Source organism: Arachis hypogaea, chromosome 13 (assembly GCF_003086295.3).
Source record: "Arachis hypogaea cultivar Tifrunner chromosome 13, arahy.Tifrunner.gnm2.J5K5, whole genome shotgun sequence".
Taxonomy (NCBI): Eukaryota; Viridiplantae; Streptophyta; class Magnoliopsida; order Fabales; family Fabaceae; genus Arachis; species Arachis hypogaea.
In genome coordinates this window covers 36,334,985-36,407,073 of record NC_092048.1, presented here as the reverse complement: position 1 = coordinate 36,407,073, position 72,089 = coordinate 36,334,985, and the positions used below count along the sequence as shown (strand labels likewise).

At 31.7% G+C, this 72,089-nt stretch overlaps 4 protein-coding genes and 2 long non-coding RNA genes across 7 annotated transcripts; 3 read left to right on the top strand and 3 right to left on the bottom strand.

Annotated features, from left to right (window-relative positions):
- Positions 1-11,737: 11,737 nt before the first annotated feature.
- On the bottom strand, positions 11,738-17,969 carry LOC112738089 (uncharacterized). The gene is made up of 4 exons (XR_003169230.3): positions 17,469-17,969; positions 17,275-17,367; positions 17,097-17,180; positions 11,738-14,725 (listed from the first exon to the last, which is right to left on the bottom strand). It is a non-coding gene; the product is annotated as an uncharacterized lncRNA (long non-coding RNA).
- A 12,784-nt stretch (positions 17,970-30,753) lies between these two features.
- On the top strand, positions 30,754-32,988 carry LOC112738088 (auxin-responsive protein IAA27). Its single transcript, XM_025788377.2, has 5 exons — positions 30,754-31,262; positions 31,518-31,744; positions 32,097-32,238; positions 32,366-32,427; positions 32,610-32,988. Exons 1-5 carry the CDS (start codon positions 30,943-30,945, stop codon positions 32,645-32,647), a joined length of 789 nt encoding a protein of 262 aa, XP_025644162.1. The 5' UTR covers positions 30,754-30,942; the 3' UTR covers positions 32,648-32,988.
- An 8,507-nt stretch (positions 32,989-41,495) lies between these two features.
- Positions 41,496-46,372, top strand: LOC112738086 (uncharacterized). Its single transcript, XM_025788374.3, has 2 exons — positions 41,496-41,677; positions 42,675-46,372. The coding sequence occupies exon 2, from the start codon at positions 42,676-42,678 to the stop codon at positions 43,216-43,218; it is 543 nt and encodes a 180-aa protein (XP_025644159.1). The 5' UTR covers positions 41,496-41,677; position 42,675; the 3' UTR covers positions 43,219-46,372.
- Positions 46,373-48,147: 1,775 nt separating this feature from the next.
- LOC112738087 (OVARIAN TUMOR DOMAIN-containing deubiquitinating enzyme 4) lies at positions 48,148-57,616 on the bottom strand. Its single transcript, XM_025788376.3, has 5 exons — positions 57,314-57,616; positions 55,421-55,542; positions 54,444-54,484; positions 48,724-48,822; positions 48,148-48,512 (listed from the first exon to the last, which is right to left on the bottom strand). Exons 1-5 carry the CDS (start codon positions 57,357-57,359, stop codon positions 48,344-48,346), a joined length of 477 nt encoding a protein of 158 aa, XP_025644161.1. The 5' UTR covers positions 57,360-57,616; the 3' UTR covers positions 48,148-48,343.
- LOC140177934 (uncharacterized) lies at positions 51,671-52,846 on the top strand. Its single transcript, XR_011869606.1, has 3 exons — positions 51,671-51,806; positions 52,457-52,490; positions 52,754-52,846. It is a non-coding gene; the product is annotated as an uncharacterized lncRNA (long non-coding RNA).
- Positions 57,617-59,782: 2,166 nt separating the features above from the next.
- LOC112738084 (U-box domain-containing protein 6) lies at positions 59,783-66,516 on the bottom strand. 2 transcript variants are annotated; one of them, XM_025788371.3, is made up of 6 exons: positions 66,135-66,516; positions 65,040-65,133; positions 64,061-64,246; positions 63,777-63,884; positions 62,319-63,469; positions 59,783-60,896 (listed from the first exon to the last, which is right to left on the bottom strand). In XM_025788371.3, the coding sequence occupies exons 2-6, from the start codon at positions 65,091-65,093 to the stop codon at positions 60,110-60,112; spliced, it is 2,286 nt and encodes a 761-aa protein (XP_025644156.1). In that variant the 5' UTR covers positions 65,094-65,133; positions 66,135-66,516; the 3' UTR covers positions 59,783-60,109. The 2 variants fall into 2 exon arrangements, with proteins under 2 accessions (XP_025644156.1, XP_025644157.1); XM_025788372.3 differs by having other exon boundaries at positions 65,040-65,102.
- Positions 66,517-72,089: the final 5,573 nt, after the last annotated feature.

The window sequence follows — 72,089 nt, the reverse complement described above, 5'->3', positions numbered from 1 at the left end:
TAGTAGTCGGTATTTTTATACGTTTTGATTTTTGATTTATTGAAGAATCGTATGGAGCTTTTAAAACTATATATGTTAATTCTTGAATGAATGGATGATATAGCTTTAAAAAATTATTTCCTATGATAAAATCCATTCCAGAATCTAACATATATATAGATGGAACAATGAACCTATAATTTTGAATAAAAATTTCAACCATCTCTACTTTTTGGTCAATTTTATGTATTGATTTGTCAGCTATTCTAACTCTTAATGGTTTCTTTAATTTTTTCCAATCAAGTTTCATATTTGAACTAGCAAAGCATTGTGTTGCTCCAGAATCTATGAAAGCATTTATAAACTTTTCTGTTATTTTTATAGTAATAAATGTAGCATTATTACTCAGTCTCTGAGTCTGTTTCCGAGACATATTCAAAAATATAGTCTAAGTTATCATTAGATTCCTCTAAAGGTTCCATGAAACAAGACTTAGCAATTTCTATTTGTTTAGTAAGATCCTTTTTATCCTTCTTTTTCGGACATTCATTTGCATAATGTCCTTCTTCTTGGCAATACCAACATTTACAATTTTCTTTTTTATTCGGGCAATAGTTATTTCTTTGTCTTTTGTTTTTATTATTATTTTCCCTTCTAAAATATCTCTTTTTTCTCCAGTTTGGATAGTATTTTCTTTTTCTAAATTGATATTTTCTTTTTCTTTAAAAATTTTTATTAAGACCATATTTTTGAGGTATTTCTTCATTATCTTGACAGCAAATTCTAATTATATTTGCAAATCTTTTTTGAGTTGCTTCTTGCATACAACGTTCTTTTATTTCCTCTCTTATTGCAGAGGTTGCTCCACCAAAGTTACTTTCAATTGTTCCTCTATTTATTTCTCTTATAAATCTTCCCATTATAAATTCATTAGCAGGATATGGAAGTTTTGTTATATACATACTAAGATAATGATTTTTATCTTCTTCTTTTAATTTGTAATAATGTATTCTATATTCACATATATAAGACTCCACATTACATAGATCATATATCTGAATATTAGCTAAATGGTTTTTTGCTTCTTGATATTCTTTATTATAAACTTCTTGTCTATGATCTATAATATTTTTTTCCAAAAAATTCTTTATATAGAATCATCATTATATATAATATCTTATCATAAGCTGTGGTTTTTGTTGCTAATTCTTCTATTATTTGGTTTTCTATTGATGTCATATAATCTCTTATAGTTCCTTTAGTATGAAACCCTATGTAATTCCAAATGTCTCTTCCAGACAATTCGCTAAGTTTTGGATTAGTAAAGGCTTCTAATAAGAAGGAATTCAACCAGTTTTCGAAAATTTCTTTTTCATTCTTTTTACAGTCTAAATCGAGCATTCTTTCTCCTTCCATTTCCTGGATTTTAGGAACGTATTTTGATGGTATTTTTGTATATTTTGAATCTTTATTTATAAACCCTTTTTTAAAAGCATAATTATCAAAACCTGTTTCCCATTTAAATTGAGATTGATTATTCTTAGATGTTCCAGCTTCATTTTTTACTTGTATTGGAATTGCTGGTTCTTCGTCACTTGAATAATCTAGGATGTGTTCTTCATTTTCTATATTTTCAGAATTTACTAATTCTTCTTCTATCTGAAAACCCTGTTCCATAATATTATTTTCTTGAGCCATTTTTAATTGTTTAAAAAGCATTGTAACTTCTTCTAATTTTTCTTCAATATTCATAATTTTAGTGGTGGTTTTACTTTTAAATCTGTTATGTTGATTATATTTTGAAATTTTTCTTCTTTGTGATTCTCTTTTTCCTTATTTCTTTGGAATTTTATGGATACTAATATTTCTTCAAGCATATCTACTATAAAATTTAATTGTGGGTTAAAAGTATGATAAAAATGTGGGGAATCATTTCCATGGTAACATTTTTTAGAAATTCTGTGTAAAAAATAAGTTTTTTCAGGTTTTTGAAGTCCTTCAATAAAACTTATAGTAAAATAAAGATTTTGAGAAAAATCATTTTGTATTGATTTTAAGAATTCGGTGTCATTACAGTTAACATTAGTTAAAATCATTAATTTTTGATCTATTAATTTTGATAACTTAATTATTTCTTCTCTTAAATCTTCTAATTTACTTTTTTCCATTAGGTGACGCTTTTCTTTGTGGAGAGCTACGATTTTAAATGCAAAGTGTGGCTTTAGAAAATGTGGTTTAAGTAAACAAATCTTTAAATCTGTACAGATTTAGATCTGTACCATATAATTTTCTTTATTTCAAATGAACTAACGCTGCTTTTTTGTTTTTCCGATCATTTCTGATATTTAAATTATAAAAAATTTGAATATCTCAATATGTTATGGAGTGATTTATTCCAAATGAACTAACGGTGCTTTTTTGTCTTCCATTTCTTTTTAAACCATCATTTGTTGACCAACACTCAGTCACTGAGTCACACTCGCACCGAGAATGGAATTAACCCCCGTGAGGCGTGAGCTGTAGACCATAAATAACCATACGGTTTCTTCCATAGTGAAATTATTGTCTCAAAATATCTTTACTCCCCTGAATCGTTATAAATGGACTTTTTTTTATATTGACCCACGTTGGCCATAACCCATCCACGGGCTGCTGCATAAAGCCAGGCTACACCCTCATGTGTCACGTGTTATGTTTGATTGGTATATATGCTGCATTATTTCCAAGTACGCAGCACAATAATGTGATGTTCAACACAATTCCTTGACGGCCCTTTATCCTTAGCTTGTTATCCATGCACTTGAGCCACATATAAATTTGGAAAATTTTCAAATGTTAACGGAACAATCTAATTTTAACGGTTCATTTTAATTAATATATATTATATATTTTTATAATTAAGATTAATAATTAAAATTATTAAAATATTAATATTTTAATATTTAAAATTTTTTTATAATATTTATTGTTTAAAAAATAAACTTAAACAACTTTTAATAATTACTTCAAAAAATAATGACAACCTCAATAAAAAATTCTTTTGGTCATTGATTTTTATTTTTATAAAATTGGTTAACTTTTTTGTCAATATTTTTTTAGATTAACGAAATTAAATTGCTGATTTATTTGTTAAGTACTAACTAGAATTAATAGATTTTTTGTTAGAAATTTCGTTCTCTTTAATTTGGAGTAATTACTAGGGATAATTCATAGTTTTTTAAATTTTTTGTTATCTTTTTTATATATTGGCTAAATTTATTATATATGAACTAAAAAATATTAGTAATTTTTAAATTTCTTTTACTTATAGAAACTGAATAAAGGATATATTATTTTGATGTTTTTATTTTTTTTTACTAAAGATAGGATACTCGAATCCACAACCTCTTAATTGAGTATGGAGAGACTATATAATTTGAGCTATAACTCATTGGCATTTTTGATGTTTTTTTTTTTTACCAAAGATAGGAGACTCGAACCCGCAACCTCTTAATTGAGTATGAGAAGATTATGCCATTTGAGCTATTTTGATGTTTTTATTGTTTACAAAAATTGTTAAGATATTATATTATTAAGATTACATTAAGTTTTAGACGTATTCAATTTAAATTAACCATGATAATTACTAATTCACATAAACTTATTATTATTAGAAGTACATATTCTATTTTATAATAGATAATAAAAAATTGACATAAAATTTTATCCAATAAATACAACAAATGAAAATATTTATGTTAACTAATAATATAGATATAATATCAAAAATTCAAATTTTAATATTTTAGAATAATTAATAACAACAATTAGCAATGTCTTTTATATATATATATATATATATATATATATATATATATATTATTCAATTATTATAAGTAAAAGAAATTAAAAATTATTAATTTTTCTCTATTTTTAGACAACAAATTTAACCAATATATATAAAAAAATAAAAAAATAGAAAAAAATTATAAACTGTTCTGATCCTTGAAAGACAGTGAAACCTCTGACAACAAAATTTAATTTTCAAAACAAATTAAAAACACATTATTTTCCAAGATTTTTTTTTTTTTTTTTTGCGTGTGTTTTCATAAAATTTGGCTAATAAATAGGCGAACTCCAGCAATGCACACAAAATTTGTCTATTTACATAAAGTTTTCTATAGATTTGGCAAACTTGCTTACGTTTTTAGTAGAATTTGGATTGTATTAGTATATTTTTATTTTTATAAATAATTAAATATTATTTAAAAATTTAAAATTATAAAATTTTTAATTTAAACTTGTAAAATTTTAATTTAAACTTTAAATAAATATAATTTAAATTAACTATTTTATTTACTTTGATAAAAATAATATACTAGTATTATTGTAGTCATATGATTAAAGATTAATTATATTTATTTGATTCTAAAAAAATTAATTATTTAAAATCATTAATTTTAAATTAAAAATAAATACACTCATATTATTTTTAATTAAAAGAATACACTTATTTAAAATAATACGAGTATGTTTATTTAAATATTTTAAAATTTTAAATAGATCTACTTGTATTAATTTTAAAATTATTTAAAATAATATGAGCATGTTTATTTAAATTAAAAAACTTTAAAAGAAAGAAGAGTATGTTTATTTAAAAGTTTTTAACGTAAAATTTTTAATTTAAAAATAATATGAGTACACTTATACTTTAGTTTAAAATTAACTGTATCAAACCGTTAATTTTTTTAAAATCGAATAAATATAATTAATCATATGAATACAATAATACGAGTATATTTAATTTTATCAAATTAAATTAAATCGTTAATTTATATTTTAAATGAAAAATTTTATAATTTAAGATTTTAAATTATTTATTTAAATAAAATTAAATTAACTAAAAAATAAAAATACCAAATTGTATCAAAACGTAAACATCACTAAATTTATAGGCAAACTCGATATAAATTGACAAATTCGGTAATGTAATGGGCGAATTTTGTGGGTATTACTGAAGTTAGTCTATCTATTAGACAAACTTTATGAAAAACACAACAAAAAAAATTTGGATCTTGGAGAATAATGTGATTTTAATTTGTTAGAGGACTAACTAAACAGTCTAAACTCACAGAATTAAAGATCAAGAATCAAAAATAACATTTTTTTGCTCGTGGTTTTCCAAAAAACTTGTCAGGAACCGGGATGGTATTCATCCTAAATTTTACAATCATGCTAGATAAACAACTATGCTCTAATAATAGTCAACTATTAATTGCATTATAAATAAGTAAAGAAAAATATAAAATCAAATGAAAAAAAATATCTAAACTCAAATAAAAAAAAAACATCTAAAATTATTATAAAAAGAATATCTATCTTAAACTTAACAGAAAGAAACATTTAAAATGTAACAAATAGAAACATTTAAAATTATTGTAAAAGAATGTCCAATATCTAAAAAAATTTCAAAATCTAAACACAATAAAAACTTTTTTAATAATGGTTTAAAAAGAACGCATCATTTTTTAGATTTCTTATACATAAATTTCGGATGTTTAAATTTAGAGATTTTGAATATTTGTTCTGGGAATGTATAATAACAAATAAATGAAAGAAAATTACTAGAAAAGAATGCATTATTTTGGATATTGTTTCTTATACCTGAATTTTGGAAGTTTAAATTTTAGAGGTTTTGAATATTTTTTGGGAATGTATAATTAAAAATAAATGAAAATAAATTATTAAAAATAAAGTCGTCATTTTGAATATTTCTTATATTTAGATTTTATATTAGATGTTTAAATTTTAGAGGTTTTAAATTTATTCTTGGAATGTATATTAAAAAATAAATAAAAATAAATACTTTTGAATTTTAGATATTTAGAGTTTAGAAATTTTAAATTTTTTTTAGATGTTTTTTCAGTGATATTAAATATTTATTTTTGTTAGATTTTAAATAGTTTTTTTCAATAATTTTAGATATTTTTTGTTTAATATTTTATTTTATTATAAAATTGGTTGGTTTATTAAAATGTTGACAAAACAGGTTATCCATTCTTACCTAGACTTTTTCTAAATTTTAATATTTAAGTATTTAACAACTGCCCTTATGATAATTCTGTCTCTTTGTTTCACTGTCATTATCTTAAGCTTTCTATGTGGGATATGGTAACTAGTCTAGTTGTGGTGCCATGCCTTAGCTTTGAGGAAAAATTAAATATTATTTGTTCAACCTATCACTCAATTTCTTCATCCACTCTTTCCTTGTTAATTGATTATATATATTATAGCATCTAGAGTGGTTAGTATGCTTGGAACCATAGCTTGACAATTAAATGCATGATTGTCAATTGTACCTACAAAGTCAAATTCCACCAAGCACTTCAAGTGGCTGATACTCAAAGCCTTACAGTTAATAGCAGAGAATATCTATTGCTGTTTAATTACACTCCTTGGATTATAATATTTTAATCATGTTGTGGATTCCGAATGATTGCTACATTTCAAGGAAAATAAAAAAAATTGTGGATGTTAACTTCAGAGGATCAACCGAATTTGGTTTAAGTTGCTTTGGTGAAACTTCACTTTTGATGCTGCATTCATCACCTTTGACATTCTGATATATGAAGAACAAATAAAGTTGTTTGGTATAACATTACTTCAGATTTTGGTCTTATGTGATATGATTTTCCACTTAATTTATGCAATCTAGACTCAAGGTTAACTTCAGTTTCTGAATGATAGGTTGCCCATGTTTGTAATTGTAGATAATGGTTACTTTTTCATCCTTTTTTTTTAAAAAAAATATATATATATATTTATCTATCTACTACAAATTCATGAATGTGTCTACAATCTACATATAAGATATGGTTCTTATGATCTTATCTGCCGCCTTTCTTCTATGCTACTATATATACTGAAACTCTTGCTGTCAATGTAAAGGCACAAAAACATTATGAACCGCTGCAGATGCTAGTTGGAAATGGTGGGGTATGGTATTTAGTATTTACCACTGAAATTCAACTAATTCAATGCCACAATGGTTGACTGATATGGACATTTCATTCTGTCTAGCATGCTTGCTGCATTGAGTCAATTAGTGAATGTGTGTATACACCATCTTTTCACTTAGTGCTACAACAGTTGGTGTTACTTTCACACACTTTTCTGACTTATATTATATGCACCAAATATGTTGTTTCAATATTTATCATCATTTCAATATAGTTACCACTCCCATCGCTATAAGACTATTATTCTAGCAAGAAGGCTCTCATACTAAACAATAATGAATGAGAAAAGTAATGGTGTGGAACAAAATGATGTCTAAGATTCAAATAATGTCTTGTATGCATGTAAAAACTAGTAGCAATTGGTTTTGCAAAAAAGGTCTCTTAGCTTTGTGGTAAAAAGCTCTCTTTTTTTTTGACAGCCAAGAGTGGCAGTGTATCTGTATCATGAATCATGATCAAGACTTAAAAAGTTGGCTGACATTCTTTCTTTATATGGTACAATGGTACCTTCATTACAAGGCAAGCTATAAAGCAAATTTGATGAGATCAAATAAAAGTTAGAGAGAATTTTCAAACAAATCAAGCTTCAATAAAATCAATGAACAATGAATATTCCCAGCCACAGACATTTCTTTCCAGCCACTTGCTAATCCAAGCTTCCCACCGTCCATAACAAAGAAATCATGTTTAGAATATCATTTGGATTAAGTTACCTTTATGCTTGTTGACTATAAGATCATACTAATGACACAAAAATATGATTTTTTTTTTTTTTTAACAATGGTAAACAGCTAAGCATTTCTCTCTTGTCTTCACTCAGATGAAAAATACCAAGTGATGGGGTCCATCTGATTTTGAGATTTTACATGCGGTGATGCATAAGTTGCAAGTTAAATCAAAGTACATAGGCAGGGTGAGATGCAGATAGAGGCCCCTAGAGTGCCAATAATTCATGCAGGGTGATTGAAATGCAAGTTGGAACACATCAAAAGTTGCAGGCTTTTGTTTAGGGTATATATCCCACTACTACTTAGCTCCTGTAGTAAAAGGATGAATGGAAATTCCATTCAGCATAAACTAGATCTAATGACTTAGTTAGTGCTTGCAAGTGGATTGCACTGAATATTTGTGAATTGTGACTTACAATCTTCCCCTTTGTGCCCACACTATGGAATAATAGGAGGACTATGGTTATCAAAATAATAATTACATAATAGAGTCCTCACATTTATTTTAATTCAATATTGGTCCATGTCCCGTTTTGTAGCACAAAAAGATAACTTAGTTTAATGTTAAAAAAAGAGTTACCGTAAAAGTCTCTCTTTAGAAAGAATTGCAAATATCAAAACACGAGAAACCACAATTTTTCCAGTGTTTGGTCCTTGTTCTCTTTTGTAGTAACCAGTAACCGTGGAATTCATGGTTTCACTTAGTTTTTTCAAAATGGTTTGGCATTTTCTGCATCATTACTTTTATCTCTCTAAATGAACCTTTTTCAGCACAACATCATTGCAATCTTTTAATTTTTGTACCCTATCTGTGCATAAAATCTGTGACCACTCGTACCCTCACAAAAAACAAACAACTTATAAGGCTTTCCAAGATTGGTATTTAGTATTTACTAACATAAAGATAGCCCAGTTAAAGATACTATTGGTGGAAAACCCAAATGAAGAACTACCAAGAACATGAATGGTTCACTTTGCCTACTTTTAATCTTATAAGCTAAAAGCTGCCTTTTCATTTGTATTAATTTCAAAATTACAACATACAGTTGGCTCCATTATTAGTTGAAATAGGACATAAATAATAATACAAAATCTGACACAAATTTTCTGTCAAAATGCAGAGTACATATATAAACATAAATAAAATTTTACAAAAAATTTTCGCACCATTTCTATTACTCAACTATACACAAACTTATAGTTTAAACAATTTATAAATAATTAGCTTTTAGATTTTGACAGATAACACTGCTGCACACATTGTGGCCATGAATATGTAAATATATTCAAGGCCACCCACTCACACACACACGTATATATATACATATGTACGCTCATGTATGTGTGTATATATATATATAGTTGTTTCTTATTTGGTGAAAGAGCATCTTGATTGTGGAGGAAGGTAGTGAAATGGTGGGTCATGAAATGCAGAGTGTCAAATTCATATAGGAGTATGAAAGTCGATTTAAGACTATAAAATTAAAGGACTCCACTTGATGTTAAATCAAATCCAAGATGGGGCCAAGGGAGTCTTGTTTCAAAGATTCATGCTGTCTCTTACACCTTATCATCAAGTATATGGTCCGATTATGACACCCAAATTCACATTTTCGACTTTAGGACTTTTGTTGTTCAAGTCTCTATACTCTTTGCTGGTAGCTGTAAATTCTTTCTCTTTTTCCCCACTTTTTCATGAAACTTTGTAACGGGTTAAAGAGTGATCAAACAGTCAGAATAATCATTTGCTCTTGTCTTAGGAAAGATTTAATGCATTACATTTTTTTATAACATAATTCAGCATTATTCGAGGCTATTACAGTAGTGTATATATGTTTATGTATACTAGTATTTGGTGAAGGAAAAATCTTGAAATTCCTTGTTTAAGATGTTGAAATAAAGAAGAATATTTGCACAGTAGCCTAAAATTGAAAACTCCCAAATTCTAACAGCATGTTTGGACACCTTTAAATGATAGAATTAGAATTCAATTCCATCAAGAAATGAATACCTAAAGAAATGGAATTCAATTTCATAGTTTTGAACAACTAACTCATTTAATGAGATAGAATTGAATTCCATTGTTTGGAATGACTTGTTGATGAATTACATTATTTTTCTAAGACATTTTTACCCCTCAATAAATATTAAGAAAATGAAGAGATTATAGAATATTATAATTTGGACAGGGATATATTTGATATTGTACAATTTAAGTAAGATTTAGGTGAGAATTGATTTTGAAATCAGACCTATAGGTCTGATTTATAAATAGAGTAAAATGAGAATTAAAATTCTCACTTGAATTCAACTTCATGTTTTTTTTCTATTCCAAAGTAAGGAATAAAATTCAATTCATCTATGATTTTAAATCAGATGCATTTCAAACAGGCTATAAAAGAGAAAAAATACGCTTGGATGACAAATAATTTTTCAAAAAGTTTTAACTAATGTATATGCTCCTGATAAAATTGTCGGAATCTAGCAACAAACAAAATATATCTTCAACAAAATTAATACTATCTAATTTTATTGAGAATGTGCTTAAATATCTAATTTGTCATGAATATGTGTTTGTATAGCATGAGAGAGGAAAGATTTGAACATACTATATACTAAGAATAATCGTGGATTCGAACAAGGCATACGTACGTAATAATAATAATATTATTATTATTAATAATGATTAATGAGAATTAGTACCTAAGAGAGTGCAGTATATATATATTCGATGGCCAAGCTCAAAAAGGATGCGATATGGTGAGTGTGGAGTAAAAAAGATTAGAAAGAATCGTGATGAGTGCGGTGGTGGGCTGATAGGGCCATAGGGCATATAGGGAAGACTTATCTTATATCATAGAGTGGCACGTTTGGTTTACTGCAGGCAAAGTGCATGGCACATTGGACCCACTTATTGCCACTACCACTATCAAACTTGGTAGTTAGTATTGCTTTTCTTCAGCTTCCCCAACACAACTTATCTAAATTATCATTAGACTCAAATATATAATTAACAATTTATCTATCTCTCTATTTATATATTTATATTATATAAAAACTAATACCACTATTTTCATGTAATAAGAAATTCACAGCGTAATATTTTACCATTTTATAATTTTACCATATAAATATTATTGTATAGATATCTATCTTTTTTTTTTCGTATTATTACCACTCAAATTTATTTTCTATTTATAATGTTTTTAGAAACTGTTATAATTATATTCATTTTATTTACTAATTATAATCACTAATTATATATCTATCATTATCATTACTAACTACACACAATAATATATTTTTTCTCATTCACTTATTTTTAAATCATAACCACTAAATTCATCCTCTCGTTATTATATTCACTTATACTTATATTTATTATATAAATCAATATTTATTTTACATATTTTTTAATCTTTTTTTTCTTCACATAATCCTATGTTTCTTATTCTTTTTCCCTTTCATTCTTGCTAATATTTTACACAATTATTTTTATAATCAAAGTTATTTTTCTTATTTTGCTAAACAATTAACTCATTATGTATTAAAAGATGAATTTCTTAAAACACTAAATGTATATTTTTACAACTTTTTTTTTAACTTTTGTCTATATATTATCTTTGTCTCTTTTATATATATCACATTTTTATCATTTTAATCTTTTATATTTTTAATATTATTTAACCATAATAATAATATTAAAAATTAAATGTTATGTTATTAAAATATAATATATGCATTTAAATTGCATCTAATAATATTATTCTTCTTTTATAATATTTAATATAAATTAAAAAGACAAAAAATAATAAATAAAGTGTATGTTTAAAAAGAACAAAACTTTAATAAAAAGCAAAAAAAAAAATAAAGATGACTACTGAAATTATTTAGTTTTTAATTCTTTATAGTAATATTAAATTTTATATTAATTTATAAAAAATAAGAATACTTTTTTTGTAAATTCATATGAAATACATTATAAAAAATTATATAAAAATAATATTATCAAAAATAATATTAATATTATTATTTTTTAATTTATATATCCATCTAAATTCTGCAATACACGAATTTAAATTTAGTATACACAATTAAAGAGTTAACATTTTTTAAACTATACAGATTTAATCATAAATATAGTGAAACTTGTGATTCTCTGAAAAAATGGCTCTTGAAAGCTAATTTACTGACGTTGAAAAAAGATCCCCAGAAGAGAAGGATCTTCTGGACAGAAGCACAAAGAAAGTTAAGATGCACGAGGAAGGATACGCGAACTATCACATGGAGGAGAAGAAAACCCCTCCAGAAATGCAGGAGAACAATGTGGTATCAACACAAGATATGCAAGATGCTGATATGGTTCCATAAACGTTTCTTCAGCAACCTCAGAAAGCCTCTTATAGAGATAGGTTGATGAATGATGGTTTTGAAAAATTAAATCCTGAAGAAATTGTTGAAATGGTGGCTGAAGAGTACCTTTCTGGTGATGATGTGATGGACCATGAGGAGGTTTCTAAAGTTCCTTTCAATCCAAAACCAAATATTGAAGTTACCCTGGAAGAGTATGATGAGTGGTGCAGGTCTTGGAAGCAATCTCTGATAGTGAAACCATTGGGAAATAAGCTTAGCCTCCAAACCATGGAGAGATGGGCTAATCGAAGGTGGACAAAGAATTGCACGATCAGAGTTATGGATTTGGAAGATGGTTTTTTTTCTTATTCGTTTTTCGGATCAGGAGGACTATGGATATGCGCTTTTTGAAGGACCATGGATGATTGCAGATCACTATCTGCTGATACAGCGATGGTGCCCTCTTTTTCTTCCACAGGAGACTGAAGTTCAAAAGGTAGCAGTTTGGGTGAGAATACCAAACCTTCCAACAGAGTTATACAATAAGTATTTCCTATGGAAGGTGGGAAAAAGTATTGGAACCATGCTCAAGGTGGATGAACACACCTCCATACACTCTAGAGGCAAGTTTGCACGAATTTGTGTGGAGGTTGATCAGAGGAAACAATTGGTACCGTCCTTCTCAGCACTAGGAAAAGATTTCTATTTGGTGTATGAAGGACTCGATCAAATTTGCTTCAATTGTGGCCGATATGGCCATCGGCTTGAAGGGTGTCCAGAAAAGGAGAATGAAGTGGCTGCTATTGGAGGAAGAAAGAAAATGGTGAATGAACTGAACCACCATGAAGGGGTGGCAGCAGTCTTCATCCAGAACTAACCAAAATCTTGTGTTCCGGCAAACCAAAAAGAGAAAGAAGTAATTACGAAAGAAGATCAAGGAAAGAATCAGCAGAATATGACCGTTGCAAATGCAAGAATCAATCAAACTTCAATTGGCGCAAAAAATAAGGACTCTGGAGTTAATACGGAAGAGGGCCCATTTGGACCATGGATGATAGTCAAGAAGAACCAAAAAAGAAACAAACAGAATTCTGGAAAAGTGAATGGTGAGTGAAAAATCAGCACTAATACTAATAGATTTGATGTGCTAATCAATGAGGAATCAAATGAAAAAGGAAAGAATCCTGAAAAGAAAATAAATCAACAAGATAAGTCAAAGGAAGCAAGGATTACAGCTAAAGATATGCATCATTATGCTAGAACATCTAACAGTGTGAAAGGCCAAACATCTGGAGTAAGAAAGAATCAAATGCCTAGATCCCAAAATGGAAAGTCTATTGAAGTACTCAAGAAGAATAGTGTTGGCAAACCATATATGGAGAAGAAGGAATAAGCTCAACAAGGGGGAGACTTAAAGGAAACTCAAAATCATAAAAAAAATGACGAAAATGGAGATCAAAATGAAAAACGTTATGAATATTAGGAGCAGTTCAGCAGGTTGTTGAATGGCATTCACAAAAATTACCAACAAGAAAATTACCTTAACTTAAATAATTGTTTGGACCCCAAGATTAGTGAGCTTATCACCGTAACTATGGGAGGAGGAATAATGGAAGAAAAGAACAAAGATAATGGCAAGGATAAACCTCCAAAAAGAGATCTTTTTCGTGTAAAAGATACTACCATGCTGGACAAGGAAAGTAGCCAATCTTTACTTACTCCTAATGGAGGCGACATAGAGGAAGGGACTCCAAAGCCTTTGGAGACCTAATCAATTTTTCTGTACAGACCAGGGAGTTTTTATCCTTAGCTCATGATCTTTTATTATTTTATTTTAATTATGAATATTATTACATGGAATTCTAGAAGAGCTTCATCAAAAGGGCTTCAATCTATTATTAAAGACTTAACTTAAAGATAGAGAAGTTACTTTTGTATCCTTCCTGACACTCATATTTCAGGTCCTAAAGCAGAATCAACTATCAAAAGGTTTGGTTTTAATGGCTGGTGCATTAGCGAGGCAAATGATTTTTTCGGAGGAATTTGGTGCTTATGGGAAAAGAATGAATGGAATATTAAACCTCTCCACATACATAAGCAATTTATTCACCTTGAAGTGAAATGGAGGGATGAAGCTTATTGGAACTTCACTGCATTTATGGTAGTCCGCAAGTTAGTAAAAGAATGGAGCTCTGGAAATGCTTGGAGGATATAGCTGAAAGCATAAATGGACCTTGGTGTTGTGGAGGAGATTTCAACTCTATTACCAATCTTAATGAAACAGGGATTTTTCTAACCTTTCTCAAGATACAAATAATTTTATAAATTATCTTAACACTTGTAATTTACATGATTTAAATTTTTGTGGCCCTTCCTTTACTTGGCAAAGAGAGAATGTTAAAAGACGTTTAGACTGTTACGTTGGCAACCTAGAATTCTCTACAAAATTTTTAGATGTGGGAGTTAACACTTACCTAAACTCAAGTCTGATCACTTATCTATTCTCTTTGATTTTCAGATGGCCGAAACCGAGGTTGGTCCAAAGCCTTTTAGATTCTTGGCACCTTGGATCCTCCACCAGAATTATAATAATATGGTGAACCAATGTTGGGACAAAAACAGCTGTCTTTTGCAAAATATCCAGAGCTTCACTGACAATGCTAGAATCTGGAATAAGGAAGTATTCGGTCATATTTTTTGGAAAAAACAGAAATTTTAAATAGAATGGAAGGTATTAATAATAAGCTATCTTTCACTGTAAACCCTTTCCTTGAAAAACTGCAGAGGCAGCTTTGGAAGGAGTATGAAGCTCTAAATATTCAAGAAGAGGCTTACTGGATTCAAATGTCAAGATGTAACGATATAAAGTTTGGAGACAAAAATTCTAAATATTTTCATAAAAAAACTAATAGAAGAAAGAAGAGGAATAAGATTGTGACTTTAAAAACAGAGCAAGGAGAATGGGTGAAAGATATAGTTTCTCTGAAAAATTGGAGAATTACTTTCTTTAAGGATCTCTACTCAGCAGGCTCGAATGTCTCCGCTTTTCCTATTACTAGTTGCTTTACGAAATTACAGGAAATAAATTACATAGATATTTCTAGAAATGATACAGATGAGGAGATTAAGGATACGGTTTTCAGTTTAGGAAGTTGGAAAGCACCGGGCAGCGATAGACTACCGGCAAAATTCTACCAACATTCATGGAATATTGTTGCAAACTCCATAATCGACTGGGTTAAGAAGATTTTTTGAGATCCGAATAACATTGCTGAGGCTAATAGAACTCTGATTGCTATTATTCCAAAAATTCCCTCCCGTGAGAACTTTGGGCATTTCAGGCCTATTAGCCTCTGCAATGTATGCTATAAATTTGTGACAAAAATTTTAGCGTCTCGGTTGAAAAAATATATGCCTACTATTATCTCCAATACACAAGCTAGCTTCATGCCTGGCAGGATTAGCGCATACAATATCCTAGTAGCTCAAGAGGTGGTTCATACAATGAGATACAAGAGTCATGGTAAAGGAATGATGGCTATCAAAATTGACCTAGAGAAAGCCTATGACAGATTGAATTGGAGTTTCATTATAGCAACTTTGGAGGATACAGGCATCCCGGAGAATATCATTAACATCATAAAATATTATATCACAACTTCCACCATGAGCCTCCTGTGGAATGGCTCACCACTAGACGTTTTCTCCCCCACTAGAGGCATCGGATAGGGAGACCCTCTTTCTCCATATCTCTTTGTTCTATGTATTGAAACATTATCTCATCTCATAAATAAATTAATAGAAGATAAAAAGTGGGAGCCTATTTCTCTCACACGAAATGGTCCTAAGATTTCTCATTTACTCTTTGCAGACGATATTGTTTTGTTTGCTAAAGCTGACAAGGGACAGATGAAAGTAATAAAAGAAGCACTCCATCTGTTTTGTGACAGCTCTGGTCAAATAATTAGTTTCAACAAATCATGTATCCATTTCTCAAAGAATGTAAACCACAACGTCAGAAACCAACTTAGTCAAGACCTAGGTATTTTCCTAACAGCTAACTTAGGGAAGTACTTGGGGGTTCCTCTCATCCATGAAAGGTGCAGCCAACATCACTTCCAGCACATTATTGATAAGATGCAATTGAAGCTCTCAAACTGAAAGAAAAAATCTCTTTCCTTGGCAGGAAGATGCACTCTTATTGAATCCGTCCTCTCAACTATTCCGAGTTACTGTATGCAAACTATGAAAATTCCAACTGCTGTCTGCAACAAGATTGACAAGATTTGTAGAGACTTCCTCTGGGGTAGCAGTGAGGGAGAGAGAAAAATTCATCTAATGAATTGGGACAAAATTTGTCAAACAAAAGAAAAAAGAGGTTTAGGTATCCGAAAAGCGTAGGAGACAAACCAGTTGTTTCTCATGAAGTTAGCTTGGGGGCTCATCCATAAGAGGCAATCGCTTTGGGTGCAAATTATGAGGGTCAAGTATGGTTGCGGAGAAGATATTATCCCGAAGATTCATATGAAAGCAAATAATTCAAATACTTGGAGTGGAATTGTTAAATTTTGGGAGAATTTCAGTAGGAATATCATCTGAAGGATCGGTAATGGTCACAGGGTCTTATTTTGGAAGGATCTATGGGTGCTAGGAATAGGTAAGCTGGAAGACTTAGCTGTATCTCACCTGGATGGGAAAAGACTGAATGAGAATGTTGCTGCCTATGTCACAGAGCAAGGAACCTGGGATTGGGACACTATTCGGCAATATCTTCTTGAAGAAATATTGATCATTTGCGTATTCTTAAAGCGCCGAATGCCTACATTGGGGAAGACATGGTGGGGTGGCTGCCTACCCCAAGCGGGGAGTTCTCTATCAAGTCAGCCTATGAGACATACTTTAACGGAGGTGGAGAAACTAACTATATTCATAAACAGGTATGGAAGATTAAAATCCCTCAGAGACTAAAAGCTTTCAGCTGGCTCTTAAGTCATGAAGCTCTCCTAAAAAATTCTAATAGAAGGAGAAGAGGGCTTACAGATGACGATAGATGTCCATGGTGTAATGAGGAGGAGGAAACCATGCTCCATGTTTTGCGGGATTGTCCTTACGCTCGCAATACCTGGACCAGCATGGTAAATAGAGCCAATCAGACTAGATTCTTTAATCAGCCTTACCAAGAATGGTTAGAGAATAACTTGTTCAATGGCTCTCACCACCAAAATGGTCAGTCTTGGACCATTATTTTCGTAACCGCCTGTAACACCCTTTGGAGGTGTAGGAATGATTTAATTTTCAACAACCTAAATCTGCAGTATAACCAGATTCCGTTCTTAGTGAATAGACTTGTAGAAAACTACAATTCAACATTTTCAATTGTTAAAAGGAGTAGCAGGGTTCTGAGACATACCAGAGACGAGCAAGTGGGTTGGGAACCACTAGAGAAGAATTGGGTGAAGCTCAATGACGACGGCTCGGTCCTTCAACTGGGTAGTCAAGGTTCTTGCGGCGGCATCTTGAGGAACTCTGAAGGAGACTACATCACAGGGTTTAGCATGAACATTGGACGATGTAGCATCACGATGGCAGAACTTTGGGGCATATATGTCGGAGTTAAGCTTGCTGTGGATTTGGGTATCACCAATCTAATGGTAGAATCAGACTCTATGTGTGCTATGAACCTTATAGGAAAGCCCTCAATTGATCTCCATGCTAGCTCTTCACTTATTAGATCAATTAAGGAGATTCTCACAAGGTTGAACAAATTCATAATTAAGCATATCTTCAGAGAAAGAAATTTTTGCACAGATGCTTTTGCGAAGATGGGTCATGAGAAAGAGGCAGGAATCATGGGATACGTTCATCCTCCTCCCTAGGACTCTTGGCTGACATTAGAAGAATGAAGTTCACTAGAATAGTGGTTGTTTAGTGCTTTTTTTGTTTCTTTGGGCCTTTGGCCTCCTTCTTATAAAAAAAAAAAAAGAATTAACATTTTCAACGTACAGGATGTTGGCCCTTGGTGCCACTACAACAAACAAGAGTAATGGCAAAAAACCGTTGTCATAGATCAAAAAATCGTTTCTGAAATTTTAGGCAACGTTTTGACAACGATTTTTGAACTGTGGTATATGCGGTCGTAACTAATGTTAATAGGCAACGGTTTTTTATCTAAAACAACAGCAACAAAGAAAATTGTTGTTCTTTGTTACCGTAATAGATAACAATTTTTACAACAATTTTTAAAAAATGATTTTTATCATTATTTAATATTATGCAACGGTTTAAAACCATAACAAAACAGACAACGATTTTACACCGTTGTAGTCTATCAAAAATAAAAAAATAACAAAAGATATGAATTATGGGAGAAAGAAATCAAATAGAACGTTCTACATAAGAAGGTAAAGTTAATGCGCAATGCATATGTTTAGTATTAAAAAAAAGTAGTAAGGGTTTTTATTACTGAAAAGCTTTTAACAATAATAATATATTAAGTAATATAATATTATAATTAGATTTTTTTTATTAGATAATTATTTTAAACATTAATATAATTTAGATATTTTTTACAATTATTTTGTCAAAAATTAAAAATAAATATTATATTTGGAAGGAATAATTTTATGTGTATTATATGTTAAATATTTTTAGGAGACAATTTTTATGTGTACTATAAGTTAAGTATTCTTAGAGAAGGATTTTTATGTGTATCTTTTGCATAATTATTTGAACAATATTAGAAAAATGTTGCTTGATAAAAAAATTTGTTGTAATGATTATAAAATTGTTTTTTAAAATAGTAAAAAAAAACGGTTTTGTTTTATTACTATAAAATAATAAAAAGTTGAAGTTTAACATTAACACTGTAAAAATTGTTGTCTAAGACTATTTAATAAAATAATTTTAAAATATAGTAAATTTTGACAATAATTTTCGTGTATATTATAAATTAAATATTTTTAGGAAAAAGTTTTTATACGTATTTTTTGTATAATTTAAATAATATTAAAAAACTGTTACTTAATAAAAAAATATTGTAATAATTATAAAATTATTCTTCAAAAGTCAAAAGAAACGATTTTATTTTGTTGTAATAAAATAATAAAAAAATAAATTTTATAGTAACACTATAAAAATTATTGTCTAAAATCATTTACTAAAATGGTTTTAGAAGGTTACAAATTTGTACGTGTTTAAAACTCATATTTATCGTAGTGACCCTTGGTCGTCATTCCCTCTTTGAGCACTTGCCTTTGGCAAATGTAACTTTTTGTTTATTTGGTCTGATCTCTCTCTATCTTTCTCTCTCCCTTAATAATTTTAGATTACAACTTCATTCTACATTTAAATAACAATAGAAATCAGAATATGTTCTGTACACACACGTATATATAAAACACAATATTGAATATTGTCAGTCATTATTTTTATATAAAATTAATTATTAAATACTGGTCCCTGTCCCTCTCAATAAAGATAGTCTAACTAGTTCTGCAAGCGTGTAAATTCGCTATATGATAGTTCAATTAATATTAATTAAAATAGTATATCAGGAAGTTCGAAGTAAGATTGTTTAAAATTGAAAACCAACCGTGGTTTGTGTGAAAAATATGGTAAGTGGAGGCTCATTGTCACGGTGTCAGGAGACAACATACAAATGCTCTCATTATTAGTATTAATTAAAATCAATGTAATCTATCTCCATTTTTTGGTGCATGTGTGCTTGACTTTTGAACTATTATTATTCTATATTAATTATAGAATTTAGTTAATATCTATAAGTACATATTAAATTTATTATTGATAAAAAATTTTAAAATGTTTTATTTAATAAATATAAAATAAATATATTAAAATTTAAATTTTTTATATTTTTAATAAAAAATTTTAATTTATAATTTTAACATATATTTTTAAGATATAAGGTAGATAAATTTTTAATTATATTAAGACGATTAATTTACATCTGAATTCACAATACAGGTGTAACGGATTAAAAGTTACGTTTTTATGTATTTGCAATCTTTTTTCTTTAAGAACTTATATACTATATAGGTAATAAATTCATCCTCAAAACTAAAAATTATATTTAATTTAGTCATTTTTAGTGCTTTTTATTTCACCAAAAGATAAATTTCAACTTTATTTGTTCTTACACGTCTTTCTCTTTTTCCCCTTTTTGTTGTTTGTCCTTTGAGATTAACCTTGTATTGCTCATTTTTAACTATATTGATATTGATAGTAAATTTTTACATTACTACTATGAAAAAAAATGTAGAGAACTAATTATAATATAAACTAATTAAGTCATTTTTTTATTTTTAATTTAAAAAATTGAAAAAGAAATAGAATAATAAAAAATTATTTTTTTTATAACAGACCTATTTTTTGATTAGTTGGTTAGAATTCATTTCACCCCTAATTGGTTCATAGGAGAACTGTACTACGATTTAATTTGATGGTTTAATTATTCTATTGATCTCTATAGTTTTGTGAAATTTTTAATTAGGTTCCTATACTTTTTTTTAATTGAATTCCTGTATTAATTTTTTTTTAATTAGGTCCTTCTTGTCAGTAATTGACTTAATTTTATAGAGACCCAATTAAAAAAAATTGATGTAGAGACCCAAATAAAAAAATATAAGAATCTAATTAAAAAATTTGATACAAAGACACCATTAAAAAAAATACAAAGACCTAATTAAAAATTTTGCTAAACTATAGTGACCACCAAGAATAATTAAACCTAATTTGATATCAGTCTAAGCATCTTGGATAACTACAAGCGATATGAGACGGAGCATGCCTGTGTTGCTTAATCCTTTGTATATTTCTACGGCATAGAAATTCACTTTTCTTCTATTGAAAATGGGATCGGAATTTTATTGGTGGATTGGTTAAGTTCTTTCTCACTTAATTACTTTTACACAATTAATCTCAGGGTAACGGCTTTTTGTCTCCCACCAGACCCTTTTTTGTGGCGGATTAATCTAAACGTAACGGCGTTTTGTCTCCCACTAGTCCTTTTTTTGGCATATAGGAGCTTTCCCATTCCCTTAATTATTGCAAGAAGATTAATACTAAAATATATAAGTAGTAATAAGAAATTTAAAACTCCTTAAAGGCCTTTTATTAAATAAAAAATAGTGTAATTTTTTAAATTAGTCTCCAAAAATTTTAAAAATAGATATTTTAATCTTCTAAAAAGTTAATACACATTAACATCTTTAAGATTTTACTCCAGCAGATAAATCAGTTTTCAGTCTATTTTTCAGTAGAGTAATTACCAAAATCAGTTCCAAAAAATTTAAAAGACAGACATTTTAGTCTCTAAGAAAAATTAATATACAGATCAATCTCCAACGTTTTTCTCTATTATACATAACAGTCCACCATCCATTTTTCGACGTAACTCACTGACGGAGAATGCAAATTTGACACACTTGTTTTTTGTTAACATGGTTTTTGCACATGTTATAAATAAAAAAAAAAATATGTATGTGCCACATGGATGTGTATGTTAAGTTAGTCTAATTATGAAGTAGAAATTCAGTTAGCTTTTTGAGTTAATTGATAATTTAGTGATCAAGTTGAGATTCAAGTAAAAATAGAAGAATAACTTTGATTACACTTCATTCCTAGCTATCACACCAAGCTAAGTTATATTAAATATAAAAATATCAGGACAAGTTACATAAATAAATAAAATTAGTTTCAAATTTATGCAATTACAACTTTCTAAAACATGTTACATCTTTGTACTTTTTTTTAATCTTTTACAATATGCACGTAATCCGCCACATGATGTAGCGGATTACATTGAAATGTGTGCAAAGAAAAAACCGCTACAAGATATCGCGATTTCTGAAGGATCTGGGGCATGCATAAACCGCCATAGGGTCTAGCGGTTTATGTAGAAATAAGGTGTAGCGTAATCCGCTGCACCCTATAGCAGATTATGTATACGTGGATTCTCTATACATACCAGCGGAAGGCAATTGTAAAGAAGCAGAGTGTCATTTTCATAATGGATAGTGAGGAGAGTTTCCTAACTCTAGTGCATTGCTCTGGAAAAAGTCAAAAAAGTAAAAGACACGGTGTTAAGTTTACTGATAGAGAACCACTGAATGCTTTTATCCGGTCATCGAATACTTTGTCAGAGATAAAAATCAATATATTGCAAAAGTTTGGGGTGTGTAGGATCAAGTGGGTGAAAAAGTTGTTTTACAGGATTCCTATTAGTGTTGTGTCAATTGGTGTGAAGTATGATACATTTGTAATAGGGTCCGATGAAGATATGCGGGTTTTGTTTCACTGTCGGTGAAGTTTTTCAGAAGTGAGAATACACGAGTTGTATGCCAAGTTGGAAGATGGCATCGACAGTTCTGCGGCATCAGCTCCGAATTCTCAGTCGACTTCGTTGGGAGGTGCTTCTACCTCGATGCCTGTGGTTGTACCTGCGATTCCGTTTGTTGAACCTCCATCTGTTGCACTTGGGATGCCTAGTGCACCTCGTTTGATTCCTGATTTTGCAGGCGAGGGTGAACCAGATCAAGTTGAAAATGCGATGCGAGAGGATGATTTGGACAAAGAGCTTGTTGACATACTTGGAGACATTGATGAGGATACTCTGAGCAATTCACCTATACAGCATAGCCTATCAAATTTCGGCACACAGCAACATCCTCCATATTTCTCAACCTTGAACTTGGAAGCCATCAACCAACAGCTGGACGTAGATCCTACCTTTGGGGGTCAAGGATTGCATGATGGAACCGCTCCTACGGAATTTCAGATTGGCCAATCTTTCCAGAGTAAAGAGGAAGCTGTGTTGAGTGTAAAGGATTATAGCATCCATTGTGAAGTTGAGTACAGGGTAGTAGAGTCAGATCATTTTAAGTATCATGGGAGATGCAAGAATTTTGGTAAAGGTTGCACATGGTTGATTCGCGTCACACTTCGACAACGAAAGGGTACCTAGGAGGTTAGAAGGTACAACGGACCTCACACTTGGTTGGCTACATCGATTTCAACTGATCATTGACAGCTTGATTATCATGTCATTTGTGCAAGGATCTTTCCATTGGTTAGAGCCGATGCTGCAGTTACGATAAAGGTGTTATGGCAAGCTACAAAAGAAATCTATGGATTCAGACCTACTTACAGGAAGGTTTGACTGGCAAAGCAGAAGGCAATAACATATATCTGTGGAGATTGGGAAGAGTCTTATAGCGAGTTGCCCCGTTGGATACTTGGTGTGCAGTCCACCATGGAAAGAACCATTACATTGTTGGAGGCTTCTCCGGTTAGAGTTGTTGATCAGGTTGATCCATCTACCGTATATTTTCGTAGTATTTTCTGGACATTTCCTCCTAGTGTTGAAGCATTTCAACATTGCAAGCTATTGGTCAACATTGATGGTACTCACTTGTATGGCAAGTCTGGACGTACTTTGCTTCTGGCTAGCGCGCAAGATGAAAACTCGAATATCTTGCCCATTGCGTTTGCACTTGTGGAAGGGAAGAATGCAGAGTCCTGGTCTTTTTTTTCTTACCAACTTGCGACAATATGTGACTCCATAAGAGGGTATTCTGGTGATCTCTGACAGGCAAAATGGCATCAAGACTGCATTGAAGGCACCTAATAGTGGTTGGGTACCTTCTCATGCATATCGAGCATTCTGCATTCATCATGTTGCAGCTAATTTCTCCCTCAGTTTCAGCGCCACTCCCGATCAGTAGCCTGTGTACCAATGCGTCGTCGCCACTCCACATGCCTGTTATTAGGCACGTCCAGCACTTGCATCCTAGCAGGCGCCTGCGAGAATCCTCTGTGAAAGGCATCGACCAGAATTTCGACTGGCTTAGGATCATTGAATACGGCATCCGGTGACAGAATCCTGTGCACCACTCGGTGCCACAAGTCTAAGTACTCTGCAGATGGACCTGGGTCAGCAACTCTTTGGATACTCAGGACGGAATCAACTCTGTTGATCCAATGCAGATGCCATGTTTGAAAATAAGAGGGGAACCACCTATCTCCACCCCTACCATTCTTCGCATGAAGCCCGTCTATATTCAGGGCTGGCTCAGGTACATGTTGTACATCACCGAGATGTGGGACCACCCTATTAACTTGATGCCACTCAATCATAGCAAAATACATCAAGCTGGTAACCACCCACCATAACCTACAGTGCTCCTCAATAAGTATCTCTGGATGAACCACGACAAGTACGTCAAGCGCAGCATAAGTCTCCCACACAAACTGAAAAGGACAACAGAATCTATGGTTAGAACACTATATATAGAGAGGCCGGTGATCTAATAATGAAACATCCAACCACACACAAATAACTTACATCTCAACCACTCAATCGGTCTAATGTAAGGCGAAGCTAAATAAGTCATTGCTCCTTGGCATCAGATGTTGGTAAATAAGTCGTCCACCTAATGGATAATAATGTAAAATCAAAATTTAATATGGGATCTAAAAGGTTAATAACTTGACACAAATAGATGATACGCTCTGTGCATTAAACGATACCTGAACGCTAATGAAAAAGTAAAATCGTCAAACCCATGCGGCCTCAACGTGGGGAACCACCAGAAGATCCATGACTGTAGTAGCTGAAGAGGACTAGCCAACTTGGTGACATTTTTGTTGGTCACCTGACACAAGCATCTATACAACCATGCCAATGCAGCTGAACCGGAGCTATAACAGTCCATCTCATCAAGCTTCACTACAAATGGCAACCACCGAAGGTGAACCCGATTCGCACTCTTGTCACCAAACAACTGGGTAGATAGCAGCATCATGATGTATGCATGTGCATATATGCGAATAGTATCATCACTCGTATCAGCTAGTAGCACTTGAACCCTCTCATGGAACCATGTAAAATGAACTGTCATCTACTTGACCTTAGTCAGCGGCGGCAGCTCGCCGAATAACTCTTAAAACCACTCCCAAACTGGTCAATCATCCTCTATAAAGTGCTTGAAATCAGTGAGAAATCTGCAATTTTTTATTTTTTTAGTCTAAATTTTGAATTTTAAATCTTAAATTTCAAATTTTAAATCTTAAATTATAAATACTAAACTATAAATCTTAAATTCCATATTCTAATTCATATACCCTAAATACTAGATTTTATATTCTAAATTCTAATACTTAAAAGAAAATAAACTAACCTTTTCATTGATGCCTTCGGCAACGTGAGCAACGCCGTTAAGTCGATACAACCGATTTTTGTCCGCCATGGTCCCACTCGAATATGACCTCTCCAAATTTTTCAAACTCTCTCGCAGCCTCCTCCTCTCTCCCTCTCTCAAACCACAACTTTCTCTCTCAAAACAAAAGTTTTTCCTTTCTACCAAATGAAGAATTTATTGCTGGCTATTGTGGTTTTATAGCCAAGCTCCACATAAACCGTGACACCTTCTAGTGGATTAGGGTAGCCACTGTTTTCACATAAACTGTTAGACCCTATAGCAGTTTATGCATGATCTAGATCCTTCAGAAATCGCGATATCCTGTAGTGGTTTCTGCTTTGTATACATTTCAAGGTAATCTGCTATACCCTGTAGTGGATTACGTGCATATTATAAACATTTACACCCTGTAGCGATTTACATAGATTAAAAAAAGCAGAAAGATGTAACCTGTTTCAGAAAGTTGCAATTGCGTAAATTAGAAATCAATTTGATTTATTTATGTAAATTGCCCAAAATATCAAATGGATTTAATTTTGAGTTTCTTGGAGAATAATCTCTATTAACTTTATTGAACATTATTATTATTATTATTATTATTATTATTATTATTATTATTATTATTATTATTATTATTATTATTATTGAGTGACAATATATATAATTTTGGTTTAATTACTCTATTGATCCCTATAATTTCGCAAAATTTTCAATTAGGTCCCTATACTTTTTTTCTTTTTAATTGGGTCCCTGCACCAATTTTTTTTCAATTAGGTCCTTCTTGCTAGTAATTGGTTTAATTGTATAGGGACCCAATTAAAAAAAAAATTGGTGTAGGACTCAATTAAAAGAAAAAAAAGTATATGGACCCAATTAAAAAAAATTTGGTGTAGGAAACTAATTAAAAGGAAAAAAAGTATAGGGATTTAATTGAAAATTTTGCGAAACTATAGGGATTAACAGAGTAATTAAACCTATAATTTTTTATTTTATTTGTATATTAAATTTACTATTTATTTTATAGTTCAATAACTCAATAATTAATTAGTTTATATATATATATATATATATTGTGTAAGTATTTATTTAAAAAATATTAATAAATTTGATATAATTATGGGCAAAAAAATATATTAGGATTAATAAAAATACTTTTTAGTTTTAAATTTATATTTATTCAAAAAATTTAATATTCATTTTAATAATTGTGTAAAATTAACAAAAATATTAATTTGAGAAAGTATATATAATTAAAAATAAAAACAAATACATAGAGAAAATAATATTTGTTTACGTCGAAAAATAGACAGAGACTATTATGTCTGACAAAGAAAAATATTGGAGATTGATATGTGTATTAATTTTTTTTGGGGACTAAAATGTGAGTTTTTATTTTAATAAATAAAATAATTATAATAATTACTGAAATAAATAATTTAAAAAATATTTACCAAAATAAATATTCCTCTCTTATCTCGTTTACACTGTAAACAATATATATATATATATATATATATATATATAATTTTTGAAAATAATAAAAAATATTAATAATTTAAATTGGACCAAATTCTTAAAAATGGAACATTTCAAATAATTGGAAACATGGACAATTTTAAACAGTAAAAAAGACAGACAGTATATTTTAAATAATAAAAAAGATGAACTATTCATTTAAAATAATACATTAACCCTTTATTCATCCTTGGAAGTTGCATTCTATTCTCAACCGCGTCCTCCATTTTCGTATCCCCCACTTCTATTCTACCGTTAATTCTGCTCAACTACTTTCAAATTGTTTTTAAAATAAGAAAAGATTAAACAAAATATTTTTATATTATAATAATATATAAAAAATGGACACAAACAATAATGCAAATATTAATTTTAATTATTTTGAATTATTTTTGTACAAAAAATATTATTGAAAAAGAGATAAAAATATAAAAAAAGTTTTTATAAACATAGGAATGTATGTTTAATTTATTAATTATTATCATTAGAATTTTAAAGTTTTAATTGAATGGATTAAACAATAGTATTAATAATGGGTAGTTAGAAAAAAGATAATCGTATTAATAGTAGACAGTTTAATGATACACTTATATATGCTTTCACTTATTCAAGTGTTAGAAAAAGTAAACGTGTTAGTGTGTTTATTTAGTTATTTTAAATAGATAGTCCATCTTCTCAATTATTTAAAATGCACTGTTTATCTTCCGTATTATTTAAAATCGTCAATCTTTTTTATTATTTGAAACATTCTATTTGTAAGAGTTTAGTCCAATTTAAATTATTAATATTTTTTATTATTTTTAAAAATTATATTTAATTATTTATATATACATATATCTCGTTTACACTGAAAACGAGATATGAGAAGAGTATTTATTTCGGTAAATATTTTTTAAATTATTTATTTCGGTAATTATTACATTTATTTAATTTATAAAAATAAAAAAATCGACTAAAATGTCCGCTTTTAAAATCCTTGGGAACTGATTTGGGTAATTACTCTGCCGAAAAATAGACTAGAAACTGATTTGTCTACCGGAGTAAAACCTTAAAGATGTTTTTATGTATTAATTTTTATTGGGGACTAAAATGACTGCTTTTAAAATTCTTAAGAACTTATTTAGGTAATTACTCTAAAAAATATTATCCTCATTGTAAATTAAATAAATTTTAATTATTTATTATATTTTATATCAATATACTCTTTATTAATTAAATAAATTTTAAACTTTTATTATGATATTTTAATTAATGGTTCAGATTTAAAAGAGTAATATATTAATTAGATTAATTATTTTTTTTTGTAAAATGGTAACAAAAGTAAAATCCCAAAATTGTTGATTTATTTATTCACTCTAATAATAAATAAGTTTTTAAAGAACTCACTTCCTACTTTTTCCGAAACAAATTATTATTCACTTTAAAGTTCTGTAAAAAAAAAAGAAATTATTCAACCAATTTAAACATCCAATTATTTGAGACATTTATATTCAAATACTTGAGATTTTACAAGAAACATGTTCCTTTCAACACATTTTTTACTATAAACTTTTAATAAGTAAAACTCGAATTGAATATTATTGATTAAAAAAATAAAAATACTATATTTATATTAAAAATTAACTACTAAATTAATTATTATATATATAATTTAATTTATTTTTAATATAAATTTTATATTTTAATATATATTCTATATTAATTAATTTTAGTATTTATCTTAACATGTTTGGAAAAAGAAATAGGAGTGACTTCAGCTCCAGCCCATGCTCTGGGTGGTTAGTAATTCCAAAATCCAAATTGTTAGGGTGATTGTGTTGGATCTTGCTGTCTCCAATTGAAGTGTAGCTTTTTTTTTATTTGCTCGAGAATCCAGGAAAGCAGAGAGAACAACATATAAGCCAAGAAAATCTGGATTCTTGAGCTCGTGTTGTGTTATGGACACTGATTTTCTTTTATGAGCCACATGAATTAATTTTTTGGCTTTTTTAGCGAGACACTTCGTTCCATCATTTTCTACGATTCCTTGCTCCCTCTTTCCAGTTTTCACCCCCATTCTCCTCTCCTTCCATCTCCAAAAAGCACGTCCAATCTTTTTTATTGTCAACTTTTTTTTATTTGGCTATTTTATTTTCTCTTAACGTAAATATGATTGAGTTTTAACTCTCATTCATCAAAAGCAACAAATTATAACTTTTGTTTTCAATTGTTAGATTAAAAACTTAATTAAAAAAATTATTTTTTTATCAATTTTATTATTTAATCTCATTTGTAATAAGAGAACATCAAGAATAATTATCAGAATTCTTAAATTTTTTTTATAGTTATACTTTACAAACAAATATTTTTTCAATATTTTTTTTCACATCAACGTTTTTTATCTATGGTGAATTGGTGATGTCATCCTTTTACATCTGGATGATTTTGTTAAATTTTAAAATCTTTTCAAGACTATTTTGTCAATAACAAGTCAGGTACTATTTTGTCAAACACCAAATTCTTTTGGACACCTATTTGATATTTACCTCTTCATTTTATTATAATCCATTGGATTTTGCTAAATAAACAATAATTTTTGTAAACAATGTGAACAATAAACTCTAAAATTGGCTCAATAAAGTAAAAATACACTACATCCTCAAATTACCTACCTAAATTTTAATATTAGAATAACCATCCGCACACCTAGTAAACTGAACATATGATATATCCATTGTTCACATTGTTTAGTATTTTTATTGTCTACCTATACTTTTTCAAATAAATTTTAATACAAAATTATTAAATATAAATCACGTTAGCACTAATTCACTTTTTATTAAAATCAAATTTGTAAAATCAATTTAATACAAACTCGCATTTATAAACTTTAATCTAAACACACATCATATTTGTTTTCCAAATTTATTATTCTGTCTATTTTATTCTATAACTATAATAACATATTCTTAAATTCATAACAAAGTTAATAGTTATGTGTTGCATTAATTATTTTTTGACAAGTTATTTTATTCATACTAAATCATAAAGAGATAATAATTTAAGATTATCTTATTTAATTTAATATTTATAATTATATGCATATAATATCTAAAATTATATATTTATTATATTTAATATTATGTATTTATTTTAAAAATAATTAATAAAAATAAAATAAAATAATTTTAAGCTAATTTAGACTAATTTTTATTTCCTTGCAAATATTTTTATTTTATTTAATTATTATCAGAGTCAGCCACCACGTATATTATACAAGCAAAATTCTGATCGAGTGTTGAACGGTTTATAATAAATTAACAAGCAAAACTATGTGTTTTTTCTTGTTAATTTATTTAGTGCATTGGCGCAAAATATGAAGCCCTAGACCAAGCAAATTCATCTTAATGAATGGATTATTGGCATTAATTGTTAAAAAATAAAATAAAGTAAGTATGCCGGGTACTTTCTGTGGGTTGTCGGAGTGATTGGCCACAAAAAGATTCATTCAAATCTAATGAAAAAAAAGTTTAACTATGACACATGTATGTTAAAGTTATTAATAAAAAAATTTATTATAAACTAATAGTAAGCTTAACTTATGTTTTAAAAGCATATATTAACTAAACCTTAAAAAAACACAAAAAAGAACAGAGTTTAGAACAAAGAATTTTTATATTTATAAAAAAGAAAAAGTAAAAAGCAGAAACAGTTCCTTATTCTCTTTTGTAAACCACATCCTCATAATAATAATAATAATAATAATAATAATAATAATGATAATGGTGTTCTCAATTTATTCTTTTACAATTCTATTTTAAAAATTAAAAATATTATTTATATACTAAAATTAATTACTAATATATTTATGTATAAATATATATGTAATTTAATTTATTTTTAATATTTATTTATATTTTAACATATATTTTATACCAATAACTAATTTTAATGTATAAGTAGCATAACTCTTTAAAAATACTAGTCGTAGTTATTGTAGTTTACTGTTTACACTCAACAGCGGAAACACATACATAAATAAACCAAACAGAGTGCAGTGAGTTTTACGTACAAAACAGAGAGAGAAAGAACTCCAAAGCTCTCTCTACACACAAGCACAAAAAGTTTGTCTTAGAATCTCGCTGCTACGAACAAAAGAGAAGAGTTGGGTTGATGTCTGCAGAAAAGGGGTATGTAGGGTTGGGAGAGGTTGGTGAAATGGAAGAAAGCATTGGGTTGAACCTGAAAGCAACTGAGTTGAGGCTTGGGTTGCCAGGGTCAGAGTCACCGGTGAAGAGTACTAGTTTGGGGGCAAAGAGGGGTTTCTCGGACGCCATTGATGGCAAGTGGGTTCTTTCTGGGAATGGAAACGCTGGATCTGACTTGGCTTTGGGTAAAGATGCTTCCTTGTTCTCTCCTCCCTCTGACAATACCAACAATGACCCTCTTCCACTTCCACAACCTTCAAAGCCTATTCCTGCTCCTGCTGCAAAGTACTATCCTGCCCTCTTCTCTATTTTATTTGCCCCTTTCATGTTTTACTAATTTGGCATGCTTGGAAAAGTTTACAAATTAGTTAGTTGGTTGAAAACTTGAAACTTGAAAGTTGAAACCCTCCTATGTTCATTTTTCTTGCTGTGGTCAACAATTTATTAGCTAACTATGCTGTTTTGAACTTGCAATTACAACACATATCATAATGATAATGATATAATTGATTGATTATTATTGTTATGTATGTGAATCAGGGCACAAGTTGTTGGATGGCCACCAATCCGTTCATTCAGGAAGAACTCAATGGCAACTCAGCCTCCTCAAAAGAATGAAGCTGATGCAGAACCCAAGCCTGGTTGCCTTTATGTCAAAGTCAGCATGGATGGCGCCCCATACTTGAGGAAAATGGATCTCAACAATTATGCTTCCTATAGGGACCTCTCTTCAGCACTCGAAAAGATGTTTAGTTGTTTTACTCTCGGTGAGTTCTTCTCTACACACTATCACTCCTTTTCTTATGTTTATCATTACAGAATTAAGATCATAAGTATTTCGGTAAATTAGTCTGCTTGAGGATTGAATTTGTATACAAGGTTAGTGTATACTTGTATAAATGAAGGGAATTAAGTCGTGTGTAAGTGTAATATCGCCTAAGTACACTAATATTTTCATTACAAAGGATCAAGCTAGTTGGCTTCACTAAGAGTGCTATGATTACTTTTTAATAATTCTCTACTGGGGAGGTTCCTTATATGGTTAATTGTATTTGAATTATGTAACTGCCATCTTCATTTTTGTTACAGCTTCTAATGATGTTTTATTAACAAGTTCAGGTCAATGCGGCTCTCATGGGGTTTCTAGCCGAGATAATTCAAGCGAAAGCAAATTGAGGGATCTCCTCCACGGCTCGGAATACGTGCTCACCTATGAAGACAAGGATGGTGATTGGATGCTAGTTGGTGATGTTCCTTGGGAGTAAGTTCATCTTTTCTGCTTTGATTTTTAGGAGAATGTCAGTTACAGTCACACCCTCGTAGTTTTTAGACATGATATTGGTGATTATTTCCTAAAGGAATTATCTCATCGTTGTTGCTTGCTTCAGGATGTTCACTGACTCTTGCAAGAGGTTGAGGATAATGAAGAGTTCCGAAGCAATTGGGTTAGGTAGGGCCAAATTCTTTTGCAATCTCTACTTTCCTTCGTTTGTGAAAACTCATCAACACTATCCAAATTGGAATATAGAATAATGGTTTTAATGTATAAGACTGTTGCATTCCACTAACTTAAATGCGTTGCATAGTGTACTAATTAAATTGTCACACTTGTCTATATTCTGATTCTTGCAGCACCTAGAGCCATGGAAAAGTGCAGAAGTCGCAATTAGCACAATGTTATTGATACAAAAAGAAGCATATGATATTATATGATACCCTTTCTTGTTCTTGCTTATGTAAAATTCTACTTTGACATTGGAGTGTCGTGAACTTTTTTAAGCTGGCACCATATATATTGATGGAATTATGTTAGGTCTCTGTTATAGACGTCGTTTTAAGGTTTCTTAGGTTTGTTGCCCTTGTCTTTAATCAGTTATTAAGGCATGTAAATTTTGTATTACTCTAGTAACATTTGTGTCTCCCTACCAGTTAATGTAAGTGAAAATTTTGTTTGTCATAGGCTGTTTGTAATCATTCCCTGTTATATAAGAATGAAAGAGAAATTAATCCACGGTGATATACGCATGGAATATCTTACAGAAATTTCCAGAAGAAATGTTTGTTAGTTATAAAAATGAGAAATGACGTTTAGTATTTTTTTAATGCACCTTTTTAGAGTATAAAAGATATTTTCTGTTAGTTATAAGAAAGATAAATGACGTTTGATATTAAAAGTAGTAAGTGCACCAAATAATAAAAAAAAAGGAGGTTAATACACAGTTGCAACATTTTTCATGACAGTTGAGCTTTCATTTGTTCATCACTTATATAGTTACATTCATGTTATTTGTTATCCACGTCTCTGTGTCTTGTTAAGGTTTATCGAAGATTCTTTTCTCTTTATTTTCTCTCTTTTTCCCGCAAAGATGCTGCCTTTGAAGCGTTTTACTTAATTCCCACTTGGTTTTGGTTGTACTTCCAATAGATTAAATTACCCATCATCACGATTTTCCTAATTTTTATAGATGTAACTTGGTTATATTTTCAATCGATTTTCCTAATTTTTTGTTTTTAGAGACAGGACAGAACATGACACTGAAACAGAGACAATAGGACGGAGACATTAAAAATTATCTTTTGTGTATTGTGTTTGGATACAATGGACAAGACACTAATGTAATGTCTAGTATTATGTTTGGATACACATGGATAAGACTAAAATATTATATGAAATGACTAAAATAGCTCTGTGATTCCAAATTTTCTACATCAATACAAATTAATTTAATAAAAAATGAGAGTACGTAGGAGTACAGACGGAACTTGAAAAAAATATTTGAAGAGGCAAAAAATTTTAATAAAAAAATATATTAGTATTTATATTAAAATAAAATTTATAAATATAATTATTTTATTTAAAAATTTATTATTAATATGTAAGAATACATATGGTTAAGATTAACAAAAAATAAATTTGAGTTTGATTAATAAAAAATTTTGTTTAAGTTAATAAGCCAAATTAATTTTAAATAAAAAATTAATTTAAAAAAATCTATTTTTACATAAAAAAAATAATTAGTTTTTGCATATAAAAATCTATTTTTATTTTAAAAAAACTAATTTTTTTTATCTAAAAACTGATTTTTCTTTATAAAAAATTGATTTTTCTTTAAATTATATAAAATCAATTACAATTTATAAATTATTTTTTAGCATTTTAAAAGATTAGTTTTACTTTTGCTAATATTTATTTTTCAAAAGTTTTAAGATTAATTATTTTTGTTATTATTTTTATTACAAATCAAATAATATAATATAAGGTTAAAATGATATTGAAGTAAAACGATAAAAAGAAAAGAATTATCTATCCCAATAAAAAATTCTACAGAAAAGAGAGAGTACCTGGAAAAGAAAGAGATAGAAGAAAAAAAAGTATCTCTAAACAACCCAATAGGAAAAATAAGAAAGGGTAATAGTGTAAAAAAGGAAAACAAAATTTATAAAATTGTCCGTGTCCACTCTTCCAAATCACATGTCCATCATTGTCCTTCGTGAAAGAGTGGACACAAAAGTATAAAAAACTGTCTCGGAGACAATATGTCCAATGTCCATGTCTCTGCTTCCAAACACTTTTTAAACAAGTATTGTCCATGTTTCCGTGTCCTGCTCCCGAAAACAAACGCTACCTATGTAACAGATCAAGCAATAAAAAACCACATTAATTTGTATTACCAAAATATTTATGGAAGTCAAAGATTAATGAAAAATTTATTTTATTATTATTTTTATTTTTAATTGTTAATAAGCATAATAGATAAATAATAAAATAATAATTTATAAAATAGAAAGTAGATTTTATAATTAAATAATATATAAAAAAATAATTTATAATTCAAATTACATAAAGACTATTTGACAATAATTAAAAAACTTAAAAAACATGTTTTGTTATTAAACCATTTAGTGTGTTTGGATTGTGGTTGGTCAAACTGGAGTTTGAATAAAAGTAATTTATAGAATTAATTTTGGATAGAAATAAGTTTGTGTCAATATGATTTATGTTTGGCAACTCTTTACCAAAATTGATTTTGATAAAATAAATATTGTTTGGATAATATTAGTTAAAATAACTTTTAGATAGATAATTACTTAAAAGGATATGACATTAAATTATAATATTATTTTTTTATACATGTTTAATTTTTTTTTTATACTTTTTTCTCATATATTTTTTATATAGTATATTTTTAATATTCTTAGTACTCTTTTTTAGTACATTATAATTTTTAACTATTATTATTATTTATGATTAATTTTTTATTTAATTTATTTTACCTAATGGGATCAATAAATTTTATTATAAAAAATAATAATAAATATAATACACAAAAATTATAACTATAAAAATATATAATGTCAAATAAAAAATATAAATAATAAAAAAAGAGTTCATATAAAGAGGAATAATAAAAATTCTATAAATAATGCAATAACATGTATAAAGAATAAAGTTGGTAAAAGAAAAATAAATATTGAAGGTATTGGCTAAAAACACGTTAGTGCAACGGAGAAGTTAGAAATTATTGCTTCTTGTAAACGTGGTTTTATGAACAAAATTACTTATGCATTTGTTGAGAAGAAAATTAGCCAAACAAAAAAATGAAGCTTTCAAGAAGCTGTAACGTATTTTTTTCCTTTAAACATGGTTACCAAACACACCCTTAATAATCCAAATGACCATTGAATCCTTTGCCCATTTTCAAGGCTTCAACTCACCGGAGTTTCTTAAAGGTGCAATTAATCCCGCTTGTGGATGAAATTACAATTCTTTCTCTTTGTTGTTCACAATACTGTCCGCTTTGTTGATTCCGATAGCAGAACTTTGCAAAAAACAAACTAATTTAACGGCTACATGGAATAAATCCAAATTCACAAGCCATCATCAAAGTTGACCCAGTATCTCAGTTTTTCGTTTTTGGTAAGATAGATTGGAGAGTCTTTAATTTTGAGCATTACATCACAAATTCACGTACCCACACACACTATATGGGTTCCTAAATTCCACTACATGGAATAAATCCATATTTCGAACCCTTCATGGAGGCCGATAAATCTACCATTTTGTGTCAAGCCTCATTTGCACCCAGTGTCTCATCTTATCACGAAGGAAGAGTGATGTTTCTGTTTTTGTTCCTAGGAAGAGTGAAGGTTGATTAGCGGGATTATATCGGTCCCTTTACTCATTCAAGTGGTTTTGTCAACAACGTTTAATCAAGTTGGTTTAAATCCAACAAAATTTATACATTCACGTGAATCAAATACTTCTTTTTCACGTTTTTTTGCATGTTTTTTTCGGTTTTTTTTTATTTTTTCTTTATCGTTATTATTTTGTTGTTGCGGTTGTTGTTGCGTTGTTTTTCTCTTCTTCCTGGTTATTGCAATATTTTTTATTTATTATTTTTCTTTGTTTAATTTTTGTTTATATTAAAAGAGTAAAACAAGAAAAATTATGAATAAGTGAAACAAGAAGAAGATGAAGAAAAAAAATAAGGTGATAATGAAGAAGAAGAGAAAGATAGAGGGTTTTGAATTGTGTAGTAGTATTTATTTAGAAAAATAGTAGCGAAATTTTTTAACCATAACAAGAAATTTCTTAATTTTGACACTGAAATATTTTAACCGTGACACAGATTCTTGTTAAGAGGGTAAAATACATTGTACTAAAAATCAAATTGGACCAATCGGTTTAATTGGGTTAACCGGAAACCAGTGACCAAGCCAGTTCGGTTGACCACATAAACCTGCCTGCAGAAATCTATCAGAGAACTGGTCGAACCGATAGTTAACCGGTGAATCAGTTGAATCGATCGGTTTTTTAAGAAGTTTTCGGTTTGGCAACAACTTCAAAACGATGCTGTTTTACATTAAAAAAAACCCTAAATCTTCTACCCATTCAGCACACCGCAACCCCCATTTGGCCATTCACACTCCCACCCCTCTCCTCTCTGAAATTGAAAGAAATCAACAATTCAAGCCCTAGCCACCCAGTGATCCAGCCACCGCAGCACCGCAGCCACGTCAACCACCGCAGGCACCTCTGTAAGAACCAGAATTTTTCACGTAAAACCGTTTTAATAAAATAATTTTTAAGTGCCCGAAGTAGGTTCAAAATTTAGAAGTTTTAATTTGAAATTATAAAGGTGAAATTTGAATTCAATAAATTTTTTGAGTTGAAAAACGTATCTTTTTCGAAAAGTTTTGTAAAAGTATGTACTAGCGCTTAAGCCGGCAGTACCGGCTCTAGTCTGTCCAGTACCGTGTATTTTGGAAAATAAGATTTTAAAAATTGATTAATTTTTTTGAAAGGACCAAAAATAATTTATAATCGAAAACTGTGTGTTAATCTTAAAGGTTTTGGTCCAAAGTGGACCAAATGGACCAAAAATACTTAGCGGGTTGGACCGGATCCAAGTGGGACAAATCTAAGATATATATACTCCACTTAAGTAGCAAAAAGAGCCACTTTCAGCACAAAGAGAGGGAGAGCTCGTGGAGTTGAGAGAAGGAAGAGGGTTTGGCTTGTCACTATTCACTCTTCTCTTTTGAGAGCCATAACTTGAGCTACGAAGCTCCAATTGACGAGTCGTTTGCGGCCATGCGAAGCTCTCGTCGAGCTCTTTGTTTCTATCTAAGCAAATCTGGTAAAAAAAATCGCGTCTCAAGATCCAATTTCCCGACCTAGTTTCTGTGCATTTTTTGTTATAGTTTTTTAGTAGATTTTGTGGTTTTGGTTGTTTAGGTGATCTCTAATAGCAGGTAATTATTGGACTTTGCCCCAATCCCTTTGACAAGGTAAAGTTTCTCATATGCCCTTGTAGTGTTGTATGTTGTGGTTTCTAGGTTTTGATTTTGGTGATATATGTGTTGTTAGTTTGAGCTTTGGTGCTTTTGAAGTTGTCTTGGCTTTTTGGTGGCTTTGTGCGTGGAGGATAATCGGCCAAGGTATAGTTTCGGTTTTTTTTATGTAATATGTAATGTTTCATGAACCTTAGACTAGTTGATCTTAAGATAGGATTGGATGTTTGGGTGTATGTTTAATTGTATGTGATTTTGATGTTTGAAGATAAGTTGTATGGTGGTGATGATGATATAGAATTTTGGGATGTGGAATATATGAATTTTGATGTTGATTGTTGGTATTTAATGATTATGAAGGTTGATGATGAATGTTGTGATTTATTATTGTTGATGAGGATTTTATTGATATGGTTGATGATTGATGATGGATATTGATGTTGTTGGTAATTGAAGGTGAGTGTTGATATTATTGATAAATGATGTGGATTATGAAGTTAGGATGATGATAAATTGATGCTTGGATTGATGAATGTTGAAGGAGTTGATAAATTGAGATATTAAATGTTGGATGTGGTATAGTTGAATAATGATGGAATTTATAGTTTTTATGTGAATATTAGGTTGAATTTAGCGTTAGTTGAGGTGGGTATTAAATGGTTTGAATGATTGAATAGTTGTTATGGTTGAGAAATATTTGGTAAGGATTCTTGAGTGAATTTGGTATTGTGTTGAGTAGGCTTTGATTTGGTTTTAAGTTGAGAGTTGTGGTAACTTGAATTTTTAAGGTTTTGGTAAAAATAGACTTTTGGTGAAATTTTATGGATCATATCTTGAGCTACGGTTTTTGAAATTGAATGATTTTTATATCAAAATAAAGATAATTCAAAGAGCTTTAAAACGGTATCAATTTTGTAGAAATCTGAATTTTGTAGAGAAAGATATGATCGTTGAAAATTGGTATCCGAAATCTGAATTTTGTGAATGCTGCAGAATTTGTGATTTCTGGTTTGCGTGCGCACACACACCCTGTGGATTTTTGAAACTGTGCACACGCACAGCCTTGTGTGCACGCACACACGGGGTTATGGCTACTGTTGGGAGTGCTAGCACGCTCTGTGCGCGCAGCACACGTTGGAAGATGTATTCTGTTGAGGGCGTTCGCACGCCTTGTGCGAGCGAACAGAATTAGAAAATTTTACTCATGTGCGTACGCACACCTCTATGCGTACGCACACATCTTAAAAATTCTCCTGGGCGTGCGCACGCATACCCCTGTGCGTATGCACACTGCCCTGTTTTTCAATAAAGATCTTGTTTTTAACTGTTTCACCTTTCCGGCAAGCTTGTAAAATTCCGTAACACTTGTTTAAATCTTTTTGCCAATTTTAGGATCTTGAATCAAAGGAGAAAATAATAAAAGAATAGAAAGGGTATCTTAATTATGAGTTAGAGCCAATGACCTAGGTTTGGAAGGTTTGTGTAACTTCTAGTTTTTAGTGGGGCGTGTTGAGTTGTGAAGTATATGGTTGAAGAGATTTTTGAGAAGTTGAAAACTGGTGATGGATATGACGAGTTGAAGGCTTGGAAATAAATGAGAAAATTATTAGATCATATGGGAGTGTGCGGAGCCGATATCTCAGGCGTGGCAGATGTCTCTGCTGCATGAGTAGTTGTCGTTGAGAGTAAGCGGAGCCTATATCTCCGGTGTGGCAGATGTCTCTACTGCATGAGTAGTGGTCGTTGAGAGTGTGCAGGGCCTATATCCCTGGCGTGGCATATTTTTCTGCTGCATGATTTGTTGTGGTTGTTTCATTCTCTGCTGCATGGAAGTGTGCGGGGCCGATATCCCTGCCGTAGTAGACTCCCTATTACATGAGTGTGCAGGGCACTATATCTATGGCATAGCAGATTCGCTGCTGCATGAGTATGGAGGGCACTATATCTCTGGTGTGGCAGAAAATGCTACATCCGGAAGGATGTGTCGGGTTGGCATTTACGGACCGACAAGTGATATCACGAGCCAATAGGACAGTCATTCATCATATGCATCTTCTATATGCTTGCCTGCTTTGCATAACTTCAGTATGCCTAAATGAATCACATGTCTACTTGCTATTTGATTACTTGCTGTATATGTATATTTCTTGTGCTTTACTTGTATGCATTATCTGTGATTGTCTTGTGTTGAGGAGGTTAGGTAGGAGGCGGCGATGAGATCGCACGGAGAGTAGGTTGGTGAAGGCTGTGGGATAGCGATGACTAGTTTTAGTTAGAAATTCCCTAAGTTTAGATAATCTTGTTTATTGTTTATGGTTTAATTTATTTATTTTATTCTAAGCTTGATTCTCTGCATTCGGGTGAAGTTCTAAGATTATCTTTGGCGTCCCGAAACCTTACATCTTACATCATTGGGCACTGTTACCATACTGAGAACTTCCGATTCTCATTCCATACTTTGTTGTTTTTTAGATGCAGGTTGCAACCCACCTCGGTGAGTTGCTTAGGTGGTGACAGAGCGGAAGATCTCTAGCATATTTTGAAGTCTTTTTGATTATTTTGTTTAAGATCTCTCACTTTTGTATTTATTTTACCTAGAGGCTTACTTTGAGAGAAAAACTTGTATAAGCTGTTTTATCTGTATGTCGATATATTACTAGCCGGCTTAAACTCCGCGGATGGCGGCTAGATCCTTATGACTATTATACTTTGATATATTTATATATATGTCTTGATTTCTGTATGTATATCTTGTGCCTCGTTTAGTGTAGTTTCATGTGAACGTTTTGCGCCTTTCGAATTCTGATTTTGAGCTTAATCCTTCATCGGGCTTCTAGAAGGATTATTTCTTTCTAAATATAAATATGTATAAGCTTTAGAATTGTCGTAACCTTTGATTAACTTCTGTTTTACGACGCGAGGTAAGGCTTAGGGTAATTAGGGTGTTACAACCTCAACCCCGCAGCCCCGCCGCGTGTGGAAGCTCGGCGCCGTCGCAGGAGCTTGATGTCGTCTCCTCTGTTCGAGCGCGCTCTCTCTGTGTTCACCGTGCCTCCGTCACCGCCACCGTGCCTCCGTCACCGTCTCCTCTGTTCTTGCTTCCCTCGTCGCTGTTAGGTAGGTCTTCTCCTTTTCTCCATTTTGTAGTATTTATTTATTTGTGTATTCTAGACTGAGTTTTGCACTGTTCATTCTTGTAATTACTGGTTCTGAAATTTCTGATTTCATATTCTAGTTACTTTTGGTGTCTTCATTACAATGTTCATCACTTTTGTGATGTTATATTATATCTTATTTTCTGTGACTAGGAATCATTTAGTTTGATTAATTACTTAATTTTATTCATGATTTTTGTTAACTGGATTTTGAATTTTATTTCTTATGACTTAGAATCATTTTGTTTGCTTAATCTCTCTCTATTTTTGCTGGCAGTTTTATCTCTCACTGTCATTACAAACTCACTCAATCTATTATCATCGTTCATTTGTGTGCGCACATACCATTCTTTATGCACGCATAACCCCCTCTTTTTACTAGTGTGCGTACGCACGAGTCCCTCTCGAACGGTAATTCGAAAAAGAGAACTGTATCGCGCTTAAGAATCCCCCCGCCTTTACCCCTTTCTTCTTCTTTTCTTCTCTGAACCCACCCCACCCTAGCCACCCTAGCCACCCTGACCACCTCCGTCCCACCACCGCGGACCAGTAACGCCGGCGGCCACCACAACCACCCCTCTCCCTCCTCTCTTCTCTCTTCCCACGCCAACAGCCCCTGTCCCGTACCCTTCCCTGTTCGCGTCCAACCAGGAGCTCCGGAAGCGGCTTTCCGGCGGCGAAATTCTGGGCCGCCGCGCATCACCACCTCCCCTCCGTTTCCCCTTCATTCTCTCTTTCTCACCAACGCAGGTTCCACCACCGTCCCCCTGTTTCCCTGTTTCTTTTGGTTTTCATTATTTTTTCCTGTTTTTAATTCTGAGTTCTGATAACTTAGATTAGGTTTAGCTTAGTTAGGTTAGTTACATTGTGTTTATGGATTGAATATATTTGTTGGTTGGCTGTTTTCTGGGTTGATTAATGCTTGAATTGAACTAGTTTCTCTGCTTTGTTTACATGAACATTACATGTTCGATGAAATGCCTCAATGAATATTTTTTATTTAAATTTTATGTCTGATCAACATAGGCTTTAGATTTTGTTTTCATTAGGCATTATAACTCATCTTGTGCAGTTTTCTATGATCTTGGATGATGATTGATATTGAATTTTTATTATGCACAATAGTCATTAATGTGATTTGAACACCATTGTAGTTCTACGATTCCCACTTTGATTAATCAATTGACTATCCAATTGGTGTTATCTACTTTGTGCATATCATGTTACCTTAGTGAGTTGAATATATCACTTATTCATGTGTTTCTGATTAGCAATGATCATATATACAATTACTTGTTCCTCGAAATATTTTTGAGCAATTGAAGTTGATTTTAATCAAATCTATTGCTTTTTGAACAAGGATTATATTTATATGATTACCTCACTTTTGCCATGAATAAGTTTCCACTTCTATGTTGAATTGGGTTATTGCCTTATTGCAAAGTTTTATCAAATCTCACACTTTCAAAGCATAATTGCAATAACCAAATTCTAAATCAATTCACTCTCATTCCCTGTTACCTAAGCTTAATTGTTCTTTGTTTATCACTTAATTATTACTTAGGTTTCTTGATTGTGGATAACCATGTTTTCTTTTGAACATATTACCTCTTCCAACCGGGTTTCCTCAATTAAGTGATAATTATTATATGGCTCTAAATGTTGCATTTTGACTATTCCCTCTTTTGCTTTTTGTGTTAAATATCTGTTTCTCCTAAGCTGTATTCTGTTTCATCTCCTTTTTCAGGATGCGTCGTAAGGGAAAGGAGAAAACTTCTTCCAAGGCTCCTGTCCCTATCCCCCCAAGCAACCAGCCTGATACTTTCTTCATTGAGAAGGCCCAAGAGCACTATAGAAAAGTGGAAAAGAAGACCTTCCATTATGAAAGGAAGCTGAATTTACCAGATAAATATGCTGAGGCTATCACCAACCGCCTGGACTACTATGGATGGAAATTCATAGAATTCAACCCAGTGGAAGTCAATGAATACATGGTCAAGGAATTCTATGGAAATTTACCCAACGAGGGCGCCGAGTCAGTTTTCCTTAGAGGAATGCAGTTGGACACTTCCAACCATGCTTTAGAGGCACTCCTCCCGATTCCGCACATTCCAGAGAGCGAGGATGATTATATTAAGATAGCGGTGGATCTGATTCAAGGAAAAATCAGGTTAGACGCAGTTCTGGAGAAGATTGGCCTACCTGAGGCCAGGTGGGAGTACAGCAGGGGAGAGAAAGCGGTACCCCTAAGCATTGCATGCTCATATCTACATCCTGAGGCGAGGATCTAGCAGCAGATCATTGCCGATTATATCCTGCCAAGCACACATGCTACACACATCAGAGTCAGAGAGGCAGTTCTTCTATGGGCTATTCTGGAGGGTAAGAGGATTTCTATTCTGGCCTTTATCAGAGAGTCGATGTGGAAGGAGAAGTATAACATCGCCTTCCCATCGATGATCACGAGACTGGCCACACTATCTTGGGTTGAGCGGAGACCGGGAGACCGGATGTCTACCCTCATCAGCACCCATCCATTTCTGCCTCGTGGAGAGTATGAGGGACCGCCGCCAAAGAAAAGGAAGACCACTGAGCCTTCATCATCATCAGCACCTTCAGCACCTGCCCCTGCACCACGGCCATCATATGAGCTGGTTCAGTACCTTCTTCAGGAGCTTCGCCGCCATGAGCACCGCTTTCAGTGGTTGGCCGCCAGATAGGATGGTCGAGACCCCGGTCCACCTCCTATAGCTACACCTGAGTCTGAGCCAGAGCCCGAGCATGAGACTGAGCGGCCAGTGGTAGAGGCAAAAGCAGCAGAGGTAGCAGCTGAGGACACAGCAGTTGAGGCAGCTGACCAGCCAGTCCAGCAGCAGGCAGCTGAGACCACCACAGGACCGACCCAGGACATCATCATTTACCAGCCACCACAGCACCCACCATCGTAGAGTTAGACCCCCAATCCGATTTTTTGGCACGGAGGACCGTGCACCATTTAAGTATGGGGGAGGATCTACTATTTTTTTGTGTAAAATTTCTCTCCTAAACACTTTAGCATTAGTTACTTTACTTTTTATTATGCTTTTGCGGATTTAGAGTACTTTACCTTATGCACTAGATGTTAGTACTTTGGTAGTTGTATATATGTTAGTATGTTTATATCTTTAGCATTGCATCTTTATTTTGGTATATAGATATTGCACTTTTAGTTAATCGGTATATACATATTTTGATTGTGATTGGATGATATAAATAGCATAGCACTTAGTTCGATTTTGATCCTAATTGTGTATTTTGGTCTTTGAATGCAACAATTAGAAAAAGAACTAAGAATTTTGAAAATTTTTTGCATCTATCACAATATACATACATATAGGAAATAACTTTGGTGAAAAACAAGAATTTTCAAGAATTTTGTTTTGAGGGCATACCAATGAATTGATTTGGAAAATCCTTGTAACTTGCTTGAACTATTTTTGTGAAACATAGAAATGTTAAGAACAAAATACCTTGTGAGATTTGAGCCTATAATGAATGGTTACACCTTATAACCGCAAATTTTGTTCATTGTGTGCTATATCTCTTCTATGATTGTAATCTTGGTTGTGTTTGATTCTTTATTTCGAATAGTTGATGTTTGAATGCATTGAGCATGATTGGGGCTATCTTTGTTTTAAACTCAACCACATGGACATACCCTTGTAACTACCATTGTTAACCTCCTTTGAGCCTTATTTACCCCATTGTTTGATTTTAGCACATTACAACTTTAAGTGGAAAACCATGATTTACCTTGATTGTATCCTTGATTAGCTTAGGTTGAAAAGTGTATTGCATTTAAGTGTAGGAGAATTTTGGAGGAACTTTGGTAGAAAAGATTGAAAGTATTTTGGGTATGCTTTGAAAATTTTAAAGTGGTTGCATTCATGTATAGAATTATTAAACCATATGCATTTTAGTTTCTTGCTTTAAAAAAAAGAAAAAAAAAAGAGAGAAGAGAAGAAGTGGGACAGAAGTCACCCCAAAGGGAAAAGGGAGCAAATAAATAATGCATATGTGTTATGAATGGAAAGCATATACATGAATGTGTGAGAAAGAAAATGATGGAAGGTTAGGTTGCATCTTTTGTTATTGGATTGATATAGGTTGAGTGGGTACTTAAACTGATCAAGGATTCAATCTTCCTAGTCCACTTAGCCATGTTTATCCCACCTTAACCCTAACTCCATTACAATCCTATGAAGTCCTCATGATACTTGCATTCATACATCATACATTGTTGATGGTTAGATGAAAAGCAAATCCTTGAAAGCATGATTAGAAGAGACTTGAATTATTAAAACCTTAAACACCGAGCGATAGAGTGCATACACGTTCGGGAGGTTCGATCACTCAATTCTATGTTTTCACATTTCTTATCATGTATTCTTGTAAGTGCTTCATTTTGAAATTCAAATTAATTCTTGGAATTTTGAGTTATTTCTTTGTTTAGCCCTATATGTTCATATTCTTGCTTGAAGATTTGTTTGTTTGTTTTCACCAAATTCATAGGATAACTATAGTATATATAAATATAGATAGTATATAGTATACTTGCATGCATATAGGTAGTTGCATTTAACAAATCATTACCCCTTTGATCTTTCTCCTTGTTTGAGTTAGCATGAGGACATGTTATTGTTTAAGTGTGGGGGAATTTATGAGTCTCTATTTGATGAGATATTTTGACTTGATTTGAGTGGATTGCATCACATAAACTCACACTTATTCATTTAAATAGCATATTTTTGTGTTTTGTCCCTAGATTGAACATAAATGCAAAAACATGCATTTTTGTGCATAAACTAACCATTTTAATTCCACTGTTATGCCATTCGATGCCGTGACATGTTTGTTGAGTGATTTCAGGTCATATAGGCAAGATTGGCTAGGAAAAAGTAGAAGAAAGCATGAACAAGGGAAAACACATGAAGAAAACAAGGAGAAGCACACACAGTCAAGTGTGCGTACGAACAATCACGTGTACATGCGCACAAGATGGAAATCAGCTTGTGTGCATGCACAACCCTCTGTGCATACGCACAAGCGGACATTCAGCGAAGTGCGTACGCACAGGTCCCTGCACGTGGATTTATTAATGAAACACGTGATTTTCGTTTTTTTGGGCCTTTTGGCCCAATTTTGGAAGGATAGAAGCTGAATGGAGATGCTATATCAAAGGGAAATGAAGCCATATCAAGGCATGGTGTCTTAGATTAGGACTTAGAGCTCATTTTTACATTTTCCATAGTAGGAGTAGGAGTAGTGTAGATAGAATACTTTCTTAGGGTTTTATTTAATTTTCTATTTCCATTGTAGCATTTTATAGTTCAAGTTGATTTTGGATTTTGCTCATCTCTCTTGTAAGTACTCTTTAATTTCTCTTTAATTACATCATTTTTGCTATTTTGTCTTTGAGGCCTGCTACACATACAAGTCTTTTTGGCTTACAAGTCTTACAAGTTGGCACAAGCCCAACAAAAAACACGCATTACACTCCCACATTCAAGAGTAAATAAGCGCACGATATTCAATCACTTCCTGTTTCCAAAGCGCGCTACTCACCATGCATTATAAATGACTTTTCTTCTTCTTCCTGCATGAAAATGAGTTTCTTGCCAAATTTGAAGATAATGAAACTTCATAAAAACGATTACAGAAATACATCCAAAGGATTATAGAAATACACCTAAACGGTTACAGGAATTCACCCAAACGATTATAGAAATACACCCAAAGGATTACAGAAATACACCCAAAGGATTACAAAAACTACACCCAAAGGATTTAAGAAATACACCCAAAATTCGTTAAAGTACACCTTATGCATAATTCAGAACTCTTTCTCTTTCTCCTCCTCATCTTCTGCTGCTTCTTCTTCTTCAAAAACGATTTCAGAGCTTGATGTCAAAAAACAATGGAAATCGAGAATAACGAAGAAAGAAAACAGAGAGAAAAGCACGTAAATGAAGAAGGAGAAAGAGAAAGTAAGAAACGAAAGAAAAGAAGAAGAAGAAGAGGAAGAAGAACGTGCAGCAAGAAGAAGAAGAAGGTGCAGTAAAAACGTGCAGTAACGGTTGAAGAAGGAGAAAGAGAAGACAAGAAACGAAAGAAAAGAAGAAGAAGAACGTGCAGCAAGAAGAAGAAGAACGTGCAGTAATGGTTGAAGAAGGAGAAAGAGAAGACAGGAAACGAAAGAAAAGAAGAAGAAGAAGAGGAAGAGAAAGAAGAACGTGCGCAAGAAGAAGAAGAAATGACACTTGTAAAGACTTGTATAAAAAAACGCTTGTATGTGGAGAATTTCTCTTTGTCTTTTGGTTCAAGTTACTTTGTTTATAATTTTATTTTAGTTTCTTGAAGTTTTGATTGATGAATTTAATGTTCCATGCTTTATATTTGTTTGGTTGAATGTTTCTTGTTGTTTTTTTGAATAGTTGGTTATAGTTTTACACTTTCCTTTACAAAATTTTATGTTTTACTTTTATGCATACAAAGTATTTGTGAAAATGCCAACTTTAGATTTTGAGTAGATTTTCACACATTGGTTTGGGCAATGAGTTCTTAGGATACTAGAGTCATAATGTCCGACATTTAGTGACAACTCTTGAGTAGTTAGTTGACTCTTATTTCCATTGAGGCTAGCTTTTCACCAAGTGATTGGTGAGTTAGCTAGGACTTATAGATTAAGGTCAATTATGCTTGCTTGACTTACTCCTCGATGTTAGGAATAGACGAAGCGAGATTGACTCATCATAGTTGCCATAGTTGTGGTTATGGCGATGATAGGATTTCTTAACTCTCATTCCCAAGTCAAGGCTCTTTTACACATTTATAGCATTTTCATTAGTTTTGATCTTGCTTTTTTTTAATTGCATTAAATACCTTTTTGATCATGTTCTTTTGTTCTTTTATTATTTAGTTCTTTTAATCTAAAATTTCAAAATCCCCAATTTTCTTGTCAACCGAAAATGTTGACACCTTAATTGCATCGTTCTAAGGAGAACGACCCGAGGTTGAAAGACTCTCGATTATTTTTATTGTTTGAATTTAAACTTTGATTAGAAGGGTTATTTGTCGATTTGGACTGTGCCACCGATAAAGAGATTGTTTTCTCTCCTCGTATCACTGCACGTAACAAAATTAACGGTAATATAAAAATTTAAAATGTATATAAATATTAGTTACTGAAATATAATCTTATTGATGTTTTATTTTTACAGCAAAATAAGTTATTGTAATTTAACTATTAATCGGTAAAATTAAGTTTTATAAAAAATATATATAAAATGGCACTAGTGATGGGATAGATGTATAACAGGGATCTTAATAATTCACTAATCACAAACATATGATATATGCAGCTTATCAAAGTTGTAATCATTTCTGCGAGTATGTAGTGTTATTGGAATTGTTGAAGGCATCATAATGGCCATAACCGTGATAGATAACACGAATTGGGTTATCCTTACCATACTCTTGACCATATTCAGCTATTACTTTAAGATTCTTGGATTTCTTATCCTCCATCACCACTGTTATAGGCATCCTATAACCACAACACATATATCAATTATATCAACATATAATTCTACCTTACCAATTACTCCTAATTTTTATAGATCTTTTCCATTACCATAATAATAATAATAATAATAATAATAATAATAATAATAATAAGAAGTATGAAAGTTAATTTTAAAAATATAAATAAAAATAAAATATCAATAGCAAATTCATGGCAATAAAATTGTCTTAACTGTAAAACATGCGAGGACATAAGAAGTTCAGGTTCTCCTCCCCAAACGTGAGGCTTTCGCATTTGTCCTGTGTAGGTGTCAAAGTCATCCTCAAGAAACCTATGTATATGCATTATTATAAATTACATTAAACACTGTATACTTAATTCCAACTCAACATCAACTATAAATAGGGTGGCAATCGGATGGGTGGAGGCAAACTTTTGTCTTATCAAATTCTGTTTTGTTCTATAACAGTCTGTATAAAACCTGTTTTGCCTCTCCCACTATTAGTAAAATCTATATCCTAATATATCTTTGTAAGTACCCGTCGGGTCTCTACCTATTTTTATTAATTATTAAAATTTAATAAATAAAATTAAATTTTAAAATTTATATAACTATGATTATATATATAATATAAATTAAATCATAAATTTAAGAATGATACAATATCAAATAATAATATTAATAATTTTATATATTATGAGATGAATAAAAGCGAGAATTTTTAAAACCCAATTCTACCGCTGTTCTACCAAAAATCTACGTATTGGATCAGATAATTATCCGTTCTGATCAGGTATGACAAATTAGATCTTTGTGAATTCAGATAATATTGTCATTCTTAATTACAAAATATTCTGTAAAAAAATATTATTTTATGCATTAGAATTGTTTCATTGTTAGATATAAAATTTATAATTATCGATTAAATGGTGACTCTGACACATTTCTTTTATTTTTTTAATTTTTATTTTTAAAATTATATATATATATATATATATATATATATATATATATATATATATATATATATATATATGTTAAGGTGGTGAGAATCACTGTTATTTCAAGTCAAAGTTCAATTTAATTACTAAAATTATAAATATCATTTATTTTTATTTTTTATGTTTTCAAAATTAAATTATTTAGTTGTTAGATTTACAAGCTCTAAATAATGTTTAATTCTTAGATGGTCAACATTTTATCTTTATTTATATAAATTTTTAATATTTTTATTCTATTTATTTTATTTTTGAACAAAAAGAATAACATAATAAAATGGACTAAAAGAGTAAACAAAATAAAAAAAATTTAAATTTTATTATTTTTGATATTCTCATCAATAATTTAAAGGATCTACACTACTTTATTCTTTATAGCACATAAATAATTTGTCAACAATTTTTGTTATTTCTAATATTTTATTCTAAAAAATTATTTCATCATTCTAACCAAATATTTCAAATAACAAAAAAGAATCTAATCAATTATTTTTTTTACTCATCCTTACACAGTCTAATTTTTAAAATATTGCTTTATTGTATCTGAAACAGTCTAACGCTTACTAAAATCTAACAACCAATTCCACACCTTTTAAGTAAATTCATAATCAAGAAAATAAGTGTTGTACATTTTTAATATCCTTTTTACATAATACACAAACATTGTTATTCTGATTGATAACGCATAATCTACTCAGTTTATCCTTCTGTGTTAACTTTGCCAACCAAAATAAATTAAGTAAATAGCTCGATTCGTAATAGCATCAAGGCCTTTTATACACCTTTAGTAAAGATGTAATTATATATAAGCTCCAAAAATTTCTGCTTACAAGGCTTACACAAATGAATTAGTAGAAAAGTATCATTTTTTTTCAAACTTTCACACAACTCTATTTGTTTCTGTTGTTGATTTTACTGATTGTAAAATCTTATAAAATTGGTTTAATAGTTCAAGTTCCCTCCTCCATTAAAAATTTCACATTCATTTTAATCCATCTCAAAACCCACATACACTTTCCTATGACAAATCATTTTTTATTTGAAACCGAAAAAAATCTTAAAAAATTATCTTTTAATTTACTACTATCCTCCCAAAAATAAATTCTTCTTACATCCCCTGACTCCAAAACCAAACCATTGATTATCTTGTCTTTTATCTATTACTCCTTTATATGCAAATGACAAATTTTCTTCTATGGACCCTTCTTATTGGTAATGTCTCCCTTGAAAGCATCTCATCAAAGATTCAAGTCATTGCATTATCATACAATGTTCTTCCAAAACAGTCCTTCTTAGAAACCCACCACCATCATTTAAACGATAGAGATGTATTTTGAATCATTGCATCACTAACACCTAGACCTCCTAATTTTTTCGTTGCTTGCACTATCTTTCACTTTACTAAAGCCACCCCATTTTTCCATCCTCCTTATTACCCTATAAGAATCTTTTTTGCAGTGTAATCAACCTTTTTGCCACTATCTTGAACATCTTATATAAACTTAGATAGTAAACTGACAAACTATACATAGCAAATTAATAAGAACTAGCTTACCAGCTATTGAGAATCTTTATTTTTCACATATTGAGCTTCTCTACCACTTTGTCAATAATCGATTTTTATGTCTTCACAAGTCTCGGATTCATACCCAAGTATATTTCAAGGTATTTGATTGGTAGCATAGTCTCCTTGCATTTCAACAACCTACACGTCTTTTGTATCCACTCTTGTTGATAATTCATCGGTATCAAATTAGACTTATCAAAATCAATGCTTAATCCCAACATTAACTCAAAACACCGTAATAGTTTTTTATAGTTTCTAGTAGTCTCCTCTAGTGAATAAAATAAGAAATGTCATCTACAAACTGGAAATGAGATAATTCTATATTATCTTTCCTACTTGCAGTGGAGATATACATTCATTTCTTACAACCTCCGTAACCATCCTATGAAGAGCATCAACAATAAAAAAAATAAAAACAAAGATAGTGGATCACTTTATTATAGACCCCTTTCTATTTTGAACTATTTTGTAGGAGATCCAATTTCTTTAATCACATACCTTTTACTCCCATTAGTGACAAACTTTGTGAAACTAATCACAAGACATGTCATCAACAAGCTTTATTTGTGATCAAAGGCCAAGATATTGAAGAACATTTACATAAAGATCGCATACCAGCTCAATTCAGCTCAACCTCAAATCAACAAGCTAGAGTTGAATTACGGCAATATAAACAGTGGCTTCCAGGTGATTACAATCTTAACCCATGGATGGTGGCCTCGTTGGATACTGAATTCGAGAATAAAATGGTAGGTTGCACTTTTGCTTTTCAAATTTGAAAAGAATTAAAGAGTATTTCTTGAAATCAACCAAGTACAGAGTCAAGCAATTGAAGAAACAATTAAAGACAATAAAGAAGCAAGGATCTTCTACATCATAATATATTTCAAAGACCAAGCATATCACACACTCTTTGCCTACTCTTGGTTATCCTCTATCAATTAAAGACCATATTGAAGTAATCTTGGAGGGACTAAACGAGATTTATCACAGTTTGATTACTAATATTAATGCTAAACCTGAGATGTATTGTCTCAATGAAGTTGAATCTGTGATCCTTTCTAATGATGACATGCTTGAAAAATTTAGGAAACCTGAAAATAGTATGATGCAAGCCAATCTCACTCAATCCTCTTTTCCATCTTTACCAAACTCTATGAATCAAGATTTGAATAGAGCCCGTTTTGATCAGGTTCAATTGGGTAATGGTTTTGGTATTCCAATCAATCGTGTTGGTCATTCTTTTTTTTATGCATTAGACTCCAAAAGATGGTTCTCTTTACAACAATCAATTCACTCACCTCAAATCACCAAAAACCGTATTAGTGTATCAAAGTTGTCTGAAGATAATTTTGTTTATTTTGAGTTCCATGCTCACTATTGTGTTGTTATTTGTCAGTTTATCAAGAAGATTCTCTCACGATTGTGTTGAGGTATTCACTTGTCTCAAACCAAGTATGTGACTAATCTTCTCTCAAAATTGGGAATGGCACAAGCTAGTTCACTGCCAACTCCCATGATTTATTCTCTTCAACTCTTATCAACAGGACGACCCAAAGTTATATAGAATTGTTGTTGGATCTTTACAATATTTGTGTATAATTCGATCAGATTTATCTTTTGCCGTGTGCAAGATAAGTCAACTCATGCACAATCCTTTACTAGCACATTGAAAGGTTGTCAAACGTGTGCTTAGGTACATACAAGGCACAAGAGATTATGATCTAATTTTGCATAGATGTAATGATTCTCGGATTCAGATTGGGCAGCAGATCTTGAAGATCGCAGGTCAGTTTCTAGTTATTGTGTATATTTGGGGTTCTCTTGATGGCAAATCCAATAATGCATGATAGGACCAAGAACTTTCAGATAGAGGCTCGACTAATTCGAAAAGAGCTTCAAAAATAGCAGCTCTATGTTATACACATACTTGATATAGATCAAGTAGCACAAGTGTTGACTAAGCCATTGTCTTCTCCTGCCTTTTTTTAGGCTTAAGGCTAAACTACAAATTGTTCTTAGATCAACCTCAAGTTTGAGGGAGGGTGTAGCGACAAGTGAAGTTAGACTTGGTCAAAATTCAGAAAAGCAAGAAATCGGTAAGTTTTTATTTTCCTGCATAATTGATTGTTGAGTCTCTAGTTCTAGAAATTATTAGTTAGAGTACTAGTAGTATATATAGAGTACGAGAAATGATTAATTGGAAGTAGTGTTGTATTTATTCTATTGCTAATAAACCTTCAATAGTTCTATTCTCTTTCTCTATTTCTATCTCCCTATCTCTAGCAATGACCCTCAACACAAATTCCCCTTGTTGGATCCTATTGTGTCTAATTGAATCTTATTACTATCCCTTATTTCATAATTCCATGATATTATCCTTTCTAACTCTGCACCTTCACTAATCTTAGGAGATCCAGCAAAATTAATCTTTTTTATTATTTTTTTAAATGTAGATTAAACAGTTTCTTCTTTTGAATGATTTTTTATTGAACTCTATATAAATTATAGAATTCGTCGAGGGATAGGCAATCACCCTAAAAAAAATCATATTTAAAAAATTAAAGTTGAAAAATCGGATTTGACGAAATAATAATTTTTTTATTTTATTTCTGAAAAAATCTCATTTTTAAAATGTGTTATTGGTATAAAACAGAAAATTTAAAAATTCTCAATATTATATTGGTCAATACCGTACCATATGGTTTTTTATGTGAAAGTAATATAATATTTTGAGGTTTTTTATATAAGTTATGTCATTAAGCCACATTTTGTAGTATGTCTTGTGAAAGTAATATATAATTGACTAAAAACTAACTCATCAGAAAATAAAATAATCTACTAAATGTAATTTAATAACTAAATAAATTATATTTTAAATTTCGAAGATTAGAGTTAACCTTGCTTATTACATGGAATAAATGATTGAAAATTGCTACTATATTTCATTATTTTATCTCCCAACAATAATCACACCTTGTACTTTTGCCAAATATATGCATTATCATATATTGTGTGTTGTAAGTTGTAACATGGCATTCTCATGATAGAGAGACATGAGATAATCCTAAATTTCTAATCATTTCTATGAATCATTATACCATTTTTGTTTTATTAGAATGGGCCAAAAGCCCAAATGAATCATCATACCTGGAATTCATGTGTCAATCTAACACCCTAACAAAGAAAAAAAAAAGGACCTTTAATTTTAGCTTAGGAATTTTTCATGTATCAATCTAACATTCTATCTTTGATATTATTTTTCAGCTACACTTTATTTTTATTCTATAATGAAAATGAGATAATTATATATATAAGTGAAGGTTTGAAGTAAAAGTGAATCACAAACATTCTTTGTCTCATTATAAAGAACGTAGAGAACTTACCATTCAGTATCTGCCCTCCTCTTGATGAATTCATCTACGACCTACAAATAAATAAATTAAAGATTCATCACTGAAACAACTACACTACATATTTTGAATTCAGACATGCATGGATAACTAAAGTATAAAAAGTACTAGCTAGTGCCATAATTTTAATATTGATAATTGTTTTCTCATATGTGACATAATTAATATTAAGTTAAATTACATGCACATAATTTTACTATTAGAATAATTTATTTTTAGAGAAATTCGATGTAATAATTTTATAAATATAGAAGAGTGTTATGTGTGACATAATTTAATTATGATAAAATATCAATTTAATTTTACCATAATTATTAACTCTTGGTCATTGAGTGATTAATGTTTATTTCATCCATGCACCAACCATCCTATTAAATTTTGATTAATTTTTAGAGCATTTTTAATGCTAGTTCTAATTTCATTTAATTTGGGGTTCTATAAGAATATTTGTGGGATCATATGTGGATGAAAGATAAAGAAAAGGATCGGGGGACTTATTGATCCAAGGGAAGAGATTTATTGGACCTAACTGAGAAGGAGACAAGAAGGGATCATCTGACCTTATATTGAGTGAGAGAGGCTAGTTGCAAGGCAGAAAGTTTAGTCTCTTATAAATAGTAATTTAAAATTAAAGGTGAAATTTGCTTCTCCAATGCATAGTATTAGTTGAATAAGAATTTTATTATTTTAAAAACATAATTATACGAGTGGCAAAATTTTATTGGTTCTCCATTAAGGTGATATTGTTTTTCTAAAGTGATATCGGTTTCATTTCATAAATCAACTCCAATTCATATTTCAATTCTAAATCAATTCACTTCCTAAAAATATCAAAAGTGATACTCTAAAAACACTCCATTGGATATGCTCTTAGATTGCATAGAATAGAATATAATTACTTTAACAATATTCATAAGTTACTTAATAAATTAATTAAGGTGAAAGATTACTTTGGCTCTAAGGTCATCTGCAAGTTCTTTTTGCCTATTGAGACTTGGAGATGGCTCCCTTCTTCTAAGGCATGCACCATACACTACAGACCTAAACAAACATCTGCCATCCCCTGGAATCCCTGTAAATATAGGCAAATATATTGTCCAAAAATTATGTTAAATCAAAATAATTAACCTATAATAAGCAAAAGTTATTTTACAAATTCATCTAAATATACAATGCAAAAAAAAATTATATATGGAATGACATAAAAACAGAAATGATAATACCATTTTCTAAGGTACTATTGTAACCACCTTAATTTTGCAATCATCATAGTAACACACGTGCGCACACATATATTAAACTACTATTTTACCCAACAATGTTTTAAACACTAACAAATCTAAGTATGAAAAAATAAAATTGACTTTGTACGATAAAATTTTATGGACAAAACTACTTAAATACTAAGACACTTTTAAAATTCTCAAACTACCCTTTTTTCTATCCCTAATTTCATTGTCAGTTTCATCCTATACTTGACCTTGGTCAACCTCCTCCAAACCTCCACTAGTATGGCGATGATGTTAAATCTTTCCAAGAAAATCAAACATGGAATTATGGATGTCACTTCACTTCTGAAGGAGCAACCAAACCCTTGGGAACAAAGTGATAAACTAGAACGCCAACCCTGGGACCATTGGAGGGAGCACAAGTGTGCAGAACGACGTCGAAGAGCTTCTTCTCTTTCTTGAAGAATAATTGTATAATAATTTGTGTGAGGATTCAAATGAGTAAGATAAATAATTTGTAGAAATGAATGAATGGACTGTATATTGATGATTGAAAAAAATCTACAGAACATCTCTTTCGAGTTGAACGAGAAACTCCTCGTAGATCCCATAATGATTTCTCAAATCTCTGCAGGTGAGGAAGGTTTTGTTTTGTTTTTTATTATTATTAGGATAATTTGATCTAAAAAATAACATTGAAAAAGATGATTTTATAAAGTTTTATAACATTGAGAATAAAAAAAAAATAAAAAGATCAAAGACGATTTTGATCCAAAATTTTAAGAATGAAATATATATATTATAGAAAAAATTTTAAATGTACATAGAACTATTCTAGTAATTTTAACTATTAATTTTAAATAATATATATTATATATTTTTTATAATTAAAATCAACGATTAAAATTATTGAAATATCGGTGTACTTGTTACACTTAAAATTCTTCCTATGTTATATTAGTAACATGAATAACCAAAACTCAGAGCATTATTTATGGGAAAACAAAGTCCGAACAATACTATTTGGAAAAATAAAACAGAAGCAGAAATATACTACTTAGCCTAGGCTCTAAGGGTCCAACTTCCTATGTATTTTACCAATAACCTTTTATCCCAAACACACATACCCGACATCCAAGCCAACCATATAAATAAACTCAATCAAATAATAACACATCAACTATTTGTACTTTGTGATATAAGTTTTCTTTTGCCCACCTTGCCATCAAGAGGTAGCATGCCAAAACATCACTAGGGTGTTTAGAATGGAAAAAAAGGGAAATAAAAAGAAAAGAAAAGGAGATAGAACTCAAAAGACTAAATTATAAAATTGAATTAAATTACATGATTTGCAATAGCCATGAAATGAACTGACTTCTTGACCAATTTACAACTGAATTCTCATAATATAATTTCAAGCCAGAGAATTGAATTGAATTCGTTGAACGAATTCAAGTACAAGCAAGGCGTTCCAAAGACCCATGTTAAACAAGCGATGGTTTTACAAGAAAACTAGTTATGTCTTGTAAACTCAAAAGTTACTCAAGCATATAAAAATAATAACATAATAATATATAGCACTAAAAATTAAAAAATAAAAAAGGCACGACATACAGATTATTGGAAGTTTGTTACTGAACGACTTTTCTGATTGCGGCATCACTAGAACCCCCGAGCTAACACCTGTTTGGTGCTATTGTGTTTTGAGCTTCAAGAATGGAGTTCGTGGGCACTTCCTCCAAACGCTCCTTATCTCTATCATCTTAGTTTCCTTGTGGTTGAGCTGTGACATGAAATTCTCACTAGAGAATCGAATACGGTTCCCCCTTCTCTCTCCTTTTCATTTTTTTCCCTTTTTTTTTAATTTATTCATTATGCCACAAAAACAGGAACATAATTTTAATTTGTCACAGGCACATTGTTGAGTCGTCGCGTTACATATTAAATATATTTCAAATACCATATTTGTAAGACATTTCCAATTGTGCTTTAATAAAAAAAGAATTCTTTAGACACACCTAAATATAATTAGCTATGAAGCACGGACACTTTGCTGAGTTACCGTGTCTGCGTGTCGGACACATTTCGGATACGACACCGACACTCGTCCGACACGCGTGTCTGTTGTGTCCAAACCGTCTCAATAAAAAATAAAAAATTCTTCTCCGGACACACCTAAATACCATCACATGACAGCGTGTCCGGTCTTATTTTTAATATATATTCTTAAAATAAATTTAGATATAGTATATATTATTATTTATTAAAACAAAAAATATTTTAAATACTTGATATAATTAAAATAAGACATTAAAAATATTTTAAAAAATTTATATTTTAATATCAATAAAATATTAAAATATCATTACGATTTATCTAAAAAATACTTTATATTTTATATATATGCGTGTCCCCGTGTCATGTAAGATTTTAAAATTTGCGTGTCGGCGTGTCCCGTGTCCTGTCGTGTCCGTGTCAGTGTCCATGCATCATAGATAATTAGGTGTAGACGCGTCTAGCTTTATTCTTTGCTAATATATGCTTATGCGTGAAATGAGTTTAAAAGTAGTTAGAAAGAATAACATGGATGCATAATTCTAGTCGGATATCATCCTATGAACTATGAAGTATGAACCGAATGTGGGAATACTTGTAAGAGACTTTAACGCACAAAACTTTTAACCAAAGAGGTACAAGAATTAGGATGGAATCTTTCCAGATTTAGTCCTAATCTCGTTTAGATGTAAATAGAATGATATGCTCTGTATAGACCAGCATGCCCGTCTAATATGAAAGGCTGCTTTAGAAATAGAAAATATAAGAAGCCAATTTTTAGTTAGACAATATCAACTAACTTTATTTTAGGGTTTATGTTTAGAATTAAAGATTTATGATTTAGAATCTAGAATAAATAAAATAACTTTTAAAAAATTGGATAATCTTGACAAGAAAAAAATAGCTTCCTAACATTACTCTTTTTAAAAATGGCATACTGGATGTGATCATGTGAGGCATTTGCTAAATTCAGCACCGTCAACATCAAGATCAAGATCATGGCTCTGGAATGTCTAGTAAAGGGACCAAGAAAGGAGGTAAAGGGAAACAAGGGAAAAAGGGTGGTGGTCAGAAGCATTGTTGAGTACAATCCTGATGCACATATTGTGAGAAATTAAATGTAGTGATTGATCAATGTCTTCATAAATTTAGTCCAGCAGTTATATCTTGCAAATAACTTCCTTCAAGGCCAAGTACGTGGTAGAACTTTGAGTGAACTAGACATATCTAACAATAAGTTGACCATGGGAATTCACGAGCTCGTTCATGCATTTTCTCCTTGCATTCACAAAACATTGCCTACTTTGGATTTGGGAAGGAATCAAATTACTAGTATGATGACAAACCTTTCTCAATTTTCTTCTCTTCAAGTATTAGGACTCGATAGCAATGAATTGAATGGAACTTACATGAAGGGTTTGGCCAGCTATCCAATTTGGAAGACTTACGCTTCAAAAGAATACAATAGAAGGTTCAATAGGTCAAGTGGTCAATTTATATATAAAAATTATATAAGCCCTACATAATAAAAGCAAGGGGCCCTTTTGCTATTTCAAATGGGATGGCTAATGTTACTCCCCAACATAGGATGGAGTAGCCATACCTTCCTAACTATCTACTTTGTAACAATAGATAAAAGTTCTTTCAACACCACTTGTATATTGCATCTATACTTGCTCTAATACCCATTTTTTAACACCTAAAACGCTAATCTACTCATAATTTGGATTAGGTGTTAATGATTACCTCAATTTTGGGTGTATAAACAAAACATCTCCATGCTTTGTTTGGTTCATGTCCTTGGACAAAAACATGTTCAATAGTGTAAAGTGTAAACACGAACAAGTAGACTAAATGTTATTTGTCTTGAAACAGAATTCTCGAGCACTTCCGTAAAGTAGAAACACAATTCAAGGACAAAAGTACGTACCACATTGCCGTACATCGAACATGCACCGATGGCCGCCAATGACTTTCCAGCAACGGTTCAGTAGCTGACAATGGCAATCTAAACACTGGCAGCTGTGGTTTGAAAAGGGTAATAATATCCAACTATTAAATAAGATAGAGAAACATTTCTGTGTGTTTCTAACTCGACCTTTCAAAAGTAAATTTAAGACGTGGAACACCTATTATATATTACCAAAAATTAAATAAATATCTAATACTAAGAATTGACTGATATTACAATGAGGAAAGAAACTGAAGTTAACAGAATCCACAAAATTACACATGCATGTACATCTCCTCTACGCGTTGGAAAAACCAGTCGGAGCACCCAATGGAACAGGACTTGAGCTTAGGATAAAAACCAGGGCTAGTAGAAGCTAGGCATCGAAAGATTTGCATTGAGACCTAACACTGGTAAACAGAATAGCTCTTGCTTTTCCACAGAAAGCTTAAAGCCTTTCCCACCTTTCTCCTAGATGTAGACTTGCATAGTGGTTTCATCTCAGGCTTAGGCATAGATGAATTGCTGGTTTCTGGTCGGCCTTGTGGCTTGGACGGGGAATGCTCTTCTTGTCGTTGCTCTCGGAAGAGCATCAACAGCTTTTGAGATTTTTCTCTGCCTCTTGACGTCCCATTCACCGATATTGAGACCAAGGCAGGGATGACCCCTTCTTGAAGGACCATCTCGCAACATTTCTTGCTCCGGTTACACAAAATTAGGAGACATGCCACGGCTTGCTCTTGCTCTAGGAGCTCACCAGTGTCGAGTATCGACGCCAATGTGCTTATGATTCCTGGAGACGACACAATTTCCTCTCTACCCAATTGAGAAACCGCCAAATTTATCAATACAGCTATGCATTTTTCGGTCCACACACTATCACCCTGGCCTACAAGCTGGGATTGCAAGCCAACAATGATTCCAGATGAAAGGAGGTATGGAATGTTGGTGGGTACGGTGGAAAGATTATAGAGTGTGTGGAGCGAATCTAGCTTGCATTGAACATCAGAGCTGGATTTAAGAATCTTGACTAGGAATGGGACAGCCTGACCTGAACCAATCATAGGCTTGAATTCTTCAAGGCAAGAGAGATTTAGATACAGGGCAGTTGCACACCCATAGCAAGTAGGTTTGTAGATCATTTCGTCCAACAAGGATAAGACTCCGGCTGATATCATCATTTCCTTGTTTCTGTTGAAAAGAAAAAGGAACAAATGAGTGTAAGTATGCAATGATTTGGAAAAGCGGAGAAAGAAAGGTAATAACTATTGCTATCTGGAACATTTATTCTGCACCACCATCAGAAATTTCAGCCTCAATTATTATTGGAGCATAAATCTGTCTATTTTTTTCCTATATAAAAAATCCCAGGCATTAAACTGAAGAAACAATGTCAATGTCAAAATTTAACAAGCAAAATAATCAATTTTCAAATTTGAGTTGCACTAAGCAGTAAGCACATTGTCTTCATTTCTTTCTCCTGTGTGTCCATTTCAAGAAGGGGAGTGGGGGATTAATACATAAGAGAGAGGCTTCAAAAAATAAATACATATAACTTGCAATTCATTTTTCCACAAAATGATGGAAGCTCTTGAAGAGGTACATGCATAGTTGTCAGAACCGAACCGGTGATCGAACCGGTCAAACTACTGGTTCATTAGTTTATTGGTTCAACCGATAAATTATTAGTTGAACCGATAAAACCGGTCTCACATAAATATAAAATATAAAATAGTTAAAAACTTAAAATTAAAATTAAAATTTGAAATACATATCTTCACTAACATTTTATGAAGAATCAAGTCTCAACTTCTAAAAATAACTAATATAAAAAAAACCATAAAATTTATCAGTAATACTACAACAGTATCTTAATTTGAAACTAAAAAAAATAATTAATTCACAAAGCCTATCATCTAACTATAATATCAGTAGATTTTAACGTATCAAAACAAATAACTTAATCACAATACTAGTAATAAAATAGATCAAGTAAATTAATAAATTTTTAGTGAAATTTATATTTATATTAATAATGGTATATAATTAAAATATAATTAATTTGAAAAATAGAAAAAACAAAAATTAAATTAAATTAGATATTTGTGTATACTATATAATTAGTATTTGTCAAATATAGTACTTAGAAGCGCAATGGCTGAGTGGCAAGTGGAGGTTGCTTTTGCTCCAAGGTTCTTGGTTCGAGACCTGGTGGAGACATTTTTAAAATTTTTCAAGCAGACTGGTTCGGTTAGACCAGTTTGCACCGGTTTTTGTCGGTTTTGACCGGTTTGATCCGGTTCTTACCGGTTCACACCGGTTTTCTTCCTTAAATAGTCTAAGGAGTAAACCGAACCGGACTAGAGTCCGGTTTTCCGGTCGAACCTGCCGGTCCGGTTCGGTTTTTGCAACTATGGGTACATGATGATCAGATCATTGCCATTAAATTATGAATATTTTGTTACTACAACATTACCAAGTAACTGTGGTTCTAGCTAAATGCAAGAGCATCACTTTTCAATCACCAAATGTTGTTTAAGTCTTTTAGTAAAATGGAAAAGCAGTTTTACCTTATGGTTAAAAACTACGAAAACTACAAACAATAATACACACCTGTCATTGTTCACAGCAAGGTTGAACAGGGCCATAGCTCCATTTTCTTGATCCATCGCATTTCCTTCACGCAAAGCTGATTGGAGAAACTGCATAAGTGCTTCAACAAATCCATTAGCACCCATAAATGTCCTGGCGTCCTCATCATCCCTTAGCAACATCCTTAACCTTTGTACAACCTTACACTTCTCCTGTGAGTCGTTCCCTTCTGTTAAGACTTTCAGAAAACTAAGATACTGTTCATTATCGTCCTCTTGTGTAGACACACTTTCAGCTCCAGCTACCCCAGTTTGCTCTGACATGCCGCTCTCTTCTACTGGAACCACTTTCACACCTTTCAACTTGCAAGAATTTACACTGTTAACAGATTTTGAATTTGTGGAATCGGTATCTGATAAAGCCAATCTCCAATAGTTAAAATCAAGAGATTGGGGAGGGCCTTCAGGAATAGGAATTCCATTCTGTGCACACCAACTAGCCACAAGATTCTTGACATTGTAATTAGGAGTCAATAAAAGATGTGGAAGTTTCTGTTGAGTCTTTGGGCAGGTGTTATGCCCATCACTGAACCATTTTTCTATACAAGCCCTTTCGTATGTTTGACCCGAAGCAATTATAACAGGATCACTCATGAGTTGCAGAGATATCGGACACCTCAACTCTTCAGGGGGAAGGGGCATCTGGCCTGATTTTCTATTATTCGGCTTTAAGTTAATGGAACTAAGTTTTGAAAATACTCTATCAAACGCTTGAGTCTGAACACCATCCTCAACATATCCATTAACAGTAGGTGAACAGGGTTGGGAGCCCTGAGAATCATTATCATCTGAGAATTCACTTCTGAACAACTTAGAATATTTCCTCATGAGGTGTAAAAGATATGCAATAATTGATTCCTTCCGCTTGTCTTCCTCAGCCTGAGCCCTTTCAATGAGTTTTTTGAGAGCTCTTCGTTCAGTAAGAGCTGCTCTTGAAGATGTAATTTCAAGTCTAGTAGCAGCCTGATGAAAACATTCAAGTTCACTACTGTCATTAGAGTTGTCAAGCTTCCTTCCCTGCTGAAGCAATGCAATTAAATCGTCGCCAACTTGTTTTTCTGAGGGGTCAATTGCAAAAACCGTACTTGCAAGTTCATCCACAATTTTCTCAACCTGCTCAAAAATAAATCAAATGTCAAGTATGATTAAAAAAAAAGGGGGGAGGGGGGAGAGAGAGAGAGAGAGGGGGGGGGGGGTTCTCCATGATGATCAGGATTCAGTGTACAGAGCTGAGTTTAGAATATAGCAAACAAGGTGGCATTGAGTTATTTTGGAAATAAATGAAACATAAAAAATAGACCGCCCCTCACTCATTCAGAAAGCAAGTAGCAAGGCTGTGTAAGGGCCTCCACATAATAGAACAAGAGAAACTGAAACATGGAAAAGCAAGCTATACATCCATATCGTTGAAGATTATCACCTGACACCCAATAGATTGAGGAACAATATCTTCCACCAGTTTAAGACTGTCAACAAGTGCAGACTTAGCCTTTTCAAATTTTTGAAGTACGGCGTCGCCAGTTATCGCCTGTGTCATAAGTGATATTATATGCAAGATGTTCCACAAGTAGTATTCCAAATCAGATAACCTAATGGGGTATAAATAACTTGTTGAAAGGGCTTAGGTAACTAAATCCACCCTACATAATGGTACACTAACGGAAAATAGAATTGAAAACTATACAATAATAACGAAAATTGTACCAGGTAAAGTTTACTACACTCTGAGCAGTGCTGAAGAACATTCTTCGACTTCTCTAAAGCTACATGCAGTGAACATAATGCCTGTATTCCAGATTTGCTCCTAGGCTTAGCTGCTTCTAGAGAAGGAAATATTCTCAATATTTTACAATATATTGCAGAAAGAGTCCTGCACATTTCTCCATGTAACTGCACAAGATACCAAACACTCATTGTCAGCTGAAAATAGAGAATTTTAACAATTAAACAAAATGAAAGAATTGGAAAAATACCCCAAAAAACCAGAGCAAGAGAACTATACATAAAATTTACTCTCTTACGGTTTTTTTGGCCAGCAATTCTAAACCTTCTTTAAAAAGCAGTAGTGTTAATTGTGTAAAAGAAAATAATTCAATGTGGTTCAAACAGAGGACAGTTACTTTTACTTCAAAAAAAAAAGAATAGGAAAAGGAAAATATGCAACTAATGTGTATACAGATATAAATAAATATATGTATATATATGAAAAAAAAGGGTAAAGAACACTTTTTGTTCTTATCGCTTGCAATTTTCTTCAAAAATATCCCTAACGTTTAACTTCATTCAATTTTGTCCTCATCGTTTTTTATTCATCCAATTTTGTCCCTAACCATTTCGATAAAGTTACCCTTGGACATTTTAAATTTTGTCCCTAACGTTTTAGATGGTGTTAACGTCCATGGGTAATTTTGACATAAATCGAAAACGTTAGGGACAAAATTGAATGAAATTAAATGTTAGGGGTATTTTTGAAGAAAATTGTAAACATTAGGAACAAGAAGCATACTTTACCTGGAAAAAAAAAAAAGACTCGATAATTATACTTGAATCTTAAGTACTACAGGAATTATGGAGCAATTACAATTGACGAATGAATACAAATTTATCAATATTAGTAAAGTAAAGGATTAAAGGAAGAATTTCTAACAGTTATCCCGCAATAATTTAAGACATGTCATGATACCTTGGCATCACTTGCTGCAAAAAGATTTTCTTCAAGCTCAGCAACATCCATCATTCAAATTCACTGTGAAAACTTAGATGCTAAATGATCCCAACTATATTTAACGATGATCAAAATCAGGAAACAAATAAAATTAGCAAAGTAGTGGTAAAGAAAAATGGCGCTACCAGTTCAGAATTTTTAAATTAAAAAAAAATGCATGTGATTAGACCATGCTGCAATCAACTAAAAGTCCAACCATTCTTCAGTTTCATTTCGTTTAATTTACCCAAGAAAGGTAAGTAGCGTGTTGAAAATACTAATAAAAATTTAGTGACTCTATTTATTGGGAATTTCTTTATATCAATCAAAGAAATAAATAATAAATAAAACAATGACTTCAAACTTGTTTTACATGCAAAACGTAAACTGCATCAATATTCTCTTTTTGCGTATAAATATTCTAAACATACAACAAAAGGAAAAGTACCTTGTAAGCAAACCTAACATAAAGCAATTCGGTAGGCATTGGATTTGCAATGCTCTCTTTTTGTTTTTTTAAGAGAAAGAATTCAAATTATTCTCTCTTAGTTTTCAACATTTTTTCCCCAACCAAAGAGGAGAAAAGGGTTTTCCAATTAACACAATAAAAAATTATAGTAATTTAAATTGGAAAAGGCAAAGACATCCGTGACAAATCTTCACAATAGAAAGATTAAGACAAAATTTGAAAAGTAACCAAAACAATTTCGACATTGTCCATTTTTCATGGTATAAATAATCAAATGAAAGAAGAAAATGCTGATTTTTCGGTTATTTTTTCTCTCTTTACAAAAACATGTTCACAGCGAGCAAATTAATCAACGCATTCTTATTTAACAGCTTCACAATCCCAAAAATAAACGCCAAAAACAAAAAATTAGCACAAAGCGATCGCAAAGAACATAATCTCCAGCTGAAATCTTCACTCCAACAACACATAAAAAAGGATTAAAAATTACGGAAAAATCCTTAGAGAGAGAAAAATAAATCAGATTGAGGAAGCATTGAAAGGCAAAATGAGCATGTGAGAAATGTGAGATGCGGGATTAGGGTTTGAGAGAAGAAATAACGTACCAGAGAAGAAGAAGAAGAAGAAGAGATGGTGCTGGAGGGTTTGTTCATTAAGAAATGGAATTCTTTTAGAGCGAAAAAAAATTAATTAACAAAAAATGAAAAAAGAAAAAAGAAGAAGAACTGGTTTTTTTTTTAGGGTTGTGAGGATCTGTTTAATGTGAGAGACAGAGAGGTAATGACTAATGAGGTTTAGACCGGAAGGAGCGAGTAGTTCGGAGGACGCACAGTCGCACACAAGGACAGCAGAAAGAGAGAGAAATGTGGAGGGAGATGACGAGATTTGGTTATTCTTTTTTCTCACTTTCTTCTTCTCTTTCCTTGTGTGTGAGTGTTACGGGGTGGAAGTGGAATTGAGCCGAAGCAGGAAACCGAATTTAATTGCAAAGTTTAAATTTGGGGGGGTTAACACTTAACGCCCAACACTTCACAGTTAGAATAGTCTGTGTCACTATCAAATTAATTTTCAAAACAATCATGTCTCAAATTAGGCTTTTAAATAGATAAAAATTGTATTTACCCATTTAAACGTTTTTCAAATTTTTTACCGTTTTAAATATTCTAAAATAATTTTACGAGTAAATAGTCAAATTGGTCCCCGAAAGATAGCCCATTCTTTAAACGAGTCCCCGTAAAAAAAAGATAATAAAATTTGTCCCCGAAAAATTTAAAATTGGTAACGTTAGTCCTTCCGTCAGTTGGATAATGACGTGTCACGTTAAGTGCCACGTGGCATATGATGACGTGGAGGGTTAATGCCACGTGTCACAATATGATTGATTAACATGTCAGATCCCGGCATGCCACGTGTCAGGTCAGTGACACGTGACATGCCACGTGGCACTTGACATGTAAAAAAGTTATTTATAATCAAAATAGTCCTTAAAAGTTCAGACGTAAGTCATTTTCATCCCTAAAATTTTAAAAATTAATCAAATTAGTTCTTATATAATTTTTTTTTCTTGATAATATTAAATTTAAAATATTTTTTGATACTACTAATTTTAATAGAAATGTAATTGACAATAAAAAAATTAGTAATTGTATCTTTTCTTCTTAAAAATTTGTTCAATAAAATTATCTCTCTCCTCTAATTCTTGTCAAAATCTCTCTTATTCTTTTCTATTCTAAAACCTTTTTCTTACATTATTACATTTTGCTGGAATATATATATATATATTCAAAATTGGAATGTATGTATTTGTTACCCTAAATAAAGTTATATGCTCAAAATAAAAATTTATGTATGTTAACCTAAACAAATTTAATAAAAATTTATACATCTTTTTTTTCATTACATTATTACTTTCATTTAGATTAACATACATAAATTTTGATTTTGAGCATATAACTTTGTTTAGGTTATATATATATATATATATATATATATATATATATATATATTCCAACAAAATGTAATAATGTAAGAAAAATGTTTTATAATATAAAAGAATTGTTTTATAATATAAAAGAATAGAGAGATTTTGACAAGAATTAAAGGAGAGATATAATTTTATTGAACAAATTTTTAAGAAGAAAAGATACAATTACTAATTTTTTTATTGTCAATTACATTTCTATTAAAATTAGTAGTATCAAAAAATATTTTAAATTTAATATTATCAAGAAAAAATAAAAAAAAATTATATAAGGACTAATTTGATTAATTTTTAAAATTTTAGGGATGAAAATGACTTACGTCTGAACTTTCAAGGACTATTTTGATTATAAATAACTTTTTACATGTCAAGTGCCACGTGGCATGCCACGTGTCACTGACCTGACACGTGGCATTAGCCATCCACGTCATTATATGCCACGTGGCACTTAACGTGACACGTCATCATCCAACTGACGGAAGGACTAACTTTACCAATTTTAAATTTTTCGAGGACAAATTTTATTATCTTTTTCTTACGGGGACTCGTTTGAAGAATGGGCTATCTTTCAGGGACCAATTTGACTATTTACTCATAATTTTACAGAGAGTCTATAATACAGATAAAAACGATGAAATAGTCTAAAAATACGACTACACACATATTACCTAATATTCACAATTGTCCGGCTAATGGTAGTGAATATAGCGCACTTACTACCTGCAAAAATGTATGTAAAATTGTTGATGACATATCATTTTAAATAATTTTTAGAGTTTTTATTTATTTATTTTTTTAGGTTTTTAATTAAATTTTTTATAATTTCTAATAGAATTTAATAAATAATCAAATATTTGGAGTTAGGATAGTGTTTTTATATTTTTAGGAGTTTTAGACTTAAAAAATAGCAAGAATCAATGTTTTTTCACAAAAAAAGCACAAAAGAAATAGAAGCATGGCCCAAAAAGCGTGCCCAATAAGCATAGCCTAAAGAACAAAAGCATGCTCAAAAGGAAGGAAAATAGAGTCCAAAACACATACGTCCGGCGTACATGCCCACCAACTTTGACCTCTTCCCACTTCAGCGGTCATAACTTAAGCTATAGAAGTCTAAATAAGGCGGTTTTAGTTGCGTTAGAAAGCTAATATCCGGAATTTCAGAATGATATGTATATATCTGTAGTGGATGTTTAGTCTCAGCCACGTACCACCATCATCTTTGGAACACGAAAAAACATAAAGCTAATATCCGAAATTTCAGAATGATATGTATATATCTGTAGTGGATGTTTAGTCTCAGCCACGTACCACCATCATCTTTGGGACACGAAAAAATAGCATCTCAAACAACTCAAAATGTAAGTCCAATATATTCCAACTCTCAAGATGCAACAATTAAGGCCTAAGCTTAATTACCCACATCATCAGAAGCCTTGATCACATCCAAAACACTCAAGACTCTAAAAAATTAGTTATTAATTCTTTCTAGAAACATAAAATATTTAGTTGTTAGGATTTGATTTGAATTATTGTTTTGAATTTGAAACTGAAGTCAGTAAGTTAGTTATCTTATCTCTCTCCAAAAGATAAGATTAGTTTAGTTTGAATTTGAATTCTAGACTTAGGCTATAAATAAGTGAGCGTAGCTCACAAGTCATAAGAGAGGGCAATCCGGGAGGAGGATCTTAGGATTCAAATCAAGTCCTCAGACTACTTCTCTTCTTCTTGTTCTTCTTATTTTTTTATGGGTAATTAATTTTCTGTCAAAGAATTAGGAACTCTGTTTATGTTTTTCATGTATAATTAATCTATGTTTATTTTATTTTAAAATCTTGCATTGATCTATTTCATGATTGAGTTATTCGTTCTTCATTCGGATTAATAAATTGGAAGGTAAACTAATTCTTTTTGGAGTAAATACCCTTTCCAGCCCCTGTCCTTTTTGAAAATTGACTAGCCGCACCCTAACGTTTAAAAATTGACGAATCGGCCCCTGTCTATTCGCTCCGTTAGACATATCGACCCTTCCGTGGCCCCCTCGGTTGAAACTCAACGAAAAATGCTGACATGTGACGGTGAGCATGTGATCTGGCATGTACACATCAGCTTAATTTCTTAAGACAATTTGGCCCCTTCCTAGTCATCAAAACGTCGTCGTTTGAAAGGAAGGAGAGACGCGCGTTTTATTGACCCTCTCCCCCTTTCTCCCCCTTTTGGAACCCTAACTCAAGTAGCAACCATGAGTGACGCAGAGCTATCCTCAGCCGCTCAGACCCGTCGTGGTTGGAGGAAGGGTAGGATGGGTTCGAGTAATGCTAGTGGAGAAAAGAAGGTGAAGTTTCAACACCCTAAATGCAAGTGTGGAAGTTATGCAATCATGCAAGGATCTGCAACTGCCAAGAACCCAGACAGGATCTTCCTTGATTGTTGTCACTATCGTGTAAGTGTTCCTCCAGTCTTGATTATTGTAGTCAGTTTGCCTTTGTGCTTGAATGAATGATCTTCATGATAACTGCAATTGCAGACAGAACGACCTCACTGCAACTACTTCATGTGGCTGGATGAGCTGATTTTCTGTCATTTTGCGCATGAGAAAGACATTGATGTAGATGGAAGAATGTTGATGCTAGAGAACAAGTTTGAGCAATTGGAGCACAAAGTGGATTTGGCAATTAAAGAAAATTCAAAGAAATGGAGTATTGGGTTTAGGGTCTATGTCATGGTAGCCATGTTGATTGTATTAGTAGCAGTGAAATACGCTGTAGTCTAAGACATAGATTGTATGTTGTTGCAGATGTATGGTTAATGTTAAAATATGAAAAGTTTGCTTTTGGGTATGTAGTTACTATGTTGTATATGCATGGATTGTGAGTTTGTTGTATTAATGATAATCTAACTTTGTGTAATAGTTACAGATCTATGAAATCCTGGACAGTGTGATTTATATCCAAAAGCAAAGGAGTTTCATTCATAATACTATACACATAGGCATAGTTTAGTCTGCTGATGTAACAGCTGGAAACAAAATAAAATGTTTTGTTGAGCTAAATGTTTACTCCCTAAACAAAAGATCACTATAAAAAGAGGAAGTGTTTTTCAAGTGGGACTTCAGTCCATATCAATTTTCTACCCAACAAAAAAACTAAATCTAGAACAGCAAAAAGGGGTACCACTAGGTCTAGGGGTGTCACAGCCACGTTGTTGATTCCACTTGCTTCAACTCCATCCAAATTCTGTGCAACACAAAAAAAAATACAGGACCCATTTAGATTCAGCCAGGCAAAAAAATTAGGCACATAAATTTTGAGCTACCAAAATTTACAACATGACCTGTTCTGGGGTTACATTTGTAGGGTTTGATTGATGTCCAGTTGGTTGTTGCTTTGGCTTCTTTCTCTTTGGTTGCCAATTAGGGTTTGCTGGTGCACCTTTACATGTCCTATGATAGTGCCTCTTCTGTCCACATTTGTTGCATGTCACCTGGAAGCTCTTCTTCACCTTGTGTCTTTGTTCTCTCATCTGAGCCTCTGCCACCACATCAACATTCCTCTTTTTAGTTGGTCTTCCAGGGGGTCTCTTAATGTTTGGTGCCTCAGGTTGGAGACAATTCCTTGTCATCAATACCACCAGGTAGCGCATTACTCTTCTTCTTCTTAGGAGTATCTGGCTTTCCAACACTCCTCTTCTGTTTCACACTAATTCCACCCTTTTTAGTCTTGCTCACAGGCTTCTTCTTGGCCTTACCTTCTTCACCACTACTGCTACTACTGGATTCAAAACCAGGTGGAGGGGGTTTATAGGGCTCATCTTCGGTGGTCTCATATGCATCGTCAGAAGAGGAAGAATCAACTTCAACAGCTTCATCCACTGTACTACCTACAACAACATAATCTGGATTGCTAACATTGTGTTCAAAATAGATCACAAGCAAATCAGACTCCATATCCTCCATCTTTTTGTCACACATCTGGTTAATCTCCTTATCTCCCTTAAGAACATGCAATCCAGATTCCAAGTCAGGAGCAGTACCATCATACCAATAAACCTCTTTGTAGCTAGTATACCCTAAACCCGTAAACATTTCCACCAAACCCTTGAAGTTAACATAGTCTATATCTAACGGAGGAAATGTTTCCACCTTTCCATCAGAGTAGTGCAACACTCCATCAGAATCCCTTTCGAACCAACCCCCATGGTGAAAAACATGGACAATTTTATATGACATCTGCCAGAAGAAAAATGTGCAACACTTTTGATTAACTAGCTACTATATTCATCCACACCAATCATAACCAATGAAAGTGACTAAGGGTATCAAAAAAAGATTACAAAAACCCAAGTTTACAAAGTACAACCAACTCAGAAAGTAGCGAACGAATTAAACCACACTAACCTTTGTACCGCCGTCAACGTCTCCGTCAACAAAGCCTTCGCCACCTCCTCGCTGGAACTCTTAGTCAGCTTGTTTTGGAGGAAACCGTTTCGCTTTCCTAGGGTTCGTATGTAATTATGTGTTCTAAGTGGGGGTGATTTCCCTACTGAAGCTACATGTAAGGGAGAAAGGGGGAGAGGGTCAATA

Bases quoted from the DNA above. Each gene is read 5' to 3' on its own strand.
- LOC112738088 (XM_025788377.2), top strand. From the start codon at position 30,943: ATGTCTGCAGAAAAGGGGTATGTAGGGTTGGGAGAGGTTGGTGAAATG. The intron at 31,745-32,096 runs GTGAGTTCTTCT...TAACAAGTTCAG, and splicing joins GTTTAGTTGTTTTACTCTCG to GTCAATGCGGCTCTCATGGG. The intron at 32,239-32,365 runs GTAAGTTCATCT...TGCTTGCTTCAG, and splicing joins GTTGGTGATGTTCCTTGGGA to GATGTTCACTGACTCTTGCA.
- LOC112738086 (XM_025788374.3), top strand. From the start codon at position 42,676: ATGCGTCGTAAGGGAAAGGAGAAAACTTCTTCCAAGGCTCCTGTCCCT.
- LOC112738087 (XM_025788376.3), bottom strand. From the start codon at position 57,359: ATGCCGCAATCAGAAAAGTCGTTCAGTAACAAACTTCCAATAATCT. The intron at 54,485-55,420 runs GTAATCTTTCAC...ATTTATTTGTAG, and splicing joins CAGATGACCTTAGAGCCAAA to GTCGTAGATGAATTCATCAA. The intron at 48,513-48,723 runs GTTAAGACAATT...TTGTGGTTATAG, and splicing joins ATGTCCTCGCATGTTTTACA to GATGCCTATAACAGTGGTGA.
- LOC112738084 (XM_025788371.3), bottom strand. From the start codon at position 65,093: ATGATGGATGTTGCTGAGCTTGAAGAAAATCTTTTTGCAGCAAGTGAT. The intron at 64,247-65,039 runs GTATCATGACAT...TATCTTGTGCAG, and splicing joins TTGCAGCAAGTGATGCCAAG to TTACATGGAGAAATGTGCAG. The intron at 63,470-63,776 runs GTGATAATCTTC...ATTTTTGAGCAG, and splicing joins CTCAATCTATTGGGTGTCAG to GTTGAGAAAATTGTGGATGA.